General features: G+C 53.1%; 1 protein-coding gene across 1 annotated transcript; it reads right to left on the bottom strand.

The window, feature by feature from the left end:
• Positions 1-33,792: 33,792 nt before the first annotated feature.
• LOC136570532 (uncharacterized protein PF3D7_1120000-like) lies at positions 33,793-53,373 on the bottom strand. The gene is made up of 8 exons (XM_066570995.1): positions 53,325-53,373; positions 46,822-46,885; positions 46,147-46,206; positions 44,581-44,724; positions 43,297-43,452; positions 42,010-42,174; positions 40,720-40,884; positions 33,793-34,203 (listed from the first exon to the last, which is right to left on the bottom strand). Exons 2-7 carry the CDS (start codon positions 46,862-46,864, stop codon positions 40,736-40,738), a joined length of 717 nt encoding a protein of 238 aa, XP_066427092.1. The 5' UTR covers positions 46,865-46,885; positions 53,325-53,373; the 3' UTR covers positions 33,793-34,203; positions 40,720-40,735.
• Between the last annotated feature and the right edge of the window lie 17,037 nt (positions 53,374-70,410).

Here is a 70,410-nt window from a genome sequence, read left to right as displayed (position 1 = left end):
ACCCTCCAATTTTTCAGGTCTCAACAGAAAAAAATCCCAAAGGTGCCTCTACTGACAGGTAATCTCAAGAAAAATTTATTTGCCTGATGCTCAGGACTTTACACTGAAACAACTGCCTGATCTCTAGATTGCCTAACTTTACTAATGTCAGGTCTTATATCTATCAGGACTTGAAAACACGAAACCCTGGCGTAAGAAGCCGGTTCGTGCCTGACTCCCCTCTGTCAGGAAAAACAACTGCCTGATTTCTAGTTTGCCTAACCTTCCAAATGTCAGGCCTCACCGTATCAGGACTTAAAAACAAACCCCAGCTTCCTTCGCTGGGATTTGTGCCTGACCCCTTTGTCAGGACTGAATTTGCCTGCAGGGCTTGTGAGCTTGCCCGAACCCTCCTTGGGACTTGCAATCTGCCTGACTTCCCTCTGTCAGGACTTTTGGGGGTGCGTGGCACTCATACAACTATTTCCTCCGCACGCCCGGAGGGGGGGCCCTCTCTCCCCCTTAGGGGACGACTCACTCACGCTGATTCCATGCACTTCCCCCTGTTCCCGGCCGGGCCCTTCGCAGGAGTCCGGAAACGCGGCACTGAGGGGTCCACTCTCGCTCCGAGGGCCCGGCCCTCGTCTCACTCACACACACACTCGTTCCTCTCCTACTCCCGCCACCGGATTTCTCACCAGTCCAGAGCTCCTCAGCGTCACTGGTCCCAAGCCGATCTCTCTGGTCCTGATGGCCAGCTGTCCTCAAGGTCCAAGATGGCCAGTCCCGGTGTCCTCTTCCAGGGTGGCTATCCCAGACAAACCCCCAGCTGAAATAAACAGCACAGGAGACTTTTTCTCCTTTTAATGCCTTTATTAAAAGTGATCAGCTCAAGATTGGGAAGCTCGACAGGTCTGCAGTCTCCATCATCTCTCCCAGGGTGACTCAGAGGAGGAGGATCTGCGCAGCTTTGTCCATTAGGGGCAGAGCTGGGGGTCCAGTCCTCGTGGGAGCCTTTTGGGCATGACTCAGATGTATGATCTCTACAGCTTCTTTCTCTCTCTCTGGGTCCCGGTTTGAGAGGATTTTCTGCTCAGGGTGAGGGGCAATGAAGGTTTTCAGCATCTCTGCAGGCCCAGCACTCTGTTCCTCACATCCAGACATCAATCCAATTTCCCAGCTCTATATTGGCTCGTTGTTTTGGGGGTCTTTTCAGTAAGTTTGGATTAGTAGCCTCTCATGGCATGCTGGTCCTGAGGCTATTTTTCATGCTCCCCCGCCTAAATCTCGTCCCTTCTCCTCACTGTCTGGGGAGGTCCCCTCCCTTCACTGTCTTGGGAGAGGAGCCATTAACTTAGCCCTAGCCAGGGCCTTTACTGATACAGAAAAAAGAACCATTAATGACAATGACTCATAATTATCATAACAAACAGGTAGCACTTTAGCAGCAACACTGGCCTGACTAGTTTTTGTAACTTTTTTCTCACAAAAAAATTGGCAGATTTTTTGCCTATAAACACTCCTGAGCCTCTTCTCCAGACTGAACAAACCCAGGTCCCTCAGCTACTCCTCATGGGCCATGTTTTCTAGAGCCTTTGTGAGCCTTGCTGCCCTTCTCTGGCCACACTCAGCCCCTCAATGTCCTTTTTCCCGAGGGGCCCAGAGCTGGACACAGCACTCGAGGTGTGGCCTCAGCAGTGCCCAGCACAGAGGGGCAGGCGCTGCCTGCTCCTGCTGCCCACACTGCTGCTGATCCAGGCCAGGTGCCATTGGCCTCTTGCCCCCTTGGGCACACTTTGGCTCACCCTGAGGCGGCTGGTGACCTGCAGGATGTGCCACTTGGCCTTGTGGAACCTCACGCCCCTGTCCTTGGCCCATTGATCGAGTCTGTCCAAGTCTCACTGCAGAGACTTCCTGTCCTCCAGCAGATCCACACTCCCACCCAACTGGGCATCTGCAAATTTACTGAGGGTGCTCTCAATGCCCTCCTCCAGATCATCAATAAAGATGTTAACCAGGACCAGCCCCAAAACGGAGCACTGGAGAACACATTTCAATGCAGCTCAGTTTGCATGGTCTGCAGTTGGAGGCTGCAATGCCCCCACAACAGAAAGAGCTGCCATCCCTTGGCATTGGCCACACACACAGGTGCAGGAAAAAAAACCTTTTACTAGGTGAATATGGCTGACAGAACTGAGCTCTCAGGCACACCCTCCCTTTCCCTAATGACCCTGAACTCAAGAAAAGGGATTTCACCTTCCAGCTCTTTGCACCATTGGATCCTCACACCATCAGAGCTCCACCAGCCTCTCTCATCCTTTTGTGCCTTCTCCCCACTCAAGCTGATGAGCAGCTTTGATAAGAAAAAATGCAGTTCTGCTGCCAACAAGCTGAGCCAATCTGCAAATGCAACTTACCCTGCCAAACACAGCTACTGCCTTTTTCTTTCAGAGGTGAATCATCAGAAGGAATGAAAATGTGTTGCATTTTAAACCAAAGAGGGAAAGAAAGGAAAGCACTCACAGAGGATTTGGCAAAGCCAAGAGATGCCAGTGTGGCTTATCCTGTTGGCTGCTCAGTTATTGCAGCCCTTTGCTACTTTACCATTTGTCTTGTTTGGAGATTGTGCTCAGATCATTCAGTTATGGGTGCAGGAGAAATTTAAAAAATCATAGCTGATTACAAAATAATACAACTTAGGAAAATTTAAATAGATTGTGAAGTATTTACATCAGGGTGATGACAGTTACCACATAGAGACCAAAATAAGCCCTTTTAACAAAACTTCATTTCTATCCTTGTTCCTCAAGCCCTACTATCCATTTCTTTGGATGATGTAGTATAATGTCAAAATACTCTTCAATATCTTGTATTGTTTATACTTTGCAACACTTCTGTTGTGTTTTCTAAAAGCTCTGGGTATTTTTTAGTTTGAAAAAAAGATCTATTATTTTGGTAGCAACATTGCAGTTCTGTGTTTCCTTTTGGTACTCAGCTGAAGAAATAAAGAAAAAAAAAGAGCAGAAAAAATAGCAGAGGTGGATAGTAGATCACAAGGAGCAAAGTTACAGGAGATGAGTACATTACTGCTGCCACTGCTTAAGAGCATCTCTCACAAAAAGCAGACTGGCTACACTGTCCCAACCCCATCATTTCAACTCTCCGTGACTTGTTTCTTGCTTTGCAAAGCTGAGCTGATCCATTTTTACCTAATATGAATAACAACTAGTCATACACACTTACAGTTCTCTTGTATTACTGCAACAGCACTAGGTGCCCTTAGAATTTTTAGGGCAATTGTAATGCCATCCCTGAATTTAAACAGGTTCAAGATATTATTTGTAGCTTATTCTTGAAGGTAATTTGTAGCAAAAGTCAAAAAATTATTGCAGATGGTCAGTAACTGGACTGTTATGTGTATGGGATGCACACGATAATTTAAGTACTGCTTCATTCTGTGTGACTCCAGGCTTTGAGAAAGAGTAATCCCACTTGGCATTTGGACTCCCTTTGGTCTCAGGAATTATGGATCCAGAGTAACTTGTTAGAAGCTTGTGAAAAAATGTCTCTGAAGTTTACAGCAGAGCTGAAGTGTACAGAAGGATGAGAATTCAATGAATAATTCAATGAATACTAAGTTTGAAAAGCATATCCAGTTATCCTACTGGCTATGTCCAGTTACTATCCACTGTTACAGTACAGTGCACAATATCACCAGGAAAATTGTGAATGTCATCTTCAGACCGATCTATTAACACATTTTATTTTTGATCAAAGTTACTTTCTACAAATTACCAAGTTGTTTTGCCTTTTTGAGGCTCTTGCTTTTTTCGTGTTAAGTATTTACATGTATAACACAGGTGGCTCCTCTGTCTTGGTTTGGAAAGACAGGTGTTTGCTAAGGAAGGCAGGAGCCTTTCTTGAAATGGAAAAATGTAAATCCCTTCCTTCTGAATTGTTATGAATTTTAAATTAACAGGGGCTCTCAGGTAAAAATATGGGAGCAGGAATAACAGTTTTTATCAGGGAATAAAAAGATAAAATAAACAATGCAGTAAACCAAAACAACACTGACAGAGTCAGAATACAACCTGACACCCTGTGGGTCAGGGTGTTGGTAGCAGTCCAATTGGAATTGTGGCTGCAGCCCTCCTGGAGTGTCAGGTGTGGTTCTGTTGGAGCAGGGATCCTGTAGAAAGGTGTAGTCTTCCTCTGAAGATCCACTGGAAGAGGCAGCTGCTGTTCCTCTGGGAAATCCAGAGGAGAAGCTGTGCTGGTGTTCCAGAATTTCAAGATTATATTTGGGTAGGAATGCTTGGCTCCTCCCTCTGGGCAGAGCATCTCCCAAAGGGATGCTGTAGTTCTTATCAGCCATGCAGTGACATTCAATAGCCCATTATCAGCAGATGTCTCCCCTGGACGGAGGATTGGCTGTGGAAGAGATAAGGAAAACTGCCCAATTAACAGAAGACAACTGGCATACAGGTGGCAAATAGAATCCATACTGCTTGGCAATCTGGTATATCCTGAATCTGATCAAGGAACCGAAAAGGAGCTTTTAGATTTTCTAAGCTGAGGTATGTTTTGCCTGTTTCTGAAGCTGCAGTCCAAGAGCAGTGACAGAAAGGCTGCTGCTCTGGGAGCATGCTTCTAGCTTGAATTTAGGCCTGAAGGCATTGTACCAATTTACAGCTCTTACAAGAGCTCTGTCACTGCACAGAATTTCCATAGGCATTACAACACAAAGAACTCCCTTTCCCCCCACAAGCTCTTGATGCAGCTTTCTGTACCACCCTGGTTATGTCCTCAGGGAGGGGCGTTTCTGCAAAAGGAGAAGGATACTCTTTAGCATAATTGTGTTTTCTGTGGAGTGTTTTATCATAGTCTATTAATATTCCCTTTTCCTCAGTTCCATAGCTACTTACTACTTTCTAACTCATTGATTTTAATAAACCAACTGAGCATGCTGCTGTATTCTATTCTACTCTCCCTGTATTCTTTTCTACTCTCCCTACGGAGGAAAAATATTGCCCATAAGACCTATATGTCTCTGCCTCAATCCAATGAAATGCAAGAGGAAACAAATGCCCAAAGAGCAGAAATCCCCAAACATGTCACATCCAGTCACGGAGAAGCTCATGGGACAGAGCCATGTGGCTGGAGTATGTGTATTGCACTCTGTATTGTTAATTGACTGATGCTGAGTATTTCAGCAGGTAACTTCCAGGGCTACCAGGACTGTCCTGGTGGCTGTGATCCCAAATTACTCATCGGTAGCAAGTGAACAAGAGCAGCCTCTAGGAACAAGGGCATTTCTGAAGCTCTTGCTTGCTGTGGCGGCAGGGTGGCCGTGGTAAGGGCGCCACAACCTTCCTGAAGAGCCTCCTAAGAAGGACAGCTCAGGGGCACAGGCACATCCTCCTCCCAGAGCAGCGTGTGATGTTCAGTTTCCTTCTTCAGGTGACACGGAGAAAAAAGGCTGGAGCTCTGCATGGCATTCCACAGAGAAGAAGCCTTTATTAAGAGCAGAGCACTCTGCATAGGGAGCCAGGGACAGAAACTCTCAGAACCACAGAAAAATGGGATTATATAGGGAAGGCAAGGGGTGAGACAAAACTGGTAACCAATGGGATAAGGGCTCAGGGGCAGAACACAAAGGGAAGGACCGATGAGTACTGGGGGATCAACATAAAGTTGCAAAGGCATCTGGGGGTCATATTTGCTCGCCCTAACTACAAAGTCAGTGGGTCAGGAGTTGGCCAGGAAGCTCTTCCCTGGATGGATCTCTGGCCCCCACAACTCCCCCTTCTTTATTTAATAAAAAATCTTGTCCTAGAGACCTTGCAAGGAACTTCTTAGAACAGCTGAACATGTATAAGAAAATGACAACATTTAAAAGAACCCAAAAAATATTTCTTAGGAGATCTCGGGATCTCTAGCTGGTCAGAGTGACCCTGATATACGTTAGAAAGTCTCTTCTCCCAGCCCAGCGCTCAAAGAAGGAGTCAGAGCTCTTCCATTCTTGGTCTCAAGGTTGTTTATTGTATCTTATCTATAAAATTCTTTCTCCTGTCCTGACCAGGTCCGCTCAGCAAGACAGTCAGAGGCATTCTGCCTGCCCCAAGGTGGTGTTATCTTTTTATACTAAAAACTACATGTATGATATTTACAATTATTTTCCAATACCTATCACCTATGTTAGACTGTGAGCTTCTACTCTAGACCAATCTAAAAGTGCCAACATCACAGCAGAAGATGGAGGCCAAGAAGAAGAAGGAGAAAGGCTGGACATGCCCCGATTGCTCCATCTTGCCCCCTGAATCCCCATTCTAGAAACCCCAAAAATCTATTTTTCACCCCGTGATAAATTCATTTTCATTCTACTTAAACTTTTATGGCTCACAATTCTTCATATAAGATTGGTAATCGTTTTTTCCAAGGGCTAAATCAAAGGCACAGGGGTCTTGGGCTCTGTGCCAAGGTCTCTGAGCCCCCTGGACAGGGGCTCGAGTCCTCCAGGGCAGCCAGAGGCATTTCCTGGGTTCTGACAAGTAGTCCTGTTGAAGTCCCTGCATACAAGAGTTTACTTCATGACTTTGATGCCAGGGAGCACCAAGAACTTGAACCTTCCTGGAGTCCAGCCCTGCCTGCCTATCACGGAGCAGAGGGAAAAGATGAAGAACCTGGGTGGTGGTTGAGCCAAATTGGCATTTTGCCATTTTTGATTTCCTCCCAGCTTTTGCAGCAGGGCGACAACCCCATCGCTGCAAAGCACTTCCTTTTGCAATGCACATGCAGACCTCACTGGAAGGGGCTCTTGAAGGAGCTGCTGCAGTTGGCAACAGGAGCTGTTGTTGAATTTTTCACGTTGCTTAACCCCCCCTGCCAAATGCCATCAAGAGGCTGAGGAAGGACACAAAAAGATTACCCTGGAGAAAGGGAGGCCAAAAGCTTGGAAAAGGAGGAAAGAAACGCCCCGATGATGACGATGACAAAAAAAACCCAAACAAATTTATTTTGACAGCAAATGAACACCGGCCGCCCTCCAGCCCTCCCAGGCTGGCAGGCCGAGCGGTGCAGTTCCCATGGCATGAGGTGCTGGCAGCCTGCGGAGAGAAACCAGAGAGCCACGGTCAGTGGCAGCAGGCTCCTGTCCCCCTGTCCCACCATGGCCTGTGCCCGGGCCAGGCTGCTGGCTCTGCTCAGAGCCCAAACCTCCCGACCCATTCTCTGTTTTTAGAGAAGGGCAGCGTGGCAGGCCACGTTCCACCTCCTCTGCTTAATCATGGCACAGCAACCTCCTCAGCAGCTGCAAGAGCAGGATGCCCGTGTGCCCGCTGCCGTCTGCCTGGAGCCCTTCTGCCAGCCGAGCTGTGGAGCCGGGTGCCCACCTCTGGAGAGCTGCTGCCAGGAGAGGAGCCGATCCCAAACCAGGTCCTCGTCCTTCTGGAAGGGGCTGTCCCTGCAGACCGTGGCCCCTGGGGCAGCGCTGGCACTGGACGCGCTCCACGGACGCTGCAGGCGCTTCCCCGTCCGGTCTGGGCACCAGGTGTAATCTTCCTGGGAAAACAAAAGAACAATTGCATGAAAGTTAATTCAAAACAAGACCTGGAAACCAGAAAAAGCACAAAGCCTGTTACCATTTCACAGGCCTGAGGAGGGTCTGACCACTCCATGTGAGAATTAAACCTGTCCAGGGGTGGGGAAAATCCCCACCTTTCCTGCCCGTAAACGCACCCCTTCCTCAAGGGCCTGCAGAGCAGACCAGCTGGGTCTGCATGGCTTCAGAACCCGTCCCCCTCTGCCGCCCCCCATCCACATGGATGGATGCTTTTGTCAGGCTGGCTGCCCTCGCCTCAGCCCGTGCCAGGCTGGCTGGCAGAAGCTGTCAGCAAGGCCAGGAGCCGGCTCCCCTTCCACGACATCTGTCCCCTGTCCCACCAAAAAGCAGCTCGGCGGCCGGCAGAAAAATTAATATTCCCCAGCGCTGCCGAGCAGGGAACCTCCGGCACGTGGCCAGGCCGAGCCCTGCCGTGCCTGGAAGCACCAGCATCCCCCCGCCCCTGTGCTGGCTGGGGACTCATCTTGATTTCATCGGAGTGCAGAGCGTGTCCTTCAGGCAGGGGCCGCAGACAAAACCAGCTCCAGGATGGTGTTCCCAGCTCCACGTCGTGCTCCAGAAGAACACGCCAGCTGTGCCTTGGCTTGCGGGGACATCACGATGCCATTGAGCTGCAGGGGGATGTTTCCTCTGTCCCAATCCATGTCACCTTCACTGCACTGCCACCACTTCTCCAATAGGACGGGCAGTACGGAGCCGCTCCCTCCACAGCTCGTGGGGACCAGCGGAAGCAGCATCTCCTCGGCTGCGCTCTCTCCTCCGCACCGCGGCCGCAGGGAAACGCTCCGGGGTTTTCTTCCAGTGCCACGAGACGCGTGCCGCTGCTGCTTGCTGGGCTCCTGGATTCTACTGTGCTCAGGATGCATCTCTGCTGTCTCCTGGGCCAGGCAGGGCTCCTGCAGCCAAGAATGCTCAAAAAGGTCCTCCAAGCATGGCCTGTGTATGGGGTCCATGGATAAACACCACCTGATGAGGTGCTGGCACTCTGCGGAGAGAAATTCCTGTCCATGCTCTCCCACATTCCACAGTGCCCAGGCAACACCAGGAGTGCTCAGAGCTGCACCCAAAAGCTTCCTATTGATCCTCTCTTGCGGAGGACACCAGCACAGAGGCACAGGTGCCACCTCCTCCAGCTAAGCCCAGGAGATCCACCTCCTCACCAGCTGCAAGAGCAGGATGCTTATGTGCCAGCTGCCCCTCCCAACCCCGTTCTTCCCCTCATGCCTTGAAGGCGCATCCCCACCTTGAGACACCCGGGGCAGGAAGACGAGCTGGCCCCGGACGATGTCCTTGTTGGTGCGGAAAGGAAGGTGCCCGCAGACCAGCTCATAGAGCAGGATGCCCAGGGACCAGATAGTGGCTGGCTGGCCATGGTAGCAGCCAAAGAGGATCCACTCCGGTGGGCTGTACTCCGGCGTTCCTATGGGACACGGGCGCAGCTCATCAGGCCCATGCTGCTCCCTCCTGCCTTCCTTCCCTCCCTCCCAGCCAGCTCCCGTTCCACAACAGCCAGCCCCTGCCCTGCCAAAAAGCAACTTGGCTGCAGCTGGCTGAAGAAGGATTCCCCCTCTTTCCTTCCCCCCTCTTCCCCCTCTGCCAGCAAAGCGGGGAACTCAGCTGCCCGGCTGGGCCCCGGCTTGGGCTCACCTGACATCCGGGTGTAGAACGTGTCCTGGAGGATTGTGCCGCAGCCGAAGTTGATGAGCTTCGCCTCGCCCGTGGCCAGGTTGACGAGGACGTTCTCGGCCTTGATGTCGCGGTGCAGGACGCCGCGGCCGCTGCAGTGCCGCACGGCCTCCAGTACCTGGCGGAACAGCCCCCGCGCCACGGGCTCCGTCAGGAAGCGCTGCTCGTGCAGGAAGTACCAGGGGTCCTCACTGCGCTGCGGACGCTCCATGACCAGGGCGAAGCCCTCGGGCACGTCGAACCAGTCCAGGAGCCGCACGACACCGTGGAGCCAGGCCACGACACCATCCACAGCAGCGCCAGCTCCAGGGGCACAAGGGCGCCGTTGCGCTGCGGGGGGACCGCGATGCCGTCAGCGGGGCCGATGCTGTGCCGCGCCTCGGGCAGCCCCTGCCCGGCCCCGCCGTGGCTCGCCATGGCCCGGCCCGGGGCTCTGCGCGGCCCCCGCTCACTCCACGCTCGCTGCCCTCGCAGCGTTCCGGCTGCCACCCTGCCAGGCCTCGCCTCAGCCCCGCCCGGCCCGCCCCGCTGGCTCCTCCCCGCCGGCTCCTCCCGCTGGCCCCGCTCACTCACCAGCCGCGCCCACTCCGAGATGCGCTCCCGGGACACTCGCTTGATGGCCACCTGCGAGCCAAGGTGAGCAGTGGGCTGAGCTCGTCGCCCACCGCCCGCTGCCCGCCGCCTGCCGCTGCCCTGCGAGCCGGCCCCGTCTCTTACCGGGGCGCCGTCGGCGAGCCGGGCCCCGGAGTAAACGCTGCCACAGCCACCGCTGCCCAGCAGCGGGCCCTGCCGGTAGAGCTGCTCCAGGGGAGGCTTCTCCGCCCATGCGGGGGGCACCGCGCTGCTGCTCTTCTGCCCGGGGCACCCGCCCGCCCGGCACGCTGCTGCTTGCCGAGCCGCCCCGGGCTGTGGCGGCTCGGGGCCGGCGGCCGAGCTGGCGAGCGGCGGAGCTCAGAGCGGGGAAGCTGCTGGCCACGCTCTCAGCCATGGGGCGGGAGCTGGGCGGCAGCGGAGCGGCTGCGGGCGGAACCGCGGATGGGGCTTCGTTCGGGGCCGGGGCCTCGGCCGGGGCTGGGCCAGAGCCCGCGCCAGGCCGAGCCAAAAGACCGCGATGCTCCGCCAGCACCAGAGCAAGTGGCTCTTCCAGCGGCGCCACAGCCGGTACGGAGAGAGCCCGGCCCAGGCGGAACCACGGTGGGCCGGGCAGGGGCGGGGACGGGGCGGCCCCGCCAAGGGGCACCTTGCGGGACGCGGCATCAGCCGGGCTGGGAGAGGTGGAACATGGACGGCACAGCCCGGGATGGGACGGGACGGGAATACAGTTAGTGGGAGGGAGAAGGGGATGCGGAGCAAGGGAAAAGTCGAGCTGAAAACCAATCAAGAGAAGCGCTGCTGCTGCTGCTGCTGCGTCTGCTGCTGCTTCTGCTGCTGCTGCGGAGCCGCCGGAGCTCGCGGCCGTTCCTCCGTTGCCCCGCGAACCCAACGGAGGAGCCGCCGCGCGCCCCAAGGAACGAAAGAGAGAAACAAACAAATCACACCCCAAAGTCATTCCTATTAGAGAAGTAACCAAAGAAAACAGTGTAGCAATAAAGAAGAGTGTTGGCTTGTGGCTTCTTTCTTCTTTGCGTGAGACAAAACATTTCATGGGTGTGATAACCAAGTTCACTGGATTTAAGGATCATACAATTATTATTTTTTTATTATTATTATTATGCAAGCAAGAATAAGCAAAGTCCAGCGCTGGGCAGCCGGGAGTCTCCGCTCCTCTAGGCTCGCACCGTTCCTATCCCCAAGGTTTGCCTTTTATTGCCTTCTTCTCCCGGGTTCAGGGATGATGTGGTCTGTCTTTTGCGCTTCCCCGTTCAGTTGCTAGGGGGTCTTTTTCTGCCTTCTGGTGGTCGTGGGATGAAGGCTCCAAGTCCTCCTCTTTTAACCGCTGAGTGAACTTTTCCTTATAAGGCATACCTATACAGTGGAATTTTCAGAACACTATACGATTCCTGCAAGCCTAAGCAATTCTTGTGAGTTTAAGGATTGTTGTTACAGCCTTCCTCTGTGACCTCTGGGTGAACTTTTCCTTATAAGGTATATCTTTACCATGGAATTCCCAAAGCACTATATGATTCCTGCAAGCCAAGCAACCATGTGTGGCTGCACATTTAAGAATCAAGCGGTTTTAGCTATTTAGTTATTGCTTTTATATTGTATAATTATTTAGCTATTGATTTAATTAATGAACAAACGTACTGCTACTTATTACATTCAATTTGTGTTGAATTGGGGCTGGGTTGGGAATTGTTATTTTGGGGAGAGTTGATGGGTGTTTGTTGTGGGTCCTGGGGAGGGGAAGTCCAGGGTTTGGTGGGGGTGATAGTCGAAGGGGGGCGGGAGGTGATTGGACAGGGGACTTGAGCAATCATTCAACACCCTGAGAAAATGATTGGTCCAGAATGAATATCGATAAGGATCAACGAGAACACCGGAAAACGACCAATCAACGTGCGGATCCAAACCCCACCAATCCTGGACCCGAGAGGGGTTATAAAATGAGGGTTTGGTTGGGTTGGGGTTCCTCTCCTTCTGAGGGATGTACTATATGGGGGGGAACCCAGTGTGTTTGGGACATGTTGTTATCTTTGGGTTGTTGCGTGGCAGTTTGGGCTTATCTCAAACTCCCTGTCCTCTGTAGTTTGTTTTGATAAACGAGAGCCTATTTCCTTCTCAAAATCAGGCCTCATTCAAATTCACAACAGCATGGTTTTTCACCAGCACTGAGTGGGTTCTTCCTTGTCATGGTTGGGCCTTGCCAGGGTTTCCACAGCCCTCTTCCATCACCAGTGGCTTCTTTCCCAACCCCAAGTCTGTACACAAGTCCCAGGTGCTGGCGAGAGGGCAGTGGTCACCCCGTGTGCCACTGGGGCAGCCCCCGCATGCCCAGGGATGCTGGGGCCAGGCTCTGGGAGCAGCAGCATCCCCCTGCTGAACTCCATCTGTATTCCATAGGAACACGGTCATACAGCCCCCGGAATGGACCCACTTTGGCTGGTACTATGGCAAGCCAGCTACCATCTGGTCCCTGGGCATCCTGCTGCACCAGATGGTCTGCGGGGAGCACCCTTTCAGGAGGGGCCAGAACATCAGCTGGGACCATCAGCTCTCGCTGCCACAAGGGCTCTCTCAAGGTGGATCCTCATCTCTGGGCACGGGGGTAATCCCAGTGCTGGGAGACAGCAGCGGGCTCGTGGCCATCCCGCTCTGGGAGCTGCTGAGGAGGTGGCACATGTCCTGCTCTCCTGCTCTCCTCCAAAACAGGGAATTGATGGGAAAGTTTAGGCCCAGCTCTGAGCACATCCAGCAAGGCCTGGGCATGGGAATACTGGGGCAAAGCCAACAGGAGCCTTCTCCAACTGCCCGGCAGTTTCTGGTTTCTGTGCCCAGAGTGCCAAGATCTGATCAGGCGGTGTTTATCCACGCTGGACATGGAAAGGCCCTCATTGGAAGAGCTGCTCTGTCATCCTGGGATGCAGGATATTCATCTGCCCTAGAAGAAGGGAGAGAGCCACAGGCACACTTTGATGCAGGGCCCTGGCAAGTTACAGCCCCACACATGCCTTGGCAATGAGTAGCAAAGGAACCCAGACTTTTTTGTGCTGCCCGTGTCACTGCCTAGGGCTCATCAGATGGGCACACACAGCCCTTGTGCTGGAGCTGAGCTGCTCTGCCCAGCACTGGTGGCTGCCATCTGAGCTGGTTTTGCTTGTCCTGGTTCCCTGACAGCTGGGGCCCTGGGCAGAACCCTGAGAGCCTGGTCTCATCCCAGGGAAGGAGAAGGAACCCCTGGAGAAGCTGTACCAGGTGGGGCTGCTGCTGCTGGAGACAGCGAGGACGACACCAAGGATGACAACCTCTTCCTGGACCTGGCCACTGACCAGCTGAAGATGATGGACTTGGATTCTGGCACCTTCTTCAAAACCAGGCTCCACAGGGAATTCGCAGATGAGTCCACACACAGGGGGATGCTTCCCAATTTGGGCATTGCACAGCCTGGCCAGGAACCAAAGGTTCCCCCTTTGCTGGGGCGGGTGCAGCTGATCCTTCAGCCGCTGCCCAGATGCTTTTGGCAGGGCTGGGGCATGGGCTGGGGTGGGTACAAATGGGAGTGGGCTCCTGGCCCTGCCAACAGCCCCCAGGACCCACCGTGCCCCAGTCTGGGGCTGGGGCTGGGGCAGCCAGCCCGACACAAACAAAGCCCCATGGTGGGAGCAGAGGTGGGACTCCAGAAGCTGTGCAGGGGCTGCTTTGCTGTGCAGGCAAGGAAGGGCTTGGGCTGCTCCACTGCCCATGTTTGCTTTGGGGTCACTGTTATTGTGGGGGGCAGTGCAGGGGGAAGGGAGAAAGCCTGGGCTTCCCTCACCCGTGGGTGGGTTTTTCCCTGGCATGCAGGGATTGGGCCTTCCTCAAGCCCCTGGTAGAGATAAGATTTTTTACCTTTTTTCTTTTTTGCCCCATTGTCTGTAATCTATTTTCAATTATTTGATGTTTCTTTTTCTAGAGGAAGCATTCAAGGGGGGGATGGCATGAGGTGGGTCCACGTCTGCTTGGCAGGGTGGGATCAGAGCTTTTGGGAGATGGCAGCGAGCACAGGAGCATCCTGCTCTGGGCAGCTGCTGAGGGCTGGATGTGCCCTGGCTGGCTGCAGGCTGGGCACATGTCCTGCCCTCCTGCTCTGTGCCAAAGGCAGCAGGGATGGGCAGCTCTGGGCACCGCTCTGAGCACGGCCAGCATGGCCTGGGCACCGCGGGCGGCTGGGACAAGGGCACAGGAGCCTTCAGCTGACGGGCGGTTTCTGCTTTCTCTCCTTGCAGCCGGGCTCTGCGGCTGCTGAGGCTGCTCTGGGCTCTGCCAGGGCTCTGCTGGAGCTCAGCACCGGGCCAGAATCAGCCAAAGACGAAATGGTGTGACCTGCAGCACAGACTTGCTTGAGCATTTTGGCAGCACAGCTCAAGTTTGCAGAGTGTACAGCTCCAAGGGAAAACATGACACCCCCCAGAAAATAAATTTGTTCAGTAACTTCAGAAATGAAATCAATCTGGGATGACCCCAAATGACATTTTTCAGCTTGCTCAAGTTGTAGCTCAGCCCTTCTCTGAACAGTTCTCTCCTCCACCTGCCTTTTACTTCCCAACTGCTCCCTCTTTTCCCCCAGTGAGTTCCCAGCCCAGTGCAGTCTCCATCACACTGTTGCCTTCCTTGGTGCCCCTCACCATGAGGAAGGCAGAGCCCCAGGTTTAGGGACTCATCCTGTCACTGCCTGAGGAGCAGCAATGTCTCAGAGGTCCAGTGGGATTTTAGTGTCATTCAGAGCTGCTTTCCAGCCCTCAGCTCTCGTCACTGCTGAGCTCCCTCTCCCTTTTCCTTGTCCTTCCAGCAGGATGAGCTCTGTGAATCCCCTTGAGCCTCCCCACTCTTCCCAGCCCACGCACCCACCTCAGTTAGGCTGAAGCTGAAGCTTCTGTGTCTCCTGTGGCACACCAGCCCAGTGCCCTGTGCGGGGAGCCCCAGCCCCAGAGCACAGCACACAACAGTGCAGTCCGGGCTGCAGCAGCTGCCCTGCAGCCCTGGCTTGGCTGTTTGTGGCAAGGGAATGCTCCCTGTGTCCAGCTGTCCCTGCAGGATGGCCCCAGGGCAGAGCCCAGCCGGGCTCCCACTGCAGCCCCTGGAGCTTGGGGCAGACAGTGCTCCCAGAGCTGAGGTTCCTGGGGAGCACCCGGAGCTGTGCCTTGCACTCTGTTGCCGTGTGTCACAGTGCAGGCTGGCTCGTGCTGTGTGAATGTACCAGCCCTGGTTTGACTGCCAGGGGCCTCGCCCAGTCACATCTCTCCCAGGGCTGCAGCATTTCACCGGCCAGAATCTGACAAGGCATAGAGATCAGAGCAATGAAATTATCCAGACTGGGTTTTTCAAAGGCCCTTTAGAAGGAAGGGCTTGAGAATAAACGCTCTCTGTTTGCCACATGAGCATCGGGGAGAGTGCTCTCGCTGTCTCCAACCCACTCCCCCTGCAGCCAATGTTACAGCCACCCACTCCCTCACACATCCCCCTCGTGCCTTCCCACTGCCGTGTCCTGTCAGGGCTTCCCAGCCCCTCATCCCTTCATGGCCCCAGCCCCTCAGGGGCTGCCCCAGCCCGGCCAAGCTGCCCGGCAGCAGCGCCGCAGCCCCACAGCAGCTCCAGAGGAGCCCCATCCAGAGGCAGCCGGGAGCCCTCAGCAATCCAGCCAGCAGCACGCGGGCAGGAGGACACAGAGGGCGCTTCCTGCCTGGCACAGGGCTTGTGGCCATCTCCAGGCACCGCTCTCACAGGGATCCCCACAGCTCCGGGCCCTGCCCAGCCGCTCTGTCACCAGCACAAAAGCTTCCACAGAACCATCAAAGGCCAAGGGGCTTCTGGCCATTTTCCCTGCAACACTGCACGCCTGGGCAGCTGGCCGAGCCCAGGCACACTTTTCCCCCTCTTCCCCTAAGCCCTGCAGAGCCTGGGTAGCAAAAGAAAGCTCCTGGGAGTCTGGGTATTATAACACACTCTATATTCATATACTAAAGAAAAAACAAAAAGAAGAAAAGAACAATCTGAAAGAAAGGGAAAATTCCCCCTGGCTCAGGTGGCCCCAGCAGACAGAGCCTCTGGCATCAGCTCTCTGCAGAGCTGCAGCAGCGCAGCCAGCCGAGCGCCAAGAGACGAGGCCGAGTCCTCCATGCCCTGCGGAGCTGATCTTGCAGCCTCTGGAAGATGGAATATGGCTCACTCTGCAGTGCCTGGAGGACATCCAATGTTGCAAGTGCCACGTCTGACACGGCACTGCTGGTGTCCTCTGTCAGGTGTTGAAGGGCTGAAAGAGAGAGGGACAGAGCCATGGTCAGATGCCGCATCTGCGGGGAGCCGAGGAGAGCGCCCTGGCAGGGCCATCGCAGCCAGCCCTAGCCAAGGCCAGGAGGGAGCAGGCACCAATGGGACCAGCCCGAAGCTATTGGCCATGAATGCCCCGGGTGGCCCTAAAACCTCTGTGTGCTCTGCCCATGCCGGCCCTGGTGCACACAGGGAGCAGAGCCCTCGGCAGCCGGGGCAGGGCTTGCAGCTCCCCTGGCAGCCCCCGCTGGCCTCACTCACCATTGCAGATGAGCCAGAGCTCTTCCTTCTTCCCCCTCAGGTGCCGCGCGGCCATCCCTGTGAACACAGAGCCTGTGACAGTGCCAGCGGCACAGCTCCCTGCCAGAGGCGCTGCCGGCGCTGTGGCCACACAGGCTGCTGGCCCGGCAGGGCTCAGCCCGGCCCTTGGCGCACGCTGCCGCCCCAGGGCACGGCTGCAAGAGGGCGGCAGCAGCAATGCCCAGGCCAGCCGGGGCTTCACGGCGCCGGGCCCGGCTGGCGCTGCCGGGGCAGCAGGCGGGTCTGAGGCCGAGCTGCGGCGGGCCGGGCCGGGGAGGGAGCCCGGGCTCGTGGCTCACCTGATGGCCGCCGCTCGCAGGGACTCCTGCGGGCTCAGCAGGTAGTGCAGGGCCCAGCGCAGGTGCTCGGCCGCTCTGCTACTGTCCTCTGCCAGCTGGAGAGAGCGGCAGGAGGGAAGGCTTGGCGCGGGCTCAGCCCCTGGGCCGGGCGCTGCCTGCGCCAAGCGCCAGCCTCCCCTGCCCGCACAGCCCTGAGGCGTGGCCAGCAGCTGCCTGCGCCGGGCTCCCGAGTGGAGGGGGCAGAGGGGGCCGGCTGCTGCCCGGGGAGCCGCGGTGCCGGCTCTTCCCGCAGCCCCGCCGGGCTGGGGCTCCATCGGCCCCCGGCTCGGGCCCTTGGGAGCCTGGAGAAGAGCCCGCAAGGCCTCTGGCTGCAGCAGCGGGCAGGGGCACAGCTGCCAGCCCCGCACTCTGAGCACGGCCCTCTGGGCTGAGGCTGGGGCTTCCAGGCCCTCCTTACCAGGCACTCGCTCAACTTCCACAGATTCTGGTTCTTCACCAGTCTTTCAAGATCCCTCCTCTTCAGGAACTCGGCCACACAAAGCAACGATTCCTGAGAAGCCTGGAGAGCAGCAGAGATGTGGAGATGGCCCCACAGCCCAGGGCGCAGGACCCGCGTCCCTGTGCCAAGGCCTGCAGGAGGCTGCAGCCCGGCAGGCGCCAGGGCAGGAGGCAGCTGAGCCCCCTGCCAGGGGGACAGCAGGACCCCACGAGCCCTCACCTGTGCCAGTAGCCGATTGCCATCATGGCAGTGGAAGAAGAAGGGCAGCAGGCTCTGGCGCAGGGGTGTCTTCAGGGCCTTTTTCTCCTTTTCCCTTTCTGGAAGGGTCACCAACGTTTGGAAGAGCAGGATGGAGAGCAGCTGAACCTGCCAATTGTTCTGTATAGAAGCAAGCAAAAAAGACCTCAGCATTGCGGCTGCACGGGGCTCAGCTTGGCGCAGGCCTGCAAATGCACAGGACACAGTTTGTGGGCAGCAGCCAGTGGCCGTGGCTGGGGGCAGTGAGCCTTACGTGGTCAAAGAGTGGCAGGAGTGCCTCAAGCAGCTGCAGTGTGATGGGGCCGGGCATCAGCATGTCATTGTCCAAGATGATAAAGCTGAGTAGCATGACTGTCATGAAAACTATCTCTCCATCTGTGTCCCACAGGAGCTCCACAAGACTTTCAGTCAGGCTCAACATTTTTTTGGTCTGTGCGGAACACAAATTTGTGAAATGCCATCCTGCTTCCATAGGCCCAGAGGCCAAAGGCCTGTCCCGAAGCACTCGGGCAGCTGAACTGGGAGGCGGGAGAGCTGGGAGCAGCTGCCCCAGCACCCAAAGCCCTGCCAAGCCCAAGCGACTGCATTCCCCAGCTCAGCCTCAGCTGCTGCCCCCTTCCCACCATTGAGGGCTCCTCAATGAGCTCAAGAAGGGCCCTGAGCGCCAGGCGACGCCTCTCTCTGCACTCGCTCTGCAGCTGCCTTGACAAGATTGGCAGGATACTGTTAGCACCACGTTGACTCAAGTCCAGGAACTGGAGGACCTGAAAGGCACAGGGCAGTGACAGGGGAGCCGGCTGGCAGCAGCCCAGAGCCGCACAGGCCTGGGCCTGGGCAGCAGCACAGGGCGCGGGCACCATCCCAGGCAGCTGTGGCTCCCAGAGGGCAGAGAGCTGGGAGGCAGCTCAGCCAGGCAGCACTGGCCATCAGGCTCACCTCCACAAGGAAGGCCAGGCCGGGCAGCTCCCAGTGTGGCTCCTGTGTGCTGAGCAGCCGCAGCAGGTAGCGAGCGATGCGGGAGCACAAGGGGATGGAGACACAGCACATCTCCCTGGCAGGAGAAAAAGGAGCCAAGCCTGTGGGCCAGGGGGACAAAGCTCTGCCAGGACTGACTCCCAGAGCTGTGCTCTTTCCCCAGCATCCTGCAAGGGGCCCTGGACTATTTGGGAGGCAGCTCCTGCTGGGCAGCCTCCTCTGCCAGCCTTTTCCAGTCTGCTTGGCCATCCCTCAGTGACAAGGCCCTCTGGCCCATGACTCGGGGACTCTGTGGAGCTCCCTGGGCCCGGAGCACAAATGTCAGAGGCTGTGGGGAGAAGGGGCTCTCACCTGGCCAGCAGACCCACAGCATAGTGGTGGGTGTCAGCACACAGCAGCGTGTCCCAGCCACAGTTGCCTTCCGCTGCCACCACCACATCCTCGTGCTGCAAGCGGCAGAGCAGGGACTTCAGGGTCCGCACTGCAAACCGGCGTGCACAGCAAAGGCCAGGTGACGCTGGGAGCACTGGCTCCTGCCCAGGGACATGGCAGGGACAGGAGGAGTGGGATGGAGCACCTGTTGGGGCTGGTGGCAAGGCCGTATTCCTCCTGGCATCCCTTCCAGAAGGCATGGACCTCCTCTGGCATATCCAGAGTGCTGAAGAACACTTGGGAGAGCAGATGCACAAAGAGGCGGGGGAAATAGACCGTCACCATATGTGGGACACAGGGCACCTGGAGGATCTTCCACATCACCACGGTTGCCTGCAAAGGACAAAGCCCCCTGAGACAGCGCTCAGTGCCCAGGTGTCCGTGTGGCAGGGCCCGAGCATGGCAGGGAGAGGCCCGGAGAGACCTTGGCAGGGGGAGCACGGGGCCTGCTGGGCCTGGAGCTGCCCCTGGGCCAGGTTTCAGCCCAGCGCCTGCAGCAGGGAGATGCAGTGGGGGAAGGAGGATGGAGAGCTGCTGGAGAGGTGGCCTTGGGGCCAGCAAAGGCCAGTTAGAGAAACTCACAGCCAGGACAAAGACACCCATTTTGTCCCCATCAGAGTTGCATGTGCTGTGCTTGGGCCAGCTGCCCAGCACATGCAGGAGGATCAGCAGCGCCGGCTCTGCAGTCCTGGGCGAGCACATGATGCTCTTCCACATGGTGAAAGCAGCTCTGTGGGGTTAGAGCTCTGTCTCAGGGGGGTCTCAGACACAGCACGGGGGCCTGGGCAGCAGTGGGGACCTGAGCTGGCTGCCAGCTCTGCCTCTGCCCACTGCCACTGGCCAGCAGCACCCAGGCAGCCCAGGCCTGTGGGGACAGGCCCCTGAGGGGCAGCGAGGGAGCATGGCAGCAGGCTCGAGGCCTGACGTGCCAGGGCTTGCAAAGGGAGCAGCCAGAGGGCCCTGGAACTCTCTGTTGCTCGGACACCTGGGGCAGGCTGTAGAGGCTGATGGGCTGGGGAGCCCTGAGCCCCTCTGGGCAGGTGGGCCCCATACCTGTCACAGGACAGGGCCACACGCAGGATCGTCATGACTACGTCAGCGGGCTGTGCTTCCGTCAGATCCAGCAGGCTCCTGTTCAGCCTGTGCTCAGCAAACTGATTGGCCAGGAGCCACTGGTGGATGTACCTGACCAGGGCGGGCACCTGGACAAGGCACGGGGACACTTGGAAAGCAGCCAGAGGGAGGAATGTGCCCAGCTTCTCCACACAAGTGCTTCCCTTGCCACCACGCTGCCATGACCTCCAAGAGTTCCAGTGACCAGCAGGCATGGCTTGGGAGAGCAAGCAATTCCTGGGAGGATCAAAGCCTGGCCACAGGCTGCTTACTTGCTTTGGGTTGGAAAAGCCCTCCTCTACCAGCATATCCAGCAGAGCAGCACTGGTCTTAGTTTTGAAGATGTGCGAATAGGCTCTGAGCCCAGTGCCCATGGGGCTGGTCTCTTCCGCCCGAATTTTCTTGATGAATTTGCAAACCAGCTGTAGGAGAAGGGCAAGAAGCCAGGGATGTTGCAGGGAATGCTGCAAGCGTGGTGCCAGCAGGCCCAGCCCAGGTGGGGATGGCTGCAGGTACCTGCGCTGTTCTGCGGAAGAGGCCACGGGCGGGCTCCTGCTCTTGTGTGCGGTCCAGGGCTGCACCTGGCAAAGAGCGAGCGCAGCCAGAGCTGAGGGGCTGCGGGAGAGGCTGGAGAACGCAGCCCAGCCCTGCGCTCCCCAGGCAGGGAGAGCCCCGGGATGCCCCAGGGGATGGAGCACGGCCCTTGCGGGGTGTCTGCCCGGCCCCTCTTCTGTCCTGTCCATGGGCATGGCCCAGGGGATGGGATGGGATGGGATGGGATGGGATGGGATGGGATGGGATGGGATGGGATGGGATGGGATGGGATGGGATGGGATGGGATGGAATGGGATGGGATGCAAAGATGCCAAGCTGGCTGCAGGCACCAAGCCTGTGGCCCAGCTCTGGCACTCACCCTCCTGCGGCAGCTCAAATGGCACCACCTCTTTGGTTTCTCATGCTGGGGCAGCTGCAGGGCCTTCGTCCTTCTCTTCCCCCCAGGCCACCTTGGGCGCTCTCAGGGGTCTCTGCTCCATGTTATTGACTGGATTTCTGGCTACTTGCAGGAGAGATGCCTGGGAAAAGCTCCGAGTCAGCAAGTCCTGCAGTTGTGCCTGGAAGGCACCTTCAAGACAGAAGCCTGGGGAAGGCTACAGGACAGCAAGTCCTGCACTCTTGTCTCCAGGGCTCCTGCCGCAAGGACAGGCGACTCCTGTCAAGGATTGTGGTCGGGCCTCGAGGGCACCGGTGGCAGGGATGGGAGATGCCTCTGGGGCACCAAGTGCCACGCTCTGTCCTCGAGAGCAGCTGCAGAAGAGAAGCCTTGGGAAGGCCACGGGTCACCAAGTCCCGTGGTCTGGCCTCGAGCTCAGCTGCAGGAATAACGCCTGGGAAAGGCTGCGGGTCAGACAGGAACGAGTGCGCTGTGCGGGGGCTCCTCACGGCACCGCTCTGTCCCGTTCTGCCCCGTTGCCTGTTCCCAGCAGCCGGGAAAGCTTCTATTTCCCACGTGTCACAAAGGGGCCTTGGTCACCGGGTTCCGTTCCATAGCACGGTGACCGTGCTGCAGCGTGCCAGCCAGGGCCCTTGCACACACTGCCTTCTGCCCTGGGGCCGCCCCCCGCCCAGCCAAAGTGGCCCAGCTTGGAAGGAATCCCTGGCCCCAGGTGTCTAAGACAGCCCACACAGGATCTTTAGCAAGGGCTCAGAGCATCAGCAAACGCTGCCCGGCTCTGCGGGCTCACTCCTATCCCCATATCTTTGCCTGAGAGCATTTGAATTTCTAAATTAGAATCATTTCAAGGGAGGGCATGTTCATTTTCCATTTCAGAGAAGCCTTCTGCCTTCATTAGCAGACGCCTCTCTCTTCAAAGCAAGGCAATTGTTTATCATCTTGCAGATCCGCAGTTGCTGGGGAGCCCCGTTTTACACCAGGGACCTGGAGAACCATTGCCAGCAACTGGGAAAATCCTAGCTGCTCCATCCAGCCATAGATGAGCTCTCCAAATTTGCCCCAAAATTGGGTCCAGCTCTTAGAGGCCACAAAGAGCAAGTCCAAGTGACTTGATGATATTTTTAGCCCAGAAAGCCCTGCAGCTGATGGCACACTTGGCAATCAGCAGGGGACACAGCTAGGCCAAAGGCCAGACCTCTGCTGGGAGCCTTTCTCCTCAAACACCCTTCAAACAAACCTCCATGCAAGTCACTTGGGAAAGTTTCTTCAAATGATCCATTGCTGGCACACAACTACACAGCCTTATGGGAAAGATCCTAAAGCAGCTGCTCTGGAGTCCAAGAGCCAGCACTAAGAGTCCTTGTCATCTATTTGGAGCTGAATGCCACTTTGGGGGATTTGAAGGAGTTTGGAAGGAGCTAGAGAGCGGACCTCTGAGTTTTTTAAAGGATGCCATTGCTTTTTCTTCTCTTCTACCTAGCCAGGAAGGGTGACTTTGGCTCACATCTCCCCTGCATGGCTCACAAGGCCGCAAGACTTGTAGTTCCAAGAGCCTTGAAAGATTTCTTGGCCAAGAAGACACTGCCAACAAGGATATTGATGTTTTGGAGCCAATGCTTCAATATTTCCTCTTCTGGACTCAGGCTACAGTGGAAGCTTCCTTAGCCAATCATGTTAGGACACACAAACCTACAGCACTGCATCCTAAGCTTCTTGTTTACCATTGGAACTACTTGGATTTTTTCTACATCTTCAGCCCTAAAACTCTCAACTTTCCTCCACTTCAACTTTCCTCCCTGTGTCTCTGCTCTAATCAACTAGAAATCCGCACGCTGGCTTCTAGCACCTAAGTTTGGAAGCCCTTTGCAAGGTCTCCGATCAAATGCTGTGTTGAATTCTAAGCTTTGCTGACAAGACCAAAGGTCTGAGATTGCCCTGCCTTTGGCTTTCCAACAGCACTGCTGCTGTTAGTTGCACAGTGCCGGGGATCCCTCTTGCAAGTCAACTCTGGCAGGAAGAAGGCAGCTGCCAGGGGGCTGCTTGTGGCCTCTGACAGCCCCATTGCTCAGGGCTTGCCAGCGCCCAGCCCGGCCAAGTTGCCCGGCAGCAGCGCCGCAGCCCCACAGCAGCTCCAGAAGAGCCCCATCCAGAGGCAGCCGGGAGCTCACCCCAAGCGTCTAAGACAGCCTAACAGGGTCTTTAGGAACAGCTCAAACCATCAGCAAACTCTGCCCTGCTCTGTGGGCTCAGGGCAGCAGAAGGAGCCCCAGGGCTGCCAATGCAGCCGCACTGGGAAGGGCACAGGACCTTCCACAGAAGCTGGCAAGGCCTCCTTGGGACACGTCCCAGCTGGTGGCCATCCTAAACCCACGGGTGTGACATGGACAGGGAACGTGTGGGCCAGGGCACGAATGCTGCTCTGAGCCCTGGGGCCCGGGCAGCGCTGACATCAGCAGCTGTGGCAGAGTCCCTGCCCAAGCAGAGCTGCCACCCCCCGAGCCCTGGCAGCGCTGGTGCCCATCTCCTGCCCCAGAGACCTGTGCCCCCGGGGGGCTTCTGTGCCACCGGGAGCCAAAGCCCACGTGCATTGGGGGCCGTGCTCCTTCCTGCAGGGGCTGTTGGCAGCAGCACCTGGAGCAACTGCTGGCAACACTTGGTCTTTTATGAGAGAGAAATGCTGAAATTATTTCCATTGCTGAAATTATTTTCACATTGAAGTCATTTCCTTAAGCACAAAAACACCTTAGTGGCAAAGGCACAGAAGAACCTGGCATTTAAGACTCTTCAGTTCAGGAAAGTTTTACTTCCCATTGCTCAAGTAGTTCCAAAAAGTTGCAAACTTCCCAAATTCATTGGGATGGCCTGAGAAGGTGAAGAGTTGGAATTTTGCTTCCCTTCTCAAAGCAGCAACTCATTTGCCTTAACATCATCCACTGAGAGTCACTTTACAGAACATAACACTACACAGAGGCAAACAAAAGGCCATTCTTTGGTTTGCAAACAGTTTCCTATGAAGGGATGATAATATCCTAATTCTCTTAAGGAATAAAAGCTCTCAAGAAATTACAGTCCACTCAGTGTTACAAAAGTAGCCCAAGCAAATGAGTAGATGGCAAAAGGGCTAATCCTCCCCCTGGTACAGATATCTAAGTGGCCAGTAAAGTGCAGCTCTCCCATCTTGTTCCCTGCAGGAGAATCAGGACCATGAAGAGTAAAAGTCACAGATATTCTTTCTGCCCTCTGTAACCAAAGCTGTGCCAAAGCACAGATGCTGCCTTCAAACTGACTCAAATTCCAGCCTAGACCTCTCACCTTCCAGACAACGCCTTCTCCAACACCCAGCAACACCAACCCCCCAAACCCCCACACAGAAGCCCTCAACACCCCACCAGGACCCCCAGCTGTCCCTGTCCCTCCGCAGAGCTTTCCCAGCCTCCAGCAGATGCCCTGGCTCCCTGCACGTGCCGTGGGCTGGCACTCAGGAGGATCTGCTCCAAGGCCTTCCCCGGTGGCAGCTCAGGCTGCCAGGCCTGTGGTTCCTGGATCACCCTTCCCACCGAGCCTTCCTGGGCACGGCTGTTCCATGGGCACCTCTGCGCTCAGCTCGCACTGCTCCACTCAGCCAGGGCTGCTGGGAAAGGATCCAGAGCAGCCTGGCCAGCTCTTTCTCCAGCTCCCTCTATACTCTCCAGGGAGGCAGAACATCCCACAGCAAAGCAACTGGTGCCACAAGGAGCAGGGGGCCTCAGGCACCTTTGGCAATGGAACAAGGCCTCGGTTTGACATAAGTAAGCACAAGAAATTCACATTAGTAAACAAGTGCTTAGCACAGACAGACATAAGTCCTTAGCACCAGTTAGCATAAGAAAAACCTGGCAGGCCTAACTTGACATGAGAGTGACTTGACAAAAAGCTTTAGACATAGTCTGCCAGAAGAACTAAGGGCAAGTGGGGAATCAGCCCAGTGCAGGGAAGCCATGAGGAAGACTTTGTGCTGCTTTAGGGCATCGAGAGCGCTCCTGGCCAGTGCCTGGACATCAGCTTCAAGTCTAGGAATCTGACACAATGTACTTCTAACCACCTGCCTATCGAATCATCTCAGCAGTGTAAAAATGGATGGTATTTTTGATACAATTCCTATATCAACCCATTGAAATTTATACGTGGCAGAGAAACATTTTAGTGGGGTGCAGAGTCCTGCCCTCCTGCCAAGTCAATAAAAGGGCTTTTGTCAGACAATGCATTTATCTGCCGATTTCTTTGAATGAGGGAGAGCCCTCAGGACTGCTATATCCTGAGGGAACACCCTTGGCCTTGACCTGTAGGCTCCTGCACAAGCTTAAAATCAGCTGCCTCAGCTTCCAGGACCTCTCTTGGCCAGCATCCTGACGTGGGTGCAGGGCTGCTGTGAGGCACTGCTGGGACCCAGCAGGACAGGACCGGCTGTCTCGTGTCCACATAGCACCCCTGACACAGCCAGGGCCATCCCAAAACCAGACAAATGCTCACGTGTCAGCAGAGGGGAGCAAGGAGCACTGGGCTCCTCTCAGGTATCTCAGCTGGGCTCACTCCACAACACGCCCCCATTTGGAGGCCTGCTGATGCCCAGCTGCAAGAAATGCCCACCTTGCTCTCTCCAAGATGCACAGGGAGAGCCAATGAGCAGGATGCCTTGGGAGGCAAACCTTCCAAGCCTTTTGTGAGGCCAGGGACACACCAAGATCAGCCAAGGCTCTCCAAGCTGCCTGGCCCACACAGCTCAGCTCTGTGCCAGCCCTGGGCCACAGCAGCTTCCACCAAGCAGGAGGCAAATGCACATTGCCAAGAGTTGAAACACAGCAGACAGGGAAGATGTGAAAAGTGTGTGTGTAAATTCACAGCTTTTTAATTCACAGCTCTCAAAGAGAGCTTTGGGGCTTGTGGCTGGACAGAGATGCTCCTGTTCACCTCTGTCCAAAGGGGGGAACACACCCTGCTGCAGGTGCTTGGGTTGGTCTCCGCATGTCCAGGCAGATGCCAAACCTGCTCTTCACAGCCTTCTCCCTTGCCCTGCCCCTCTGCCAAGTGCAAGGGGCCTCAAGGACTGAAAGGAGCACAGAGAGCCAAAGGGGGACACTTGCACCTACCTCACTGGGAGCTCCCTGGGAAGCACTTTCCTTGAGAAGCAAGCCCCTTTCCTCCAAAGGCATTTTCCCAAATGTGTAGCTTTCCTGGGGAACACCAACACACTCTTTAGAAATGCTGGCAGGGCTGAATGACTCCAGGTCCTTTCAGGACAGGCACTCCAGCTCTAGCTCGTGTTCCCCCAAGTGTGTGTCCATGGGGAGGTTCAGAGGTGCAGCCCCAGGCCCTCTACAAACACAAGCTGCCCGCTGCCTCTTCACCTGCCTCAGCTCCTGCCTGCAGTCACAGCAGCAAAACCAGGCTGTTCCCAGCCAGAGCCCAGAGCCCTGTCCCTGCAGGACGCTCTTGCCAGCACCTTCCAGGACTCTCTGCTGTGCACACAGCGCTTTTCATGCCCGCTCTCAACAGGCTTTGGAACACAGAGCACAACCTGGCTGGCTCTGCCACCAGCACACCCCAAACACAGGTGGAGGAAGAAGCAGCAGGGGCTCTTTTGTGGCCATGCCCAAGAGAAACTGGAAGGGTTCCCTCCCTCTGCTCTCACTTGGTTGGCTTTCTGACTGGGTCTGAGCCTGCGGCTGCCATTCCTCAGTTGTGGGGACCAGAACCACACCCGGGATCCCGGCACTGCCTGACAGCGCTCCGGGCACTGGCACGGTCGCGCGCCCGAGTCTCGGGCACCGTGCTGCTGCTTCATTTGCTCTTAGGCACACCCAAAGCTCTCTGTTAAGCCCAGATGGTCTCTGCTTCTGCCCTCTTCCTGATCCATGGCAGGGATGGAGCACTGCTGTGCTTTCAGGAAGCTGTTCCTGAAATCTTCTAGCATTCCAAGCTCCTTTGCCCTCCATGGATGCTTGCCATGGAATCCCTCACAGCAGGGTTCAGAGCATCCTCGGGTTGGCTCTTCCACTGTCCAGGGGCTCCAGGGTGCTCAGCAACATCTCTCCCTCCACAGTGTTGTGGAACTGGACCTTCAGCACAGGGACCTTTCCAGCCTCATCTGCCCTCGTTCCTCTGTGTCTGTGCACAAAACACGGCATGGAGGAGAACGGCAGGAGGGGCCTGAGTGTCCCGGAGCCCTGGATTTGCATCGCTCCAGCTCCACAGAGATGCAGGTAAAGCGAAGAAGCCAAACTGTTTATTAATGGAAGGCAAAGCAAAGGGATGAGCTGGAAGGGAAGAAAGGGGATGGGCAGGTGTGGAAGGGCTCTGCAGCCACGGGATAGAGGTTCTCTGGCTGGCACACCCTTGGTGGCCGAGGGCACACTCGAGAGTGGCCGCCCCCTGATCTCTGCCAAGACCATCCAGGGTGGCGGTAATCGCTACGGCGTGGGTGACACAGCAGGAGCACGGCACGAGAAATCAGAGGCAAAGGAAACAAGGAAGGATCACATGTCTGAGTTTGCAAGGAAGGTCTATTCCCAAAAGGGGTCAGGTGCAAGTCACAGAGAAAATGGGTCCAACTAGCATTTTTAAAGAGGGGATGGTGCAAGGGGTGGATACAACTCTCACCCAATGAGGGAATCTTAGGGGAGGAACAGATCACTCAGCAACTCCAATAAGGATCATTCAGGGGAGGGAAGAAGCCTCACAAAGCAGTCAACCATCGAGACATTGCTGACACAGAACATTTGAGAATACAAAGGGAGTGACTACAGAGACTGACAAGAGTAAGGGGTAGCACAACTGAGATTGACAAGGGCTTCTAGGGGAATGAGGGGAGGAGAAGGGAGACTGACACACTGATGGGCAGACAAGTGGCAGAAAACTTTGTGGTGAACAACAGGACTGAACCATTAGGGGGAACAAAATGGGGTACATGGGAGAAACCATTATAACTGACTAACACAGGAAATCTATCTTTTGTATTAAAACAACTGTAAAACACCAACTACCACAGGCAGGGTCTGAGGGCTGGAGAGAGGGAGCTGTCAACAGGGAGGGAGAAGGCAGGAGCTATGGGAGCTTCCCCAGGCTCAGCTGTGCCAATCATCAGCTGTGCCTGGAGCTCCAGCTGGTCTCCTCTGGTCTCCAGGTGGTCTCACCTTCCAAGGGATCTGGAGAGATCTCTGAAGCCAAGCTGTGGAACGTGCAGTTTATTGCAAAGGGCCTGGGTGCAGGGCCCTGCTGGGAGCTGCCAGACAAAGCTGGAGCAGGCCCAAGAGAAGTAAAGAGAGTGGTAAAGAGAGAGAAGGCAAGAGCGTGGTAAGAGATGAGAGAGAGAGAGAGAGAGAGAGAGGATGAGAGGGCGAGGTTCTCGTTACAATACGATAAATCATCTTCTGTGCTGAATATGCTAATTCTCACTAACCAATCTAGTACAAGATACAATCCTATAGCATTTACATACAGCCTATAAGAATCATTACCTTACCACACTGTGTTACATTTTAAACCCTAAAAACTCCTCTTTGGGCCCCTTCTGCCAAGCTAGTGGGGTCTGTGTTGCCTTCTTGTGAAGGCCGCGATGACCTGGTTTCGGAGTCCAGCACGGCGATCCCCTCCTTGGGATCCCTCGGGGCCAATAACGGATGCTGACACCAATGTGGTGGACGGTTAAAGGCGTTTATTGAGGGGTCTCGAGGGTATTTATGGACTAAGGGGCTTCTCTACGTCAGACAGGGGTTTGGCTATACTTTCTAGGGTTAGTATGGAGTGGAAAGTTACTGGCATGCATAGGTTAGGGGGGCTACAGGTCTGGCTACATTCCAAGGGTGATCCTTATCTATGGGGAGAGGGGTAGAAGGATTCCTGTAATTTTCCGTCACAGCCCGAAATCTTCCGAACGCCTGTCCCTATGCCTACTACACTTCCCCCCCCCTCTTTCACAAATGAACGAGGTAGTCTTATACATAGGTACTGAAATGAGGTAGGAGGTTGAGATCTGACTAGGGAAAAGGGTCTTGGGAAACCTGAGTAAGTTTCTGCCAGGCAAGTCTCTCGTGACTGGCAGTGTTCCCTGTTGAATTCACAGTAATTGTTGCTGTCCCACGAACAGGATGTTAGTCCATTCTAGGCGGGCCTGAACGAATGAGACTAGCTTGTTCAGCAGGCATGGCCCGAAGGTAATAGCTAAAAGCAGCATTGCCAATGGACCTATTAGGGTAGAAATTAGGGTGGTTAACCATGGTGATTGATTGAACCAGGATTCGAACCAGCCCTGTTGGGCTTCCCTGTCTTTCTGTCTCTGAGCCAGTCTGTTTCGGAGTTCTGCCATGGAGTCTCTAACGACTCCTGTGTGGTCAGCGTAGAAACAACATTCCTCTTTCAAGGCAGCACACAGGCCCCCTTGCTGCATGAGCAGGAGATCCAGTCCTCGCCTGTTCTGCAGGACCACTTCTGAGAGCAAGGAGACTGACTTTTCTAGAAAGGAAATGGATTTCTCGATCCTCTGCAGGTCCTCATCGATGGTCATCTGCAGCTGGGACAGTCCTTGGTGTTGAGTTGCTAGGGCTGAGACACCTGTTGCCGTTCCAGCCGCTCCTAGGCCGAGCAGCATTGCGATAGTTATACCTGTTAATATCTCTCTCTTGTGGAGCCGGCTGTTTTCCTCGAGAAGGTGGTGCACCTCCTCGTCTGAGTGGTACAGGATCCTAGGGATGATCAGAACTTGAACACAAAAGTCGTTAGAGTTATTGAATTTGGCAAGAGACACGCAGGGACTCACTCCAGATCTCTGGCAAACCCACATTCCAGATGCGGATGGGACTACCCACTTATTATTCTTCCTGTCGGGCTCAACTACTTCGGTGCAGACGTCACCTTTCCGCTTAGCTAGGGTTGCATTGCCAAAGCATCTGCCCTGACCTGTGACTTGACTCAGGGTAATTCCTTTGCGGGGTGTGTCCCATCTGCACTGGCGAGGGGCATCGGCTGTGGAATAGCTGAAGGGGGTATCTAAAGCGATTCCTTCGTAAAAGGGGGGTTTAACATCGTAACAAAGCCAGCAGGAGTCGGTTAGGTTAGGGTTAGATTCATTCAGGGATAGAAAGGTAGCTTCTAACATGCGAAGGATTGGGTCCGGGTCCGACCTGGCTGAGCGGCCTATCTGGAAGGCTTCTTCATCGCCAGTCGGGACCTCGGTGACCCTTGTGGGCAAGGGTTTGGGGTAGGTCATGTTTCTCCCTTTCTGTGTGCTTTTGCCTGTGGGAGCATAGGGTATGAAGATCCCCTGCCCCACTATGGGTTGGCATAGATGGGCCGTCTCGCATCTATAGTGGGAGGGGGCTGAATCCCGCACGTCCCCTCCCTCTCAGAAAGCATACGACTTATTTGCACTATATCAAAAGGGAGTAAATCATCATTGCTAAAAAGACCGTCCACGAGAGTGGAAACTACTCTTGAGTTAATTCCCTTTTCCGAAATAGCTTTTACTATTGTTTGAATGTCTTTGGAATTAACGGGAGTATACGTTCTTTGCTGGTTCCCCTGGGGTCCTGTAATTCTCACCGGGAAGGCATGCACCGATGCTGCGGGTGCCCATCCCGCGCATTCGATTTTGATTTTACCCCAATCGGTGAGTTCGTATTGGGGCTGGTTCTCGATTGTGTTAAAAGTTTCGTTTGGTTTCGTCCGAAACCGCATTGATTCAGTTTTCTCTGCCTCCGAGTCGCTGCTGGACTCGGTGGGCTCTGTAGAGCAATCCGAGGAGCTGTGGCTTCCTTCAGAGTCAGAAGTCGACTGCCAGTGAACTTCCGGTCTCTGCTGCCGTTTTGTTCGGCTTCGGCCCCGCTCCTCCCCTCGGGGGCGGTGCCGGTGCCGCTCCCGCCCCCTGGGCTCGCCCTGCCTCCCGCAGGGAGGGATCTCTCCCATATATGGTGGCATCAGTGGGCGCGGCTCCCGAGCGAGTGTCCGCCCTCTGCCGCACCCCCACGCATGCGCGTCTGCTGGGATCCACAGCTCCCGGCTGGGCATGGGCTCAGCGCTGGTTTCCCGCGCATGCGTGTTCGCGGTTGGTCGCGTCTCCGGGTTCTTCCCGCCGCGGGCTGGCGGGCTCCACCCCTCCTCCCGGCCACCCGCGCCATATTCAAACGGGTAGGGCGGCGGATCCCCTCCGCCGCTCGCCCGCGCGCCAGCCCTCTCGATATTTCGGGCTTCTGCCACCAATCCCTCCCAAAAGGACCGTGCGAGTCCCTCCGCTTCTTGCGCTAAGTCGGCTATCGGCGGGGAAGGGATGGGCGAGGGGCCCACGGGCACCCCGGGGGGCTCCGGAGGGGGTCTGGGCCCCGGCGGGTCCCCCGAAGGGGTCCGCGGGTCCCCCGGGGGCTCCGGGGACTCTGGGCTCGGGGAGGGATGGGATGCACCCGGCCCCCGCGTTTCCCCGTTTTCAATCGGGTCGCCACCGGGGGGGGTTCGCGTTATCGCCCCCTCCCCCCGCTGCGGCGTGATTAACAGACAGGAGCGCGCAGTGTTCCACGCCTCCTGTTCTTCTAATGCTTTGCGTAGGGCGGCTTCTGCCTTCCCCCACGCTTTCAGGCTTTTGCTGCTGCCTGTGGCTTTTGTGTCCTCTGCTAGCGCGACAGTACATTTCTGCCACACTTCAGAGTGTAATATATCTATGGGTCGAGCAATGACCCGAAGCTCTAAGAGTCTCGTCAATGCGAGATTAAAATTCTTGAGCTCACATTTGATTCCCCATTGCATATGTATCAAACTTACGACCTTCGCTATTGCTTCCATACGAATCGCGATTCTTTGGGGCGTCCCCCTGTTTCGCCACAGTCGTTCCCGCGCTGTGGACGCTGTCCCCTGGCCAGGAGTTCCCCCGTCGCCCGGACTCGTTGATCCCGGGTTTTGGCACCACTATGTTGCCTTCTTGTGAAGGCCGCGATGACCTGGTTTCGGAGTCCAGCACGGCGATCCCCTCCTTGGGATCCCTCGGGGCCAATAACGGACGCTGACACCAATGTGGTGGACGGTTAAAGGCGTTTATTGAGGGGTCTCGAGGGTATTTATGGACTAAGGGGCTTCTCTACGTCAGACAGGGGTTTGGCTATACTTTCTAGGGTTAGTATGGAGTGGAAAGTTACTGGCATGCATAGGTTAGGGGGGCTACAGGTCTGGCTACATTCCAAGGGTGATCCTTATCTATGGGGAGAGGGGTAGAAGGATTCCTGTAATTTTCCGTCACAGCCCGAAATCTTCCGAACGCCTGTCCCTATGCCTACTACAGGTCTGCTCTGACCCTTGGAGCTGTCTGCAAGCAGAGGGAATTGTTTGATCAAAAAGGGATTACCTTCAGCTGGCCATACCATTGTTTTCAAGTTGTTCAGTATCTGAGGTATCTCAAAGCTTGCTTTCATTTCAATCTCACTTATACTTTCTATATTCTCAAAATCTTTTACCAGGCAATCATATTTATAAGGCTTTCCTGTTTCATCTTCCCCAGCAATCCAGTTTGTTTTATGGCTTAATAATATTATAAGTAATAAATGATAAAGCCAATCAATAATCAATAAAAAAGGGTTTTTTTATTTTGCAACCAAGATTCGGTCTCCGATAGCCACAATCAAAGGGGCAGCTTCGAGCCTGGGATCGGCACTGGGTGATCTAAACTCTATCGCTTCGGATCCCCTCTGCTCACAAATGTTGCCTCCTTCGGGTTGGTTTTATACAGATTTTTCCACCTGGGGCAGAGTTGCTCCTATTCTTCTTGTCGCTTCACATATTTACCTAGTTTCCTTTTCTCTGTGCTGGGCTGGACAAAACTGTTTCTGGGAAGTGATGAATGCTGATCTTCGAGTTATGGGAACCTGGCATTGGGATGCACACCCTTGAAGACTTTGACTATCTTGATCATAGATACTTTCTGAGTATTCATCACTTGGGTGTCTCTGGACTGTCCTGGGAAAGGGCCCATCTCTGCACAGAGCCAGGTCTTTTTGTTTGCTAATCAGTTTTTTGTCTCCACTGCCGTCTCTGATTTCTCAGTCTGTGAAGCAATCTTTTCCCCCCCGGCTGCGGCTTGTGGTTTTAAATCTTTAAGAATTTTTTGTACAAGCACAACTTTTTTCATGTATATTTTACACAGGCATGAATTATTCCATAACATATATCATAATAAGGTGAGGAATTCATGGATCTTTAACTTCCGCTGGAATGCAGGCACATGGATTCAGAGCTATCACACACTAACTGTATGGTTTTGGGGTTACTTTAATAATGGTACCCACTGTGAGGAAATGACACCAGGGGAAATTTTCTCCCAACCCTTCACCCAGCTCTTTGGGTCTGTCCCACCAGTTTTCAAAGGGCTCAGATCCACTCTAAATGCTAATGATATCAGAAAGTGGTTGGTGTTGCTGATAGGCCTGTTCTATTTAGCATTCAGAGATAAGGGAAGATTAACCTGGATAACCACCCTGGCACCTACCCCAGAGACAAGGGATGCTGTAGCCCCAGAGCCTGACCCTGCCCCACAGCCCAGCTCAGAAATGAACCACCCAGACTGGGTGGGGGCTCTGGTGAAGGCGATGGGCCAGATGCTGAAGGAGCACATTTCCCCAGCTGGTGAGAAACCCTCCCCCTGCCCCAAAGAGGGAGAGTCTGATGGTGCAGCAGTGAACCCACAGATGTTACAAAGGTCCAGGTTCTGTGGTATTTTCCGGTCCCCCCAACGAAGGGAGGAAATGATGAATCTGACTCCATGTTCTTAGAAGGCTAATTTATTATTTTATTAAAAGATATTATATTATATTAAAGAATGCTATATTAAAACTATACTAAAGAATAGAGAAAAGATACAGACAGAAGGCTAAAAGACAATAATGAAAAACTCGTGACTCCTTCCAGAGTCTCAACACAGCTGGATGGTGATTGGTCATTAAGTAAAAATAATTCACATGAAACCTTGAAACAACCACCTTTTGGATAAACAATCTTCAAACACATTCCAAGGCAGCAAAACACAGGAGAAGCGAATTAGATAATTATTGTTTTCGGTTTTCTCTGACATACTTGCAAGAAGAAAAAATCCCAGGAAAGGTATTTTTATGACAGTCGTAAGTGTAATAAGGTTCCACATTAACATAAGAGCAGTCATAGCAAGGAGCAGTCCACCCTGTGGAAACAAGGAGATTTAAGATGAAATCAGAGCACCCAGATAAGGATAAGAATGGAGGGCCCTCACAACCCACAGGGGAGCCAGTGGTTGAGATCATCACTGAGTCCCTGATGTACAAAAGTCTCTGTAATCTGCACAAAGACATTGTACAACGGGGACGTGAGGCTTATACAACCTGGTTACTCCGGGTCTGGGACCTTATGGGTACAGGCCTGCAAGTGGATGGTGGTGAGGCAAGGAATTTGGGACCCTTGACCCAGGACTCAGGTATTAATCAGATTTTTTAAGGGAATCAGGGTGCCTTTCCCTCAGGGAGCAGCTTTTAATGAGTGTCAGAGAGAGGTTTGTCCCCAGGGAGAGAATGCAGGAGCAGCACCATAGAATGTGCTGGAAGATCCTCGAGGAAGGGATCCAACAGCTGAGAGAAGTGGCAGTATTGGAGATACTCTTTGGGAGGGATGGACAACATAATAATGACCCTGACAAGGTCAGTGCACAGGGCAAATGCTGTGGAGTCTGGCAAATCTGGGGCCATCTCAATACACCACCTTCATTGCAATGATTAATGCTGATAACAACCGAGAGACAATGGGCTCTGTCACCAACAAGCTTAGAAATTGTGAGAGTGTGATCAATGGCCTCATGCAGGCTCCTGTCTCTGCCGTGGTCCAAGAATTAGGAGAGTAGACGAGGGAAATGAAGGAGGAGGTGAGGAAGATTGTAGGAGCAATGGGGGGGGTAGGACGGTTAGGACGGATGGAGACGAGAGATCTCTGAAGCCAGGGCTTGGAAGTTGGGGTTTACTGCAAAGGGCCTGGGTGCAGGGCCCTGCTTGGACCTGCCAGCCACAGATGGGAGCAGGCCCGGGAGAAGTAAAGAGAGTGGTAAAGAGAGAGAAGGCAAGAGCATGGTAAAGAGGATGAGAGAGAGAGAGGTTCTTGTTACAATACAATAAATCATCTTCTGTGTTGAATATGCTAATTCTCACTAACCAATCTAGTACAAGATACAAATCCTATAGCATTTACATACAGAGTATAAGAATCATTACATTACCACATTGTGTTACATTTTAAACCCTAAAAACTTCTCTTTGGGCCCCTTCTGCCAAGCTAGTGGGGTCTGCTCTGACCCTTGGAGCTGTCTGCAAGCAGAGGGAATTGTTTGATCGAAAAGGGATTACCTTCAGTCCGGACACTCCATTGTTTTCCAGTTGTTCAGTAACTGAGGTATCTCAAAGCTTGCTTTCATTTCAATCTCGCTTATACTTTCCATATTCTAAAAATCTTTTGCCAGGCAATCATATTTATAAGGCTTTCCTGTTTCATCTTCCCCAACAGAAGATCAATGCAGCACCTGTGTGAGTCACAGGCCCCAAAGTCACAGCCCAACATTCTCCAGCTAGAGAGAGAGGGTACACCCCATGGGCTGACCTGTGCTTATTTCTGTGTGACCATGGGGAAGACATGGGAAGGTGGAATGGGAAACCCACTTCTGTCCTGGCAGCACGGGTGCATCAACTCAAGGAGGGAAACCAAAGAGTTACACCAAAATGAAAGTAGCCTCGGCCTCCCATGACCGAGCTGCCAGGTATGATCTGTCAGATCCCCTTGAAGGAACCTCTACCATGTATGCCCAGGAAAGAAATAATAACCAGGGCTACGGGGGTCCTGCCTCTAGCCAGGAAGAGGCACAGCAAAACCGGATTTTCTGGATGGTGTGGATCCAATGGCCTGGCACATCAGAGCCACAAAAATACAATGCCTTAGTTGATACTGGTGTGCAGTGTACCCTAATGCCATCGGGACATGGGGGGGCAGAACCTGTTTCCATTGCTGGGGTGACGGGGGGATCACAGCAATTGACCCTGTTGGGAGCCCAGGTGAGCCTGACTGGGAAGGAGTAGCAGAAACATCCTATTGTGGCTGGCCCAGAGGCCCCGTGTATTCTGGGCATAGACTTCTTCCAGAATGGCTTCACAAACACCCCAAGGGACTCGGGTGGGCTTTTGGAATAGCTGCGGTAGAGGCAGAGGGCATTAAGCAGTTGAACACCTTGCCTGGACTATCAGAAAACTCATCTGCAGTAGGACTCCTGAGGGTGGAAGAGCAGCGAGTACCAATTGTCACCTCGAAAGTGCACCACTGGCAGTGTTGAACAAATTGAGATGCCGTGATCTGTAGCAGGCTCCGAGCCTGCTAGGGCTCCGTGGAGGGAAGAGGCTTAAAGATAGGAAAATGCCAAGTCACGGTGAAATAGCAATGAATTGAGATGCTGTGATCCCCATCCACAGAATGATCCGTGAGCTGGAGAGCCAAGGGGTGCTCAGCAAATCTCACTCACCCTTCAACAGCCCCATCTGGCCTGTGCACAATCTGACAGAGAATGGAGATTGACTGTGGGCTATTGTGGCTTGAATGAAGTGACTCCACCGCTGAGCGCTGCTGTGCCGGACGTGCTGGAACTCCAGTACGAGCTGGAGTCCAAGGCAGCAAAGTGCTTTGCCACTATAGACATTGCTAATGTGTTTGTCTCCATTCCTCTGGCAGCAGAATGCAGGCCTCAGTTTGCTTTCACCTGGAGGGGTGTGCAGTACACCTGGAACCGACAAGGGTGGAAGCACAGCCCCACCATCTGCCATGGACTGATCCAGGCTGCGCTGGAAAAGGGTGAGGCTCCAGAACACCTGCAGTACATCAAGGACATCATTGTGTGGGGGAACACAGCAATGGAAGTGTTTGAGAAAGGAGACAGGATCATCCAGATTCTGCTGGAAGCTGGCTTCACCATCAAGAAGAGCAAAGTCAAAGGACCCGCCCGAGAGATCCAGCTTCTGGGAGTGAAGTGGCAAGATGGATGGCGTCAGATTCCCACTGAGGTCTTCAGTAAGATCACAACAATGTCTCCAACGACCAGCAAGAAGGAAACACAAGCTTTCTTAGCCATAGGTTTTTGGAGAATGCACATTCCTGACTACAGCCAGATTGTGAGCCCTCTCCACCTGGTCCCCTGCAAGAAGAACGAATTCCACTGGGGCCCTGAACAGCAACCAGCCTTTGCTCAGATCAAGCAGGAGATCGCTCATGCAGTAGCCCTTGGCCCAGTCAGGACAGGAGCAGAGGTGAAGAACATGCTCTACTCTGCAGCCAGGAACAATGGCTTGTCCTGGAGCCATTGGCAGAAGGTGCCTGGGGAGACTGAAGGCCAATCACTGGAATTCTGGAGCCGAAGTTACAGAGGATCCAAAGCCAACTACACTCCCACTGAGAAGGAAATCTTGGCTGCCTATGAAGGAGTTCAAGGGACCTCAGAGGTGATTGGCACAGAAGCACAACTCCTCCTGGCACCCTGACTACCAGTGCTGGGGTGGATGTTTAAAGGAAAGGTTCTCTGTACCCACCACACCACTGACACCACATGGGGCAAATGGATTGCTCTGATCACACAGCGTGCCTGTATTGGAAACCTGAATCACCTTGGGATTTTGGAGATAAATACAAACTGGCTGGAAGGTGAAAACTTTGGTCTCACTGACAAAGAGGAGCAGGTACAAGTGACACGGGCTGAGGAAGCTCCACCGTACAACCAACTACCAGCAGAGCAAACACGCTACGCTCTTTTCACTGACGGTTCCATTTGTTTCATAGGGATGAACAGGAAGTGAAAAGCAGCAATGTGGAGCCCCACAGGATAGGATGCACAGGCTACCAAAGGAGAAGGTGGATCAAGTCCTTGCTGAACTCAAGGCCATTCAGCTGGCCCTGGACATTGCTGAAAGAGAGGTGTGACCAAAAATATACCTTTACACCAATTAGTGGATGGTAGCCAATGATCTGTGGGGTTGGCAGGAAAGGTGGAAAAAGGCCAACTGGCAACGTAGAGGAAAATCAATCTGGGCTGCTGATGAATGGAAAGACATTGCCACTCAGGTAGAAGAGCTACGTGTTAAAGTCTGCCACGTAGATGCCCATGTCCCCAAGTATCAAGCTAATGAGGAACACTGAAACAACGAGCAGGTAGGTCTGGCTGCAAAGATAGAGGTGCCAAAGATAGACTTAGATTGGCAACATATGGGGGAGTTGTTCCCAGCTCAATGGGCCCATGATGCCTCAGGTCATCAGGGCAGAGATGCCACCTGTAAGTGGCCATGAGACCGAGGGGTGGATCTAACCATGGACAGTATTTCTCAGGTTATCCATGACTGTGAGACGTGTGCTGCCATCAAGCAGGCCCAGCAGGTGAAGCCCCTGTGGTACGGTGGGCAGTGCTCCAAGTACAAGTATGGGGAGGCCTGGCAGATTGACTCCATCCCACTGCCCCAGACACGCCAGGGCAAGCGCTACGTGCTGACCATGGTGGAAGCCACCACAGGATGCCTGGGGAGGTACCCTGTGCCTCACGCTACTTCCTGGAACAACATCCTGGGCCTGGAAAAGCAAATCCTGTGGGGACATGGCACCCCTGAGAGAATCTAATTGGACAACAGGACTCATTTCAAGAACAGCCTTATCAACATCTGGGCTAGGGAACATGGCATTGAGTGGGTGTACCATATCCCCTACCATGCACCAGCAGCTGGGAAAGCTGAACGGTGCAATGGCCTGCTTAAAACCACCTTGAAGGCATTGGGTGGGGGGACTTTCAAGAACTGGGAGATTGATTTAGCAAAGGCCACATGGTTAGTGAACACCCAAGGTCAAGGTTCCACTAACCAAGCAGGCCCTGCCCAATCTGAGCCCTTGCAAACAACAGACTGAGATAAGGTTCCAGGCGTACATATGAGGGCTATGCTGGGAAATACTGTTTGGGTAAACTCTGCCTCCAGCAAAGACAATCCCATCTGCAGGGTTGTCTTCACCCAGGGACCAGGTTGAGAAGGTGGGTGATGCAAAAGGATGGAGAAATCCAATGTATACCTCAAGGGGACCTTGTTTTAGGGTGAACTACCCATGACGCTGTGCTTGTATCTGTAGCCGCATGTATATATGTTTATAATTTTAAAAAGTTTAAATTTGATGTAACCTGTTGGTATGGGAAAAAAATTAGGGTGGATAATATTGGGGGCTGGGTTTTGGTTGGTTTTCTTCTTGTCTGTTCTCTCCTTATCACCTGTAGAATTTCTTCCCATTGAGTTGCTAATGGGAATTGATAGCTTGAGCCAGGCAGCGAGGGGGGACTCTTGGTTTTTTTGGGAGTTTCTGTGGTGGCTGGGTGGGGGGGAGGGGGGCAGAGATACTGGGAGATTTGGGCTGGGGGCAGTTCCTAGTGCACTCTTGCTCCCTTGGCACTGGAGGGGACACAGGCTGGGGAGGGAATTCACCACCACTGTGAGACCCCGTCCCTGCTGCCTTCTCCTACCACCATCATGACCCAGCAAGGAACCTTTCTTCTGCTGCTGGGGCTCGAATACCCCTGCCCTCCCAGGACATCCTGCAGGTTGCAGCTATTTGCCCTGGAGTTTTGGGACATTCTCTTTCACTGTCCCGGGATTTTCTGCTCATCCCTGCTGTTCCAGTCATCTGGTTCCGAGAGTCCTGTTGGGGCAGGGTATCGGCTGCCCCTGGGTTTGTGGAGCAAAGCCTCTTCTCCATCCCTGCCCGCCTGGGCCCAGCCGCCATTGCCGCGTGCTCCCCGCGCCGCCCCACAGCGCCCCCTGCAGCCCCGCGGGGATCACTGCACTGCCCCGCCCGCCGGGAGCCACCAGCGCCCCTGCTGGCCGTGCCCGGAACTGCACCAGAGGGGAAAGCGCCGCAGCCCCAAGGCGGGGACTGGGCTCCTGCTCTGTGATCGGTGATGCTGCAGGGGCTGGTGTTCTGTGTGCCTTGTTATACCCACTAGGAAAGAACTGTGGGACTGGGCTCCTGCTCTGTGATCGGTGATGCTGCAGGGGCTGGTGTTCTGTGTGCCTTGTTATACCCACTAGGAAAGAACTGTGGGACTGGGCTCCTGCTCTGTGATCGGTGATGCTGCAGGGGCTGGTGTTCTGTGTGCCTTGTTATACCCACTAGGAAAGAACTGTGGGACTGGGCTCCTGCTCTGTGATCGGTGATGCTGCAGGGGCTGGTGTTCTGTGTGCCTCATTATACACACTAGGAAAGAACTGTGGGACTGGGCTCCTGCTCTGTGATCGGTGATGCTGCAGGGGCTGGTGTTCTGTGTGCCTTGTTATACATATGGGTAAAGAACTGTTATTGCTATTCCCATAGCTTTGCTGAGAGCCCCTTAATTTCAAAATTATAATAATTTGAAGGGGGACGAGGGTTTTACATTCTCCATTCCAAGGGATGCTTTTCTGCCTTCCCAAGCAGACACCTGTCTTGTAAACCAAGACAAGCTGTTTCAGTGACATGGATCAAAGAATGTGCCATGGATTATTTCCATGTCCCCCATGGAAGGACTGTCCCTCCCCATCCCCCCTGAGGAGCTGAGCAGGAGGAGCTCAGTGTGGATGGCCTGTAGAGCAGCTTTTGCCTTCAGATGGATTAAAGTCTGGTTGGCAATAGCCCTGCTCACCTGGGATCTTCTCCGGCTATGCTCTGCGAAGCCGAAGCTCATCCTTAGTGGCCTCCAGACATTCCTGGACATCTTCTTCCAGAGTATGAGTTCTTTGGGAGATCAGCCTGTGGCAGTTCTTCAACATAGATTTGAGGGCCTGTGCAATTTGCTCCATTTTGTTTCCTGAAAGAACAATGAAAGAACAAGGTCACAGGGTCACTGATGTTTCCTCCTTGAGCAGCAGGCCAGCTATCTGACACAAGCAGGCCCAAAGGCTCTGATTTCACCTCCCTGACAGAAGGCCTCACCTCAGGGCTCTCCTGTGGGTGGTCTTTTCCTCCCTCATTCCCTCTTAGAAACCCTCCCCTCACAGGAATTCCAGTTGGCCATGAAGGCTCAATCTGGAAATGGTTTTCCCTTTACCCTCACACTTTTAGCAGGGAGGGGACAAGAAAGCCAGAACGAGTTTTCATCCCTTTTCAATGTCCCATTTGTGCTTTCCGTAGCGCAATAAATAAAGAGCTCCAGCTTTGAAGTGGGCCACACAATTCCAAGCCCACAATGGCTTGAGGCGGCAGGAATTGCAGGGGTTTCCCTGGACTCTCCTGGGCTGCTCCTTGCCCTGGCTCTGCTGGCTGCAGCTGGAGCACAAACAGGACCCCCGGTCAGGGAAGGCCGATCCTCCCTCAGCTGTCCCTGCCCTGGGGCCAGAGGCTGTTCCCAACACACTCTGTGTCCTGCCTGAGCCAGGCCCAGGCGCACAGTCTGGGGCCAGCCAGGCCACACCGGAGGCTGTGCCCCAGCTGAGCCTTCCCCTTGCCAGCACCAGCTCCTGCAGGCAGAGCTGCTCTCCACAGGCCCTGCGCTCACAGACACGTCCAGGCTCTGCACAGGGCAGCTCCTCTCCCTGCTGATCATCCACAGGGAAACAAGGCTGAGCTCACGTGTGCCCCAGCGTGGGACCAGGAGTGGGGCAGCAGGAGAAGGGCGGGGGGAAAGGGAGAGAGAGGGACAGGACTCCAAGGGGGGACCCTTAGCAAGTATCAGGCAGTGAGAGAACTCCCAGCACACACCCCATGCAAAGGTGAGGGACAGAAAGAGGGACTCTGACCACCTGCACCTGCAGAGAACACTTCAGCAGGGAGGTGTTTCAGTGCCATGGATGACAGAAGCTGTTCCCCATGGAAGGACTGTCCCTCCCTGTCCCCTCTGAGGAGCTGAGCAGGAGGAGCTCACAGGGTGAATGGCCTGTAGAGCAGCTTTTGCCTTCAGCTGGATGAAAGTCTGGTTGGCAATGGCCCTGCTCACCTCGGATCTTCTCCAACTCTGGTCTGCGAAGCTGAAGCTCATCCCATGTTCCCTCTGACCATTCCTCTACATCTGCTTCCAGAGTTTGAATTCTTTGGGAGAGCAGCCTGTGGTTCTTATTCAACATGGATTCCAGGACCCTTGCAATATCTTCCTCTTTGTTTCCTGTGATGAAAGAACAAGGTCACAGGGTCACTGATGTTTCCTCCTTGAGCAGCAGGCCAGCTATCTGACACAAGCAGGCCCAAAGGCTCTGATTTCACCTCCCTGACAGAAGGTCTCGCCTCGGGGCTCTCCTGTGGGTGGGCTTTTCCTCCCTCATTCCCTCTTAGAAACCCTCCCCTCACAGGAATTCCAGTTGGCCATCCATGAAGGCACAATCTGGAAATGGTTTTCCCTTTACCCTCACACTTTTAGCAGGGAGGGGACAAGAAAGCCAGAACGAGTTTTCATCCCTTTTCAATGTCCCATTTGTGCTTTCCGTAGCGCAATAAATAAAGAGCTCCAGCTTTGAAGTGGGCCACACAATTCCAAGCCCACAATGGCTTGAGGCGGCAGGAATTGCAGGGGTTTCCGTGGACTCTCCTGGGCTGCTCCTTGCCCTGGCTCTGCTGGCTGCAGCTGGAGCACAAACAGGACCCCCGGTCAGGGAAGGCCGATCCTCCCTCAGCTGTCCCTGCCCTGGGGCCAGAGGCTGTTCCCAACACACTCTGTGCCCTGCCTGAGCCAGGCCCAGGCGCACAGTCTGGGGCCAGCCAGGCCACACTGGAGGCTGTGCCCCAGCTGAGCCTTCCCCTTGCCAGCACCAGCTCCTGCAGGCAGAGCTGCTCTCCACAGGCCCTGCGCTCACAGACACGTCCAGGCTCTGCACAGGGCAGCTCCTCTCCCTGCTGATCATCCACAGGGAAACAAGGCTGAGCTCACGTGTGCCCCAGCGTGGGACCAGGAGTGGGGCAGCAGGAGAAGGGCAGGGGGAAAGGGAGAGAGAGGGACAGGACTCCAAGGGGGGACCCTTAGCAAGTATCAGGCAGTGAGAGAACTCCCAGCACACACCCCATGCAAAGGTGAGGGACAGAAGAGGGACTCTGACCACCTGCACCTGCAGAGAACACTTCAGCAGGGAGGTGTTTCAGTGCCATGGATGACAGAAGCTGTTCCCCATGGAAGGACTGTCCCTCCCTGTCCCCTCTGAGGAGCTGAGCAGGAGGAGCTCACAGGGTGAATGGCCTGTAGAGCAGCTTTTGCCTTCAGCTGGATGAAAGTCTGGTTGGCAATAGCCGTGCTCACCTGGGATCTTCTCCAGCTCTGCTCTGCAAACACAAAGCTCATCCTTTATGGTCTCACGCCATTTCTTTACATCTTCTTGCAGAGTTTGAATTCTTCGGGAGAGCTCCCGGGCAGTCTTCTTTAACTTGGATTTCAGTTCCATTGCAATTTCCTCATCTTTGTTTTGTGTGAAGAAAGAACAAGGTCACAGGGTCACTGATGTTTCCTCCTTGAGCAGCAGGCCAGCTATCTGACACAAGCAGGCCCAAAGGCTCTGATTTCACCTCCCTGACAGAAGGCCTCACCTCAGGGCTCTCCTGTGGGTGGTCTTTTCCTCCCTCATTCCCTCTTAGAAACCCTCCCCTCACAGGAATTCCAGTTGGCCATGAAGGCTCAATCTGGAAATGGTTTTCCCTTTACCCTCACACTTTTAGCAGGGAGGGGACAAGAAAGCCAGAACAAGTTTTCATCCCTTTTCAATGTCCCATTTGTGCTTTCCGTAGCCCAATAAATGAAGAGCTCCAGCTTTGAAGTGGGCCACACAATTCCAAGCCCACAATGGCTTGAGGCGGCAGGAATTGCAGGGGTTTCCCTGGACTCTCCTGGGCTGCTCCTTGCCCTGGCTCTGCTGGCTGCAGCTGGAGCACAAACAGGACCCCCGGTCAGGGAAGGCTGATCCTCCCTCAGCTGTCCCTGCCCTGGGGCCAGAGGCTGTTCCCAACACACTCTGTGTCCTGCCTGAGCCAGGCCCAGGCGCACAGTCTGGGGCCAGCCAGGCCACACCGGAGGCTGTGCCCCAGCTGAGCCTTCCCCTTGCCAGCACCAGCTCCTGCAGGCAGAGCTGCTCTCCACAGGCCCTGCGCTCACAGACACGTCCAGGCTCTGCACAGGGCAGCTCCTCTCCCTGCTGATCATCCACAGGGAAACAAGGCTGAGCTCACGTGTGCCCCAGCGTGGGACCAGGAGTGGGGCAGCAGGAGAAGGGCAGGGGGAAAGGGAGAGAGAGGGACAGGACTCCAAGGGGGGACCCTTAGCAAGTATCAGGCAGTGAGAGAACTCCCAGCACACACCCCATGCAAAGGTGAGGGACAGAAAGAGGGACTCTGACCACCTGCACCTGCAGAGAACACTTCAGCAGGGAGGTGTTTCAGTGCCATGGATGACAGAAGCTGTTCCCCATGGAAGGACTGTCCCTCCCTGTCCCCTCTGAGGAGCTGAGCAGGAGGAGCTCACAGGGTGAATGGCCTGTAGAGCAGCTTTTGCCTTCAGCTGGATGAAAGTCTGGTTGGCAATGGCGCTGCTCACCTGGGATCTTCTCCAGCTCTGCTCTGATCTCCTGTAATTTTTTGAAATCTTCATGCAGAGATTTCATTTCATTGTCGAGGTCCTGGGAGGCCTTGTCTATTTTGGATTCCAGGGCCTTGTTGGTCTTCTCCCTGTTCCACCTTCCTGTAGGAAATGACTGGTGTTAGTGGGAAACTGACATTTCTGCCTTGAGTGGGAGACCATCCCTTCTCTCTGAGGATGCTCGTATTTTCTTTTCTAAAGTCTCTTCTTGAGGGTCTCTTCTTAGATCTTGCAGCAGGTTGGTTTTTTCTTCCACTGTCTGGAGAAATAATCACTTCAGAGGAATTAAGCACTGTGCTCAAGGTGCAATCCAGAAATAGATTCTTTTTTTGCTTTATTTCTTTATTCAGAGGACTAACAAAAAGCTCAGACTTAGTTCCCTCATGTCCTGCCTGTTTATCAATTTGTTTTCTCCAGACCTCTTTTTCTTAGATCATCCTTTCTAATTCAGCAGCCTTGGAAATGAGTTCACTCATCCCTGAAAAACAGAGATGTGGAATTCATGGGCTGATGCATCTGTAGGCACCACATACCACTATCCTGGCTTTCAAATCCTATTCCAACAGGAGTTTGCTCTAGGAAGAAACCTTGGCCTCCCTACTGTAGCCCCAGTTTTCTTCCTGACGTGGAGACTTTTTCTCTAACAGCTTTTGCCTGTTGAAAGGATTCTTGGCACCACTGAGAGCCCTTCTAAACATGGGTTTGGAGCTCCTGTGCAGCTAGTGAGGAATACTGGGAGGAACCCCATGGCCTCCTCACTGCCCAAAGGCCTGGACATGGGGGAGAGCCCAGGCCATGCTAAATTCCAAGTGTCCCTTGAGGGAATGACATTCCCCTGCCAGCATCCCAGCTGGAAAGAGCAGGGGCAGGAGAACAGCTGACCTTGGAATCCAGGGGATGGGATCCAGCAGAGGCCAGGCTGTGCTGGTCTGTGCTGGGAAAAGCCCACTGCAGCAACATCTCTGCACCCTGGGGTCCTGGGCAGCTGCATGAGGATGGGCAACGTAACAAAGGACTGGCTGGAGGCCTTTGGAAATGGGAATTTATGGACAGGTGGGATTGCTCGATCTGACTGCACTGGGCAATCACCTCTGGATCTTCCTGCTTGGCAGGATTCAGTTTCCAGGTAGTGTGGGCAAGGACTGGCACTCACCTGCACAGAAAGGCTTCTGCCTTTTGTCCCTGCAGCTAAACCCAGGCTGAGATTCCTCCTTTAGTGCTCAAAGAAAGGAAACCCCAGAAGGGATGTGCTGTGTCTTTGAAATCATTACCAATTGTGAGGAACACCCCTGCTAGAGTAGGATGTGTCCCTGGTCAAAGAAAGTCACCCCTCTGACCAAACTGATCCCACCCCAAAGGCCAGGCCTTCTGCTGGGCTCTGGAAGGGGTTCTGCAGGCAACGTGCTCAGGGGAGAGACCTCCACTAGCCTCACTTCTCTCAGGGATAACACATCCCATCCCATCCCATCCCAAGGGTTACCAAGGATGGCCACAGACAAGAGGAATGGGACCCAGCACACTTACTGATTGCGTCGATTGCCGCTTCTACACCTTTCTCAGCCAGGAGGACAACAGCCCCAGATACTGGACATCAGGTCATATGAAAATAAAATCAAAAAGAAAATCAGGACATTTAACAAGGACCTTTCCCCTAGGAACTCCAGGACTGCACTGAGCAGGTTCTGGGGCAGAACACATCCCACAGCTGGCCCAGCAGCCCCTCAGCAGTGCTGGGGGGTTCCTGACCCTCAGGCCCACTGAGGCTCTCCTGGGCCAGGGAGCTGCCTCAGCTGCCACAGCACTCAGGCACCACACAGGTGTCCCAGTCCCACCAGAGCACAGCCATCCACAAGAGGGTGAGACTCTTCTGCCTCACACCAGGAGTGGAGAGGAACCTCCCAGTGTCCCTTCACACATTCATCTCAGCCTGACCCTCAGAGCCCTGCTCAGCAACACTGCCTGCTAGAGTAGGATGTGTCTGGATGTGTCTCTGGTCAAAGAAGGTCACCCCTCTGACCAAACTGATCCCAGCCCAAAGGCCAGGCCTTCTGCTGGGCTCTGGAAGGGGTTCTGCAGGCAACGTGCTCAGGGGAGAGACCTCCACTGGCCTCACTTCTCTCCGGGATAACACATCCCATCCCATCCCATCCCAAGGATGGCCACAGACAAGAGCAATGGGACCCATGAGTCCTCTCTTACATAGGGACACCCTAAAGCCTCCAGGTTTCCTCCACCAGCTCATTTCTTCCAGCCACTGCTTCACCTGAAAAGAAAAATGAAAAATGAAAAAAAGGAAGCTTCACTACAATATTTCCCTAAGGATTTAAAAAGCACATTTAAGAGCTTTTTGGGGACACATAAGTCCTTTATAGTACTCAAACCTCTGATCTACTCAGGGTTTTTTAATTTACTGATTTTCCCTTTCATTACTGTCTAAACAAGTAATACAACTCTTAGAAAAAAAAATTAGCCATGTTCTCATTTCTTGTTACCTGTGTCTTTTTTTTCAATATTCACTCTTGTCGTGGTTTGGAATGGGAAGAAAATCTGGGGAAGTGATGCAAAGCTTTCTGTGTAACTGACAGTCTGTGGAACCACTGATAAGCTGAACACCCCTCTGAAAAACACACATGTTAAAGACTAAAAGGCCCGGGAACTCTCTCTTTCGTTTCCGGTGAGTGAGAGGGTGGCGGGCTGAGGAGGTGGCGGGCCCGGCCCCGGCCCCGCTCCCCGGTCTCGGCCAGGCCGGGCCGGGCGGTCCTGCCGCGGGCCGGGCCCTTTTCCCCCTCCCCGGGCCGCCCGCCGCTTCTGGCCGGGCCGGGCCCCAGCAGCTGCCGGGCAGGAACGGGGGGAGGCTGCGGAGCCCGGACCGGAGCAGGGCTGGCCCTGGCTGTGATGTTATCATCAAATCCCCTTCCCCCGCACGGCTGAGGCCAGAGAGCCCTGCAGCCCCTGCAGAGTGGCCCTGCGGCTGAACACAGAGAAAACCAAAGACCAACCACGAGGCCGATCCTGGCACAGCCAGGAGTTACCGGCAGGGCAGGTAGGCCTCAGGTGTGACATTAACCCTTTCAGTGCTTCAACCCTCCCTCGAGTGAGAGAAAGGATCAAGACGCAAGCATGGAAAGGAACACCATGAAGACATGGGGGTCAGTGAGGAAGGAGTTAAGTCCCAGATGGGAGGTCTTTGGAGATGAAATCCTCTTGTAAGCTATGGAGAAAATACTCTTTCTCCTATAACACATGAAACTCTGGGGAGATGAAAGTGTTCAAACTGATATCAAGCAAAGGCCTCCATGCTAAGATAAGCAGGTCTTGAAATAGCTGTGATCCCATGAGAAGCTGGAACAGAGGAAAAGAGTGGTCCTGTGCTTCCAGGAGATTTCTGCTCCCAGGGATGAAGATGATTTTAGAAATAGATAACAAGAACTTTTGCCTTTGAACAGTTCATCTTTAAAACAATATCTCATAAGTCGACATGGCCACTGACAAGCTGTGGGAAGGCTTGTGGCAATGGGAAGGACTTCACCAAGGCACGGTTCCCCGGGCAGCTGCTACTCGTGATGAAATTGAGAGCCACGAGAGAACTGTTTCTTTTCCTCTTGTGGAGAAGTCTCCATAACCTTAACAAGAGGGACTTCTCTCCCTCACTGAATTGAACAGGGGGTAAACTGACTGGAAGTTTTAGGGTTGGTTTCTTTACGTTGTCAGTGGGAAAGAAAAGATTGTGGGGGGAAGAGAAGTGTCCTGAGGGGTTTGTTTTGATTCTTATTACTTTTCTTTTAGTTACTTTAAATAAAATTTTCTTTATACCCCTTTAAAGTTTTGAGCCTGCTTTGCCTTTCTCCTAATCCTATCTCACAGCAGGAAGTGAGTGTATTGGTGATTGGCCAGCACCAAACCTGCCACATTCTTTTGTGTACTGGCCAGGAAAATCTCAAAATTAGGGAAATCTTAAATTGGCAAACCAAAACCACTACAACTCTGCAAAGCAGGGGAAAAGGGTCAAAATCTCTGTGGTGGGCACAGCACTGGAGAAGATAATGCAGTTGGTAAGATGTTCTGTTGTACTCCCAGCTGGTCCCTAACACATCTTGTCTGCCCTGGAGCTCTGAGAATTCTCACAGACACACACATCACCTTCCTCAGTCAAAATTAAGACCTTCTGTTTTTGCAGAGTGCTGAACCTGGTGTTCAGCCCCAGCCACAATTTTCCATAAAGGAAAGGGACCATTTTCCATTCCTTCAGACTCAAATCCTGGAGGTTATCCTGACCAGATATGAAGAAATCTGTGGAGAAAGGACAAGTGACCTTGGCTGGCTGCCAGAGGCCCACCAAACTTCTCTCACTCCCCCTCCTCAACTGGACGGGAGGAAAAAATACAACTGAAGAGCTCACATAAAGCCCGGGACATCCCTCTCCAGCTGCCACCATGGGCAAACCAGACTCGACTTGGGGACGATTGCTTTGCTTTCTCAGCAATTCCCAATAGAGCAGCAAGCCAGGTAACAAAGACAAAACTGAAACCACCTCACTCCCACTCTCCCCTCCCCTGGCTGTGAACACCACCGGGTGCAGGTGGCTGGGGCAGCTGCAGCGCCTGATACAAGCTGAGCTCCAGGTGGGAGCCCGAGACAAGAGCTGGTGAACTGCCAACAGAGCCCAACAAAGGGCACCAAGAGTGGTGGCACAGCTGGGGAAGGGACACTGAGAGACCCAACAGGAACTGAGGGCTGGGAGGAAGAGCCAGACTTGAGCCTTAGGCATGCAGAGTGTGAAGGGACAAAACTGAGGGGCTCCCTTGTTGGGGGAACAGCTCAGGCTGTTCCTGTGTTACTGCACTGGGAATAAATAGCTTTATGGAATCAGACAGCTGAGACTGCTCTGGGAAACCTGGGCTGGAACCAGGGAGGACACAGGGGCTGGGTGTGGGAGGGGGAGTGTGGGGAGTCCAGCAGGGCCCATTGGGGCACTGCTGTGGAGGACCTCCAGTCCCAGCACTGAACACTTCTGGTGGCTGGAGTGTGATGGCCAGAGAGCCTTGGGAAGGGTCAGATTGGGAAGTTTCCTCAATATCCTCTTCTGTAAGCTAGCTGCAGAAAGCAGGGCCCTGCTGACCCTTCCAACAAAGCCACCTGTCCCTTCTGGGCACATCCATCAGAGCAGCAGGGACGAGGTGAAGGCAGAAACAGGGACTGCTCAGGAGTGAGGAAAGGTCTGCTCAGGGCACAGCTCGCTGCCATGCTCTGCTCTCCCTCTTTCTTGCACTCCATTTCCCTGGGCTGTCTGCTCATTGTGACTTTGTTTTCTTTGGCCATGTTCCAGAGAAGGAGGAGGACCTGGACTGAATTAAGGAGGCCCCTGCCAAAGCTGCTGCATGTCAAGAAAGCTTTCCTGGTGTTCAAGGGGAGGATAGACCTGGGGGAGGAAAAGAGCTCCACTGAGGATTAGAAATAGAGAAGTGCCAGCAGGGACCCAAGAGAAGTCACAGCCCCAGGGCCCATGGCTGTCCCAGGGGTCTAACTGAAGGCATCAGACAGGAAATGCCAGGGGTGCTTTCCCAGGATTGAACCCTGCTGCATCTCCTCCCACTACCTTTTGCTCTTTTGTTCTGGTCTGAAAGGAGGGAAAGCACATAAATGGCATAAAACGCTCAGAGTTTGAGGGGTTTTCTCCTGAAAGCAGAGCAATAGTGAGAAGGCTTCTCAAACAGTAACACTGAATAGATGATGTGCACGTGGAGCTATCCTGGATGTGCCTCTGCCATTGATAACTGATGAACACAGACATTAGCTCAGATCACCTCTCATGGAAAGATGGTTGTGCTTCCAGGGATGAGTCACCCCACTTCCCACAGTAAGAGAAAATTTGTTCTCTCTGTCTCTCTCTCATATTTAGAAGGAGCCCTGACAACTGCTTTCGACAGGAAAATTATTTTATGCAGGACCAGATCTGCAATCCTGAGCCAAAGTTGAAGCTTGGAGGGGGAAAAATGAAGGGGGAAAGACAGGAGAGGAAGGGGAGAAGGGAAAAGAAAATGAAGGGGGGGGGGGGGGGGAGAGAGGAGGAAGAAAAAGTATGGCCAGAAAAAAGAAAAAAAAAGAAAAAAAAAAAAAAAGGAAGAAACTCTCTCTTCTGCATTGCCAGTGATGGCTCTGTTGCCCAGAGACCAACAGAGTCTGGTGTGCCAACAGAGGCTCAATAAATTAGACTTTTTGAATTATGCATTGAATCTGATACAACATTAGTACCAGTATTTGAGCTAAATCCAGGAGGATTGTATGAGTGGGGGTGAAATCTCATTATGCTTTGTCTGGGGTGCTAAGGTGAACTATTGTTTTCATTTTTATATTTTATAGTATGAAGTTCTACTCACTCCATGAAAAAATAATTATTCATTATATATTCAGACTAAACATTTTTCTGATCAGCCAAGATCAAAGAAACAAACAATCTTCCAGAATATATTCATGGCATCCAGGCTGTGCCTAATCAATATGCTACTTACTTTTTGATTTTTCTCCAATTTAATGTGTAGCAAAAGCCATGGCAACAATTTTTGCTGTCAGACAAAAAGCCTATTAAAAAAATAAGTAAGGCCTGAATTGATAATTTTTTCTGTTTGTAGGAATGCATTAGGAGCTGGATTAGTGACTGTAGACAGTGGGTGGGAAGGGACAATGGACTTTGAATGGGAATTCCATGAAATATTAACTTTGTGGTCTCCCTCCAACCCTTCTTGACTGTTCTCCCACCCTCTGCAGCACAGCTGGGCCTTGATGAGGCAAAGACACTGAAAGCCCTCGGGCTCTGGAGGGCAGCAGGGCTCTTTCAAACCTCAGCAAAGCCCAATGAAGGCCCCAGGATGGTCCAGGGAGCTTTTCCCACTCAATCCCCTCTGGCAGACCTTGACACAGCACTTGAGGGCCCTCAGCAGTGCCCAGCCCAGGGACAGTCACTGCCTGGGAAGCCTTGTGAGGAGGGGGTGTCACTGCTGTGCATTGCCAACAGTGATTCCACTGGCCTTGCCCAGAGGGGCGCCTGCAGACTGCGCAGATTGCTCTGCTGCAGACAGTTCTGTTTGGGCACGGTCACGCTTTTGTTGTTGGTTTTGCTGCTGCAGACACTGATATTCTTAAGGAAATCCCACCAGGATTGAAGGACAGCTGGAGGAGGATTGCCACCCCAGTGACCACCAGGGCAGTGGTTCCCGAGTGCCACAGCCCCCTGTGGCTGGGCAGGTGTGGCGTGAATGTGCTGGGCAGGGGGGTCAGCCCTTCCCCTGGCTGGGCTCCTGCTCACACAGCCCCGGGTGCTGCTGCCTTGCTTTGCTGCTGGCTCGTGTGCTCCCCCTGCCAAGTGCTGCCTTTTCACCCTGGAGCTCAGTCAGTTCAGCCGAGAGCCCCAGGAGATGAGTGCTTTATTCCTGGCTCTTGGAGAGACCATTCCTGTCCGCTCTCAGATTTCCTGATAGGCATTTACGGGAAATCGGTGTCAAACCGAGAAAGGAGGTGCTGGCGGGGAGGGAGGAGCCCGTGGGGGTGGGAACCCTCCGGAGCTGCTGCCGCTGCCACCACCTGGTTCAGCTCATCGAGGCCTTCTCCTCTGGAGCCCCAGCTCCGTGCTCTGCTGCTGGCCTCAGTCCCTGCCCCTCGGTGCCTGGACCCCACTATTTCCTGGCTGTGACAGCCCAGGCTGGCACTGAGGAGCACATCCCTGACCAGCCCTTCCTGTGGGGCAGGACCAGGTCCCCGCGAGCACCCCCTCTTCACCCGCCAGGCAGCTCTGCTGAGCCATCGCTCCCACATCCCCCACGCTGCTGGAGCCCTTTGCTTTGCCTGGCCATGAATGCCAGGGCAGTTCCATTCCCATGGGAACCTGCTCACTGGCCTGGAGACCCCTCCAGGCTGCCCCCAGAGCTCTTCTGCCAACTCTCCCTGATGATCAGGGAGTTTCTGAACTGCCCTAGGCAGTGTCCCCTCTTTCTGACCCCTCCACTGCTCACTCACACAAGTCAACCTTTGCCCATCCTGTTCAGGATCTCCAGGTATCCCAGCTGCTCTTCACACCTCCCATCCTCATCCCCCTGACACTCCTCTGGCAGAGCCTCTCCTCTTCCACTGCATTCCACCAGCACTCAGGCACAGCCTTCCAAACCATCTAGGGATGGGTTTGGCCCCCCCCAAAAAGAGGTAGGCAGCTTCTGAGATCAAAATAAGCAATTCTGGGTTCTCAGGGGTTCAGAAACTTCCATTCAGGAGCATTTGGGCTAAGAAACCGCACATTTGGGAGCCTTGGGACTCTGTGATTAAGGGAGCTTTGGGGTCCCAAACCCTGATTTAGAGAGATTTTGGGCTCTGAACCAGCCCAAATTTTAAGCAGCATTGGGGTTGAGAAACACCAATTTAGGGACTTGCTGGCCTACAAAACCCTGATTTGGGGAGTTCAAGGCTGAGGAAAAAATCACATCGAGAGCTTTCGGAATCAGGGAGAGTGACCTGGGGATATTTTCAGAGAAGCAAGAATGATTTAGAGCTTTTGGGCTCCAAAAAACCTTTTTTTTTGTTTGTTTAGTCCCCATTTAGGGAGCTTTGGAGCTCCAAAGCAGCGATTTCAGGAGCTTTTGGGCTGAGAAACATCAATTTCAGAAGCAGAAGGAGCAAGCCCTGGAGAAACAGAGGAGCAAGGGGCTGGCGCTTACCTGGGACAAGACTGGGAAGAGGCAACTCGGCGATGCGGTGTGAGCAGCGGCAGCTCCTCATCCCGGTTATATCCCACCCGGCCCGCCCCCGTTCCCACCCGGCCCGCCCCCGTTCCCACCCGGCCCGCCCCCGTTCCCACCCCCGTTCCCACCCCCGGTCCCACCCCCACGGGCTCCTCTCTCTCCCCCCGCGGCTCCTTTCTCAATTTACACTGATTTCTCGTAAATCAGTTTTCAGCCTGGAAAGTGAAAGTGAAAATGCTCTGATCAGGGGGCGGCTCCTTGGCTGGGTGGGGGGAAATGGGCCCAGCCAGCGGCCCCTCCCGGCTCCTGGAGCCTCCAAGGGCACCGGGAATGCCCCGGGAGGGCACCGGGAGTGAACCCCTGGGGCTGATGGCAGACAGGGCACAGGGCTTGAGTTAGGGGTGCCAGAGCTCTGGAACACTGATTCTGGGAACTTCATGGCTTAGGATCCCTATTTCAGCAGCTTTGGGGCCAGAACAGTGTTTTCAGGAGCTTTGGAGCTGAGAAAGAGCAAATCTGGGGGCTTTGGGGCTCCAGAACACTGATTTTGGGAGGTTTTTTGGCTTGGGGAGGAAAAAAATAGGGAGCTCTGAGTCTCAAAGGAAGCAATTTAGGGATATTATAAGCCCAGAAAAAGCAATTTAGAGAGATTTTGGGCTTAGAAACACCCAAATTAGGATATTTTGGTATCTGAAACACCAATTTAGGGAGCTGCGAAACACTCAGGGAGGATTTGAGCTCAGAAATATCAAATTAAAGAATTTTTGACCTCCCAAATAAAAAACCTGTTTAGGGAGGGTTTTGCTCACAAGGGCTGGAACACAAGTATGGGGAGGCCTGGCAGACTGACTATACCCCAAACCCACCCTGGCAAGTGCTGTGTGCCTGTGGTGGTGAGAACAACCACTGGATGACTGCAGACAGACCCTGTGACCCTGATCCCTGCAGACTGACGCTGTCCCGGGCTAGGAAAATGAGTGTTATGGGCACATGGTGCCCCATGAAAGAATTTAATCAGACAATGCTACTCATTGCCAAAAACACCTTACAGACACCTGGCCATGAAGCAGGCACTGAGTGGATTTATGACATCCCCTGTGATGGACCAGCCTCTGGAATGATGGGATGATGGGATGGGCTGGTGAAGATGATAGTGAGCAATGGGTGGTGGGGCAATAACATTTTGCTACAACTGATGTTATTCTTGCATCAAGAACAAAATGACATTAAGGGATGCATACGGAAATGTTTCTCACTTTGAGAAATCACCCTGAGTAGCAAAAGGATTGTGGAATTAATTTAGCACCTTTGGATCCTTTTGTTTAGGCTTTAGAGAAGGAAAATAAAATTATTAAATGTTGCTTTTATATGTGTAGTGTGGGACACGTCCGCTCTAAGCATTTAGATTATCAAGAGAAAGAAGGTTTAAATGCAGTTGCAAAACCCAGTGCATAGAGGACTAAGAAGCCTGGTTGCAGGCACAGATAAGAAAGCAATAAAGGTAAAAAAAATTCATGAGGAAGGTAAAAGTCATCTGGCTCTTATTTGCATAGCATAGCCCGTGATAATATTTTAATAAAACTACAGGAAATCCATGAAACAGACACTTTTTGATAAACTACTTCATATTGCATGGGCAGTACATACAAATCAAAGGCAAACCAGCTGGAAGTGACTAAATAGAAAATAATACCAGCAGAAGAAACAGGAATCAGCAAAGGGCTGCTGCTGCCCCCAGGGAGGAAGGGGGTCTCATGGCAGGGGAAGGAGTTCAGTTCCTCGACCTTCATTAGAAAGATTGGGAACAAACTAATGCACATATTGTAAAAAGGAGGGACATTGGAAGCAGAAATGTCCTCCCCTAAAACCCAGGACTTCCCCAAACTACCTCATGGCAATAGCTGGGTTTTTGTGAAGGGGACCAGAGGTTTCATCCCCAGCAGAGCCTGTGGTAACAGCTACACTGGGAAAGGAAAAATGGGACGTTTTGGTAACAGGAGATGGTTATTTTATATAAAATACCCTGCAAGGGAAGTTAAGTGATAATTCCATCACAACTGTCAGTGCCACAGGGACTTGTGAAACACGCCCCTTTTTCAAGCCAGCTGTGCAATGCAAACTTCACAATGCCAGAGGTTTATGTCCAAAAAGGAGACAAAAGGGTCCTGTAACTTTATTTGAACAAAGGGAGAGGCCACGGCACATTTACCCTGGGGTCTCTCCTTTTTTTTTGAGGACACAACTTGCTTTTCAATGCTGTTTTCCCATCCCACATTACCCTCTGTCTTTCCCCATTGGCTGAGATACTTGAGAGATACAGACTTCCTGAATCACGTAATATATATCCCCTCATATTGTGCACCCCTCTTTTTCTTTGTACCTCTGTTCTTCTTTTCTAAGTCCAGGGATTTAACACGGCCTTGGATAAGCAATGGTCTGTGTCAATTAGTAGCATTCCTCCGAAATGTATGGTTCCCCCTGTTGCTTCTTTGACCTGCCAGTATCTGGTTTTATCTACAGGCAGACTCACAGTTTGTAAAGACACATTCCCATTTGTTTAACAATTAAATTCAAACTGGGAAAATTATGGATAACTCATCAATTTTTGTACTTGCCTAACTCTCTGAAACCTTTATTAGTAGGAAACTAGGAAAAATTGAATGCAGAGATCAAGTTTTGGGAATGTTGCTTCATTCAAACAAGAAAGCACTGATGAGGGCTCCAGCTTTAGGCTTGCCAGATCCCACAAGATCTTTTGAATTATTCACTATCACCGAAGGGGTATTGGGGACAGCCAAAGGTGATACAGAGACTCCATCATCAGAAGGCATGAAAAGACACTTGATTGTTAGAAATCTACAGTTCTTAGGGAAACAATGGTGGACCTAAGACCTGATGGGCCTTTAGGAATCTTCTCTCACACTATTGGTGAACTATGAATTGCACACTCTGGAAAATCATATCTATAAATAATGGTTACAGAAAGAGAGATAATAATTGTTTGAATTCTTTCCTCTAAGTTGCCCACAGCTTCTACACAGCTTCCCAGGATTTTCCTGGGAGAACCACGTCTCTCTCTGTTCAGAGGTTATGTAACTACTACCATTCATTTATGCCAAGGATGGCTCAGCTGTTTGTGAGCAGTCACAGCTACGGTGCTGTCAATTCAGGAAGCTCCTAAATTGGCTCTGGGACAAGAAGTTGATTCCAGCCAACCGGACTTGAAGGACAGCCTGATAGAGAACCCAGACTGGGAGCTATACATGGACAGAAGTAGTTTTGTTAAAAAGGGAAACACATCTGGGTATGTGGTGACTAAGCTGAACAAAGGAGTTAATCTAAGGCTCTAACATCAGATGTTTCAGTACAGAAGACCAAACTGGTTTCTCTCACCTGGGCATTGGAACTGAGAAAGAAAGAAAGAAACTGATCATCTGGATGGATGCTAAGTATGCTTTTGGTTTAGTGCTTGCCCATGGGGCAATCTGGAGAGAGGTTTGTTATTAGCACAAGGTTCATCAATCAAACATGGGACACAAATATTACATTTGCTGGAAGCAGTACAGAAACCAGCTGAAGTTGCAATTCTGCACTGTAGAACACACCAGACAAGTAAAATAGGGACAAAACAGGGAAATGACTAGGCTGACAGGGTGGATAAAGAGGCTGCAGAAAAAGGCATCCACATTTTGGTTCCACAACAAGATATCAGTATGCCATGTGTTAAGCTAGAATATGGTGTAAAAGATTGTCAGTTAAGTGAAGCATTATAAGCTAGACTTCACCCTGGTGGATGGGCAGTCACCCCTTCTGGACAAGTAATAGTTTCCAAAAAATGATGAGAGAAATAGTAGACAGAGAGCACCAATCTATACATTGGAGTGCAGAAAAATACTTAAAACACTTAAGAAAGACAGTAATTGGCTCCAAGATGACAAGAAAAGCCTCTTAAATTTCACCAAGGGATTGGTCATAAAATTCTTAGAAAATTTAAAGATCAAAGCAGCCAAAATACTCAGTGTAACTAATTGCTGGAAATGTTCTCAATGAATATTGAGAGAAATGGGATTCCTTTGGAGGGTCCACCCTATGGGGTTGCCAGAACTCTGTCAATGGGCTCTGAGTCATAACAGAGCCAGTACAGGGATGGTTAAAACTGTGCTGTGGAACATAAAATACAATTATCAGTTTTACAGGATTCACCAGGATTTCCTTCAGGAGAAACCAAACCCTGTTACAGTTTGAGGCCACAGTGTGAGAGGATTTCTGTGCTTTACCATCACTCCCAATGTCAGTAGAACTCGGGGTGCTGGAGCTGGTCAGGGTCAGTGTCACACCACTCTGAGCTGCAGGGCCACTGCAAAGCTCCTCTGGCCCAAAGGCACAGGGGACACAATAGGAGCACAGGAAAGAGCCTGGATTTATCAACAGCCCACAGTGCAAAATAGGAAATCAGACCTTTGGTACTGGGAATGGGACCTGCTGGGTGTGTTGGAGACTGTGCATAAATGGCTTCCTAAAGGATGGTTTGGCTCCTGTTTCCAGGCAATGTTGGTGCCTCTCTTTAGGGTACTTCGGCAACAACCACAGGGAAGAGCTGGGGCCAAGAGAACATCTTCCCCCCAAAAGAGTCCCTTGGATTTCAGAAAGCAAAAGATTCTGGTTCACCCTGTGCCCAATGTGCACTGCCTCATCCAATGGAGTTTACATTAATGAGCTAAATCAAATATTAGAAGAAGTAGCGAATTATACTATTAAAACATTGAATAGCCCATCCCATGAGCTTCAACAAACATGAATGAGGCTCCACAGAACCGCATGGCCTTGTGTTATCTGCCTGCTGGCCAAAGAGGAACCTGGGCTATTCTAGGACAGAAATGTTGCACTTCTATCAGTGCTGGGTTTGAGGTCCAACAATCAGGAATCACCTTGATAGAAAGAGCAGTACAGGAGTGTCAGAAAGAAAAAAATCTTGGTGGGATTGGCTTTATGACTGCCAAATTGGAGGCTGGTACAAAATGCCTTTGTGGCAGTCGCTGTTATCATTGCACTGTGTGCACTTGGTGTAACACGATTCCATGTTAGAGTTGTTGTAACACTTTGTGCTGGAAAATGGCATATTGAGACTTGTCTAAAAAGAGACAGTCTCAAGAAAAAAGGGGGATTTGATAAATAAAGTGGAGAATAGCAACTAATTAGGCATGTTTTAAAAGGAATGTGAATTATAGCTCTGAGTAATGAACTTGAACAACATTTAATTGAAGAACAAGACACGATGCTTTTATGCCTAATACCTAAATCTAAACTCTGTTATCAACAGAATTGTTAAGAAGGTTGTAGTTCATCTCTAGGTCAAAGGTCCTACTAAAGTACCGAGGCCTGGACAACATGCCCTGAGCCAAAGGTGACGTCTGGATGAACCTTCCAACCAAAGGTTATTTGTACCTGCTAATTAACAAAGCAGTATTAGCAATATGATGTATCTATCTGTCCATTAGTGAAACAGGGATCTACCTTTCTCTATTTAGAAACCAGACAAGCCCCATCTGGCCTTGTTTGGGGCTGTATGGTCAAAGTCAGCTCCCTTGGTTCCTCCCTGAGCCCTGGCCAGGCTTTGGGTGGAATCAGGAGGAGAATGAAACCAGATGCTGCCACACTAGAAGTGCTGTCAGTTTGTCCATTCAGCACTGTCAGAGCTGGGCCCTCTCCCAGGGCTTGGTGCCTCACCTGTAGCTGGAGGCACCTGCAGGAATTGCCAGTGCCCAGGAGTGGCTCTGCAGCCCTTGGCTGTGACAGCTTCCCCAGCTGCTGTGTGCATCTGGGGGATGGGAAAGCCTGAGGGTAACTGAGGCTGTCTCTTTCTCAACCACTGAAGGCAATCTTTGGTGGTGATGATTGGGTGCATTGCTGAGCTGCTCCTTCTGTGATTCTTTGCAGTTTTGCATTACAATAAATCACACGATTCCTGAACTTGGTGTCTGTGTCTTTGGTGCTGACCCTGCCCACTAGCAAAACAGAGACTGAGGGCCCACAGAACCAAAGGTGCCTTGTGACACTGAGGGGCCTCATGGAACCAAGGGGACCAGAGTGACACTGTAGGGCCTTGTGTGACCAAGGGGACTACAGTGACTTTGTAGGGCTGCATGGAACCATGGAGATCATTCTGATGCTTTGGGGACTCATATAACTATGGGTCCATTGTTTTCCTCTCCCTGCCCCTGCCCCAGCCCTGCAGAGCAGCCCAGCCCTGTCTGGCCCTGCAGCAGGAACTGGAGGCCCTGGAGGTCAGGGACAGCCGCTCTGTGTCTGGGATGGTCAGCAGATGCTCAGCTCGAGCAGCTCCTGCAGCCCCGGGGCCAGCCCTGCTGCCCAGCCCAGCAGCAGAGTTGGCCCCAGGGCTCCTCAGGCAGCTCCTGCTGGCCCAGGGACAGGGCAGCCTCTTGCCAGGGCTCCTCTGCACCCCCACGGGCTCCTGCCCTGCTCCTGGCCCATGCCAGCTGCCCCCAGAGCCTTTCCCAGGGGAACACGTCTGTGCTGGCCCGAGCAGCCATTGCTGCAGCCCCTGCCCTGCTGCCCAGAGCCCCGAGCTGGGGCTGCTGCTCTGCAGAGCATGGGGGCTGTGCTGCCCGGGGCCCTGGGCTGCCTCTGTTGGGCTCTGCTGCTCAGCCTGGGACACAGAGGCAGCTGAGGGTGCTCCTGCCCTGACCCCCTCCCACACGGGCTCTGCGGGGCCATGGAGGGGCTCAGAGGTGCCTGCCTTGTTCCAGGGCTGCCAGAGGGGCTCAGGGCTGCCCTGGATCCTCCTGGGAGAGTTCCCTGAGGTCAGAGGAGTCAGTGCCTAGACTCCTTTCCCTGTGCCTGCTGTGTCCCCTGGGCTGCAGAGCTCTCCTGGCTCACAGCAGACATTCAGGCCTTGATCTCAGGGTGACCCCACCCTGGCCAGGCCTGTGCCCAGTGAGCTCCACTCCCTGCTGCTCCCTGGCAGGTCCCCTGTGCTCTCTTGGCAGCTCCCAAGGCCCTCCAGACAAACCTTCCCCTGCCATCATCCCTGGCACAAGCTGCAGAGCCCCAGGAAGGTTCAGCACAGACCATTCAGCATCTGATGGGCACTGGCCACCAACAAGCAAAACCTGACCCAGACCTGAACGCCCTGAAGGCCACCTTGGGACCCTGATCTCATCACTCTGAGCCCTGGGAGAACAAGGAACACAAGGAGCCTCTTCAGAGTCTGTTCCTTAGGCCTGTTCCTGAGAGTGGCTCTGGAGGAGAGCAAAGCCTCCCTGCCCTGCCCTCAGGAGATGCCCTTTGCTGATGGAGCTGCTGTGCTGGAGCCCAGCTGTGTCCCAGCAGTGCCCATGGCCTGGCCCTGCCTGTGGCCACAGCAGGGACACGCAGCAGGACAGGGACCAAGCTGCCAGAGCACTCCGGCCTTACAGCCACAGCAAGGCTGGCAAGGACAGGGTGGAGCTGGGCAGGGCAGCTCTGAAAGGACCAATCCCCGCTGCTCCCTGGCTGTGCTGCCCTGCTGGGACTCTTTTCCCCTTCTCCCCTCTAACTTCATGCAGGTCTCTGAACTGGGATCCCAGATAAAACAGGCACTGCAAGGTAGTATATTTTCTTCAAATGTAGTGATAGCCCAAACCCTGGTTTACAGAGCTTCTGGGTCAAATTCAAGAGGCAGACAGTGAATTTGATGGGGCGATTAAAAAGTTTATTTGAGGGTAATTTTATAACAGAAAACCCCATTGAACAGTACCAAACACCTGGGAAGGGCTGTTGGGCCTGTCATGAGTTCCAGTCCGAAAACTGTGCAGAAGGAAACAGGCAATGGGTTGCTTCAGAAATCATCCAGTCATCATTTTCCTCAGGCAGTGACCTGGAACTGAGGGATGTGGAAAAGGCCTTTGGTGTCAGGGCTGTTGAGAAGGCTGGGCAGTGTCACTGTGGGACCTCTATCAAACCCCTTGGAAAGGCCAGAGCCATCCCAGAGGGTCCTGGGCACTTGGGAAGGGCAGACATGGAACCAGTCTGCAAACAGGGCAGGGAGGGGGACTGGGAGAGTCACAGCCTGCTCAGGCTCAGCAGGGAAGGGGATGTGGCAAATCCTCCTGCAGCCATTCCAGGCACTGGCAGGACAGGGCAGGGACTGCAGAACCCACGTGGGAGGGAAAAGAAGGGGATGTTGTGTGCCCAGACTTCAGCCAGGCCTGGGACAGGGTCTGCTGTGGTCTCCTCAGAGCCAGACTGGAGAGAGCTGGGCTGAAGGAGTGGAACATGGGCTGGGTGGGAATTTGGCTGAACAATGACGGTCAAATGTCATCCATGGTACAGAGTCCTCTTGGCAGCCACGCCCTGGTGACATCCCTCAGTGACCAGCCCTTGACCACCACTGTGGAATATTTCTATTGTCTTTAAAATGGCATGAAATGTACTTTCAATTCCTTTGTGGATGCTGCCAAATTACAGGGAGTCTGTGACCAAACTCATCTAGTTAATGGTGACTGCAAAAGGTAACTGGGCAAGATGACTGAGTTGGGTAAATTTGTCTTGCCATCAGGTGCCAAGCAAGCCACAAGAAAGGACAAGAAAACCTATGCATCGGAAAAAAAAGCAGTTCAATACAGAAAAACCCAAACCGAACCAAAAAAAACCCCAAACCAAATTTAAAAAAAAAAAGCAAGACAGACCCACAACAACACAAAAACCCCACAAACAAACCAACCACAAAAAGAAAAGGCCACAAATGGAAGAAAAGCAAATCCACAGGAAATCTCCTATCAGCAGAAAATGTTTTACTACCCTGTGGCAGGAGAGGGTTCTGTATGTGTTGGTGCTGTTTTCAAAGAAAAATGTCTTAAAAAAGAAATTAATCCTGTACCCCCCTTGCCCCTCTGCTTCTCTCAGCTGATTGCTGATCATGGTGTGACATGGAATGGAACATCCCTTGGGTCAGTCCAGCCCAGCTGTCCCATCCCTGTTCCCCAGGAACACTTGCCCACCCCAGGCCCATAGGTTGAGGGGGTTGCAGACGCCTCATGGGGGGCGAGCACTGAGACAAGGACAGGAGAACAGAACAACATTTACTCTTGTCAAGGACAGTAGAACAGAACGGCACAGCCTTGGAGAAACTGATTGAGGATGTGCCTCTGGCAAACAGAAGCCACACAAAATGCAAGCAGGATGCCAGCTCAGCTCTGCAAGGCTGACAAAACAGAAGTTATGGAGAATAATAATATTGCCCTTACTCAACAGAGGGGTCAAGGAACAGCCACCTAAAAAGGACACTGGATGTTGAAGACAAAACCCAAAGAACCATGTAAGGACTTGTGATAAGGGGTGCAACTATGTCAAATAAACTCAAAGGAAGTGGGGATAGCTAATGGATACGTACTCAGTGTGTGTGTGATAAAAATTCTGTTCATTCAATGCTCAGTGCACTCGAATGGAGGAAGGATGGCCCAAGTGACCACCATGCTGTAATAAAGAAGACCTGCTTTCAAATACTCCAAACTCTGTTCAGAAGTTTCTATCCAGTGGATTTCAGTATCAGTGGTGTCCTTGACTCCATTATGCCCCACAGTTTCACAATGGCCCCTTGGTTCCATGAGGCCCTGCTGTAGAACAATGGACCCTTGGTTCCATTGGGTTCCGTACTGTCAAAATGGCCTCCTTGGTTCTGCACTGCCACAATGCTCTCCTTGGTTCCACGAGGCCTTGGTGTGTCACAACAGCCCCTTGGTTCCATCAGCTGCCACAGTGTCACCCTGGTCTCTTGGATCTGCAGTGTCACAATGGACAATTGGTCACAAGCAGCCCCGCTGTGTCACCATGAATATTTGCTTCCATGGGGCCCCAGAATGTCACAATGGCCCCTTGGTTCCATGAGGTTCCACAGCATCACCATGGTCTCCTTGGATCTGCAGTATCTCCATGGACCCTTGGTTCCATGTGGCCCTGCTGTGTCACAATGGGTCCTTGGTTCCATGAAGCCCCAGTGTATAACAATGGAATCTTGGTCCCGTGAGGTTCTGTACTGTCACAATGGTCTCCTTGGTCCTGGACTGTAACAATGGACCCTTGGTTCCACGAGGTTCCATGATGTCACACTGGTCTCCTTGGTTCCATGAGGTCCCATGATGTCACAATGGTCTCCTTGGTTCCCCGAGGTTCCATGATGTCACAATGGTCTCCTTGGTTCCAAAAGTTTCCATGATGTCATAATGGTCTCCTTGGTTCCATGAGGCCTTGCTCTGTCACAATGGCCCCATGGCTCCATGAGCTTCCATGGTGTCACCGTGGTCTCCTCAGATCCTCATTGTCACAATGGACAATTGGCTCCATGGCCCCTACTGTGTCACAATAAACCCTCAGTGCCATGAGGTTCTGTGGTGTCACAATGGTCTGCCTGGTTCAACGAGGCCCTGGAGTGTCACAATGGCTGCTTGGTTCCGTGAGCTTCCAGAGCATCAACAATGGTCTCCTTGTTTCTGCAGTGCCATAATGGACCCTGGTTCCATGAGGTCCCTAAATGTCACTGGTCTCTTGGGTTCGATGTGGCCCTGCTGTGTCACCACGGCTCCTTGGATCCATGAGTTTCTGTACTGTCAGCAATGGTTCCTTTGTTCCAATGAGGCCCTGCTGTGTCCCAATGGACCCTGAGTTCCATGAAGTTCTTCAGTGTCACAATGGCCCCTTGGATCCATGAGTTTCTGTACTGTTAGCAGGGAGTCCAGGGGGGAGTCCAGGTTTCTCTATCTCCAGAGGAAGGGGCTGATCAGTGCCATGGGGGCAATACAAAGATGGGGCCAGTGGGGGAATGGAGAGGGAGTGGCTGAGGGACACAGAACAAGGGGAAGGAGTCAATGGGGTCAAACAGCTTTTGAGGGAAGCTTCTTGTGTCTCCCTAACCCAGGGAATGCCTCTCAGGGTCTCCACAGCTGCAGAGTGTCACAATGGCCCCTTGGTTCTTTTGGGCTCCTCAGGATCCCAGTGGCCCCTTGGCTGCATGAGGCCCAGCTGTGTCACACTGGCCCCTTGCTTCCATTGGGCCCCACAGCATCACAATTGTCCCCCCTTAGTTCCATGAGGCCCCGCAAAGTCACAATGGACCTTTGGTTCCATGAGTCCCACATTTTTCCCTGAATCCTTAGCTCCATGGGGCCCTGTAGTGTCACAATGGTCCCTTGGTTCCGTGGTGCCACACAGTGCCACAATTGCCATTTGGCCCAACAGGGCCTCATAGTGTCACAATGGACTCCTTGGTTCCATGGGGACACAAAGTGCCACAATGGCCCTTTGGTTTCACCAGGCCTCAAAGTGTGAAAATGGCCTCCATGGTTTCATGCAGCCATGCTGTGTCACAATGGACCCTTGACGCCATGATGCCCCATAGTGCCACAGTGGTCTCCTTAGTTCTACATTTTAAGAATGTCCCCTTGGTCCCATGGAGCCCCACAGTGTCACTATTGTGCCCTTGCTTCAATGAGGCTTTGCTGTGTCACAATGGCCTCCATGGTTCCATGATGTCCCGTAGCAGAGCAATGGTCTCCTCGGTTCCATAGTGTCAGAATGGCCCCTTTGTCCCATGGAGCCCCACAGTGTCACTGTTGTCCCCTTGATTCCACGGGGCTCTGCAGTGTCACAATGGCCCCTTGGTTCCAATGGGTTCTGAAGGGCCATAATGGCCTCCATGGTTCCATGAGGCCCTGCAATCTCCCAATGGACCCTTGGTTCCAAGGGCCCCGCAGTGTCACAAGGCTGCCTTAGTTCCACAAGGCCCTGCAGTGTCATGGTGGCCCCTTGGCTCCATGAGGCAAAGCAGAATCAGAATGGCCCCTTGGCTCCATGGAGCACCACGGTGTCACCATGGTCCCACTGGTTCCACAGGGCCCCACAGTGTAACAATGGACCTTTGGTTCCATGAGGTTCCTCAGTGTCTCAGTGGCCCCTTGGCTCCATGTGGCCCCACTGTGTCACAGTGCCAGGTGGTTCCATGAGGCCCCACAGTGTCCAAATGGTCTCCTTGGTTCTGGGAAGCCCCACAGAGCCACAAGGGACCCTTGGTTCCAGGAGGCCTTGCTGTGTCACAGTGGACTTTTGGTTCCAGGAGCTTTCACACTGTCAACAATGGTCTGAGCACTGCAGTGTCACCATGGATCCTTTGTTCCATGAGGTTCCGGAGCATAACATGATTCCCTTGATTCCAGAAGTTTCTGCAGTGTCACAATGGACCATTGGTTCCATGCAGCCCCACACTGCCACAATGACCCCATGGCTCCATGAGCTTCCACACTGTCAGCAATGCTCTCCTTGGTTCCATGAGGCCTTGCTCTGATACAATGGACTTTTGGTTCCATGGGGTTCCAGTGCATCACCAGGGACCCTTTGTTCCATGGGGTTCCACAGTGTCACAGCTGACTCCTTGGTTCTGTCAGCCTCTGCTGTCACCAAATGTCCGAAATATCAGAATAAGACTCCATAACACTAATTTGTTGTTTCAGAGGGTATCATTTATTCAGGCCAAAGGTCCAACATGGAATAACTGCTAACCTTATTAGGACATGTAATTCTACCAGTGTGTTGCTTATACACAGTGGCTAAATACGAATTACAACTTACCCATTTCCATAAAACCCATCCCAAGTTCCCAGATTCACTCCTTGTTTTCTCTATCCCTGCACCCTTGAGCCAGATGTCTTCTTCTTCTCTTCCAACCACTCTTGCTGGGAAAGCAGCCCCTGCATGCCTTGTTCCTGTGCTGAAAGTTCCCAGGCAGGGTAAAAATGGAATGAACCCTTTTGGTATCAGCCCCAGGCTTTGTGTGGGCAGGCAGAGGCAGGCAGGAGGCAGAGCTGTCAGCAAAGGAAGGGCCCAGCCAGGTGGGGCAGCCGGGGATACCGACAGCCTGCAGGGACAGAGGCGCAGGGCAGGGACACCGTAGGACAGCCTGGGCTGCACAGGGCACAGGCATGGGCAGCAGCTGCAAGACAGCCCTGCCAGAGCCAACCTGGGCAGCACTTTGGCCATGGCTGCTGGGTCTGGGCCTGAGGCAGGAGCAGGAGACAAGTGACCCTTGCAGGCCTGGGGCCTCATGGCCTCCTTGTCCCTGCTCAGCAGCCGGGCAGGGGCCGCCCCATGCTCCTGCCCTTGGCATTGCACATCCCCACATGCCAGAGCCCATCCCGGCAAGAGCCCTGAGCAAGGAGGGAGGGACAGGATCTGCCTGGCCAGGCCCTGGGGCTCAGGCCTTGGCCCTTGGCATTCCTCAAACACATCCAGCTTTGCTCAGCACCAGAGACACCTTGGCCTTGTTTGTCCCCAGCTGTCATCATTGCCTACAGTGTTCTGCTCTAACTGGAACCTGGGGACATTTTCTCAGTCGTGTCCCTCAGTGGGATCCGTTAAAACTTCAAGAAACTTTGCAGTTTCAATTTAAGTTTGAGTTCTTGAGAGGTTTTTTGAAGACACTCTCAGGGATTGAGTCTGATGTAAACAACACCAAAGCTCTGAGAGAGTCATTAAATTTTTCCTAGTCCAGTGATGGAGAAAGATTTCAAAAAACTTATCAGACATTCCTATTTTAAACAATGTATTTTATTTTCTTTCTCTTTAGAGTAGAGACGATTGCAGCATTCTGTGATTGATATTGACCCAGGGTCTCTCCTCAGCAGCTCTGGCCTGCTCACAAAAGCTTTGCCTGGAGCTCTGACCCAGTGTGGACAACCTTGCTCCACATTGCCCAGCCCCATCCTGTCTGTCCTCACTCCCCTGGGACCTGCTGTGCTTGGAGAGCTGGCTGCACTCAGCCTAAGAGGGGTTTTCTCTTTTTGGGGTTTTTTGAAGCAATCTGAAACTCCTGAGTTTCCCCACTGCAAACAGACACACTGCTCAGGTGTGTGCCAGCCCTAGGTGCCACCAAAGCCACTGCAGAGCTGCCCTGGGCCAGCTGTGAGGGTGGATCATCAGCCCAAGCTGCACTGGGCCATTGCAAGGGGCTGTGGCCATGGGCACTGCACTGACCCCACTGCTGGGTTTGGCTGCCACGGCCACTGTGAGAAATTAAACTGTCCTTGGAAACACTGGGGAGGACTGGGACATACTGGGGAACACTGGGAACATTGTGGGGAAGACTGGGGACACAGGGGCACCCTGTGTTTGAAATTGGGTGAAACTGGAGGGAATGGGAATGGACTCAGGTGTTTTGGGAGGGACTGGGCTGTATTGGAAGGGATGGGAGGGGCACTGGGGTTTTACTGGGGTTGTACTGGGGTAGTACTGGGGATGAACTGGGCTGTACTGGGAGGGAATGGAGAGGCTGTTCCCGCCTCCGCCGCCTCTCATTTGCCGAGGCTTCCGCCCATCACCACTCACAGCCAATCAGCGCCAGGGATTGGGGCTTGGGGGCGGTGCCTAGATGGCTGCCATATTTTCCTTTTGCCTACAACTCCCATCATGCCCCGCGGCCGGATACAGCCCCATTGCAGCCGGGACTGCAACGCCCGTCATGCCCCACGCTCCCAACATCCCCGGGATCCGCCCCCATCTGTCCCATAAGTGTCCCCTAGACCCTCCAGGATCCCTCAGTGCCCCCTCAGTGCCTATCTGGGAGCCCACAAAGGCGTCCCCAGTTCCCCTGAGTGCTCCCAACCCCACAGATGCCCGGTACAGCCACTTCTGGGAATTCGTCTCCTCTCATCCCCCGTGGCCCCAGAGCCCCTCAGAACACAGTCCCGCGCCTAAAACTCCTGCCGTTTCCGCGCCCTAAAGAGCCCGGTTAGAGCTCCCCGAACTCCCCCTCACGGATTCCCGAGCCGTTTACGTTCCCCCGAGGACCTCAAGTCACGGCTTGGACGCAAAAGTGTCCCCCAAGAGCCTTCCCGGACCCCCAAACGCCGCGTTCCAACCACTTCCAGGACTACAGCTCCCATCATGCTCCACGGCGCACGTCCGGCGCTATTCCAGCCGGGGCTTTATCTCCCGTCATGCCCCGCGACTCTCGGAGAGCCATTGCAGCTGCGCCTCGAACTCCCGTGATGCTCTGCGGCCCCGTTAAACCGTATGATACCCGCGCCTACAACTCCCATCAGCCCCCGCGCCCGAGAGAGCCCCGTTCGAGCTTCCCAAGGGCGCTCCCGGACCCCGAAGGGCCCCGAATTCCCCTCCCTGACCTCAAAGGGCCCCCCTGGAGCCCCAAGTGCTGTCCCGGACCCCGAACTGTCCCTCAGAATCCCTGAGTGCCCCGTCCAAGTGCCCACCTGGCTTCCCCAAGTGTCCTCCAGACCCTCAAGTTCTCTCTGAATTCCCTCCCCAGACCCAAAATTGCTCCAAATGAGCCCCAGAAATGTCTCCATGGACCCCAAAGTGCCTCCTCTTGACCATATGCGAAAAAAAAGATGATAAAAATGATGGCAAAAGGTCTACAAAGAATATTAGTTACCATAAAGAGGAAGAAATAAATACCCAGTAGAGCTTAATGAATTAATGAAGGGAATTGTGTTACTTAGAACCAATGACCAATAATTTTCTTGGTTGCTAAAAGTGTATAGATTTTTTAATATAAATATACAAATTAGGTAATTAATTTGAATAATACTATCAGAATAATATAATTATCATTTTATTAATTAATTGAATTTTATTTATAAGGAAAAATGCTTAAATTTTTGGATATGTTTAGGGATGTCACTCCCAGGTGGGCGATGGTTTTATCATTCCAATGGTGCAACTGCCAGACCAGTCTCCTGGCAATTTAGTGTATGCTGTAGTACCACAGATCCAAAACAGGTGTTTAGGGGCCCCCCAAAATGTATGCGTAGGTTCTGTTGGACATTCCCAATATTTAGAAATGCCTTTCATTCCCCAAAAGGGGTTTATCCCTTCTTCAGTATACTCATAAAATTCATATGCTTCATGGTAGATACACTTGTTCTTTTCTTTCAACAGACCAAAATCTATTTGGATCTCTTGGGATCCGCTGGGTAGCAGAGTTCTTTACTGCTAAATGCCATTTACAGACCATTCTTTTTACTGGTGTACTGTACCCCTTAATACTAAATTAATACTAAATTCTGAGTTATTCTGTATCCAGTTACAGATTTCTAATAGCCCTAGATTAATCTTTTCCCATGGCCAAATTTCGGTCATCTGGGTACAAACTCGACAATCAGTTAAATTTAGTTTGTGGCTAACTTTTTTCACTGAATCTATGAATAGGTTCTTACCTCGGGGTATCTCTAAATGGTCTTGTTCTCTTATTGCTTTTACTGTCTCTTTCTCTTTGACCTGATGTACCAGGCTTGCTTCAGTAGCATCACATTCAAGCACAACCAGGTTTCTTCTACAGGGCACTCTCCCAGGAGTTGCTGCCTAAAAGTGGTGGTATTCTGGACTATCCAATACATTGGGGGAGGTTAACACAATTCGGGTTAGAATTGGTGTGGACTCTAGACAAGGAGCTCACTTCTTCCTCCTCAAAGAGGGGTTGGTAGCACTCACTGCACGGCTCTCTTGGGCTCCCCAGAGCACCACCAGCAATTAGAGCCATCATTACTGCTCTTCCCAAGAATCTGGTATGGGTCATCTGGCACGACCGGCCCACCCGGCCTTGCCTCTTGGGGAACTTTACCAAGAAGAAGCTTCCAAGCTCTTTAGAGTCCCTTCTACCGCTTCTCTGGTTAAACTTCTCTTGGTCCGTTCCTTACTAATTTTGGTTTCTCTTAGGGGAGTGGTCTGTAGAGGATTAACCTGGAGTCTTTGGAACTAAATTGGGGGAACTTAACCAGAGTTACTTATTAACAGTCTTTAACTTTTTACAAACTTATTTTAAACACAGAGCTGTCTTATAACACTTTAAGATAAGGTATGGTTCTGATACCAAACTCTTTTCTTATTCAGTTCATCAGTCTTTTGGGCTCTTCCTTTTGAGAGTCAACTTTAAGTCTTTTGGTCCTTTTATAATGGTATACTCAGGTGAATTAACTCATGATGTGGTTGACTCCTGTCCTGAGTTAGGGGGTGAGTCATGTGGAATCTAGTCCAATGTTAGGGGGTGAAACTGACATTG

The sequence above is a fragment of the Molothrus aeneus genome, unplaced genomic scaffold (assembly GCF_037042795.1).
Source record: "Molothrus aeneus isolate 106 unplaced genomic scaffold, BPBGC_Maene_1.0 scaffold_34, whole genome shotgun sequence".
NCBI lineage: Eukaryota > Metazoa > Chordata > Aves > Passeriformes > Icteridae > Molothrus > Molothrus aeneus.
The sequence above is the reverse complement of the archived record's forward strand: the minus strand, read 5'-3'. Positions and strand labels throughout refer to the sequence as shown.

Coding starts and splice junctions, on each gene's coding strand:
- LOC136570532 (XM_066570995.1), bottom strand. CDS start 46,864: ATGAGCTGGTGGAGGAAACCTGGAGGCTTTAGGGTGTCCCTAT. Junction 43,453..44,580: donor AGAGCTGGAGAAGATCCCAG/GTGAGCAGCGCC, acceptor CACAAAACAAAG/ATGAGGAAATTGCAATGGAA. Junction 42,175..43,296: donor AGAGCTGGAGAAGATCCCAG/GTGAGCACGGCT, acceptor CTTTCATCACAG/GAAACAAAGAGGAAGATATT.